This window comes from Callithrix jacchus, chromosome 10, assembly GCF_049354715.1.
Source record: "Callithrix jacchus isolate 240 chromosome 10, calJac240_pri, whole genome shotgun sequence".
In the NCBI taxonomy this organism is placed as follows: Eukaryota; Metazoa; Chordata; class Mammalia; order Primates; family Cebidae; genus Callithrix; species Callithrix jacchus.
In genome coordinates, this window is record NC_133511.1 from 116,360,166 (window position 1) to 116,417,573 (window position 57,408).

General features: G+C 40.8%; 3 protein-coding genes across 7 annotated transcripts; 2 read left to right on the top strand and 1 right to left on the bottom strand.

Annotated features, from left to right (window-relative positions):
- The first annotated feature begins 6,348 nt into the window (after positions 1 to 6,348).
- On the top strand, positions 6,349 to 24,583 carry LOC100396589 (serine protease FAM111A-like). Its single transcript, XM_009008182.6, has 4 exons — positions 6,349 to 6,501; positions 15,489 to 15,518; positions 18,342 to 18,459; positions 21,462 to 24,583. Exons 3-4 carry the CDS (start codon positions 18,379 to 18,381, stop codon positions 23,211 to 23,213), a joined length of 1,833 nt encoding a protein of 610 aa, XP_009006430.3. The 5' UTR covers positions 6,349 to 6,501; positions 15,489 to 15,518; positions 18,342 to 18,378; the 3' UTR covers positions 23,214 to 24,583.
- Positions 6,993 to 36,818, bottom strand: LOC103796327 (uncharacterized). The gene is made up of 5 exons (XM_078339145.1): positions 36,681 to 36,818; positions 35,887 to 36,481; positions 26,972 to 27,158; positions 12,454 to 22,243; positions 6,993 to 10,116 (listed from the first exon to the last, which is right to left on the bottom strand). Exons 1-3 carry the CDS (start codon positions 36,816 to 36,818, stop codon positions 27,037 to 27,039), a joined length of 855 nt encoding a protein of 284 aa, XP_078195271.1. The 3' UTR covers positions 6,993 to 10,116; positions 12,454 to 22,243; positions 26,972 to 27,036.
- On the top strand, positions 35,870 to 46,574 carry LOC100396946 (serine protease FAM111A). Of its 5 annotated transcripts, none has more exons than XM_009008180.5 (4): positions 35,870 to 37,131; positions 37,557 to 37,586; positions 40,632 to 40,749; positions 43,512 to 46,574. In XM_009008180.5, exons 3-4 carry the CDS (start codon positions 40,669 to 40,671, stop codon positions 45,264 to 45,266), a joined length of 1,836 nt encoding a protein of 611 aa, XP_009006428.4. In that variant the 5' UTR covers positions 35,870 to 37,131; positions 37,557 to 37,586; positions 40,632 to 40,668; the 3' UTR covers positions 45,267 to 46,574. The 5 variants fall into 5 exon arrangements, with proteins under 5 accessions (XP_009006428.4, XP_009006425.4, XP_009006423.4 ...); XM_009008177.5 differs by having other exon boundaries at positions 35,870 to 36,313; XM_009008175.5 differs by having other exon boundaries at positions 35,870 to 36,200.
- Positions 46,575 to 57,408: the final 10,834 nt, after the last annotated feature.

Here is a 57,408-nt window from a genome sequence, read left to right on the forward strand (position 1 = left end):
ATCAATGTGCAAAAATCATAAGCATTCCTATACACCAATAACAGACTTAAAGAGAGCCAAATGAAGAACGAACTGCCATTCATAATTGCTACAAAGAGAATAAAATGCCTAGGAATACAACTAACAAAGGATGTAAAGGACCATTTCAAGGATAATTACAAACCACTGCTCAAGGAAATAAGAGAGGACACAAACAAATGGAGAAACATTCCATGCTTATGGTTAGGAAGCATCAGTATCGTGAAAATGGCCATAGTGCCCAAAGTGATTTACAGATTCAACACTATCCCCATCAAGCTACCAACAACCTTCTTCACAGAACTGGAAAACACCACCTTAAATTTCATATGGAACCAAAGGACAGCCTGCATAACCAAGTCAATTTTAAGCAAAAAGAACAAAGCTGGAGACATCATACTACCTGACTTCAAACGGTACTACAAGGCTACAGTAATCAAAACAGCATGATACGGGTACAAAAACAGAGATATAGACCAATGGAACAGAACAGAGGCCTCAGAGGCAATGCAACACATCTACAACCATCTGATTTTTGACAAACCTCACAAAAACAAGCAATGGGCAAAGGATTCCCTGTTTAATAAATGGTGTTGGAAAAACTGGCTAGCTACTGGACCACTTCCCGACACCTTACACTAAAATGAACTCCCAACGGGTTAAACATTTAAACATAAAACCTAACACCATCAAAACCCTACAAGAAAATCTAGGCAAAACCATTCAGGACATAGGCATAGGCAAGGACTTCAGGACTAAAACACAAAAAGCATTGACAACAAAAGCCAAAATAGACAAATGGGACCTAATCAAACTCCACAGCTTCTGCAAAGCAAAAGAAACAGTCATTATAGTGAATTAGCAACCAACAGGATGGGAAAAAATTGTTGCAATCTACCCATCTGACAAAGGGTTAATCTCCAGAATCTACAAAGAATTAAAACAGATTTACAAGAAAAAACAAGCCCATTCAAAAGTGGGCAAAGGATATGAACAGACACTTTACAAAAGAAGACATATATGAGGCCAACAAACATATGAAAAAAATGCTCATCATCACTGGTCATTAGAGAAATGCAAATCAAAACTACATTGAGATACCATCTCACGCCAGTTAGAATGGCGATCATTTAAAAATCTGGAGACAACAGATACTGGAGAAGATGTGGAGAAATAGGAACACTTTTACACTGTTGGTGGGAGTGTAAATTAGTTCAACCATTGTGGAAGACAGTGTGGTGATTCCTCAAGGACCCAGAAATAGAAACTCCATTTGACCCAGCAATCCCATTCCTGGGTATATATCCAAAGGATTATAAATCATTCTATTATAAAGACACATGCATACAAATGTTCATTGTGGCACTGTTTACAATAGCAAAGACTTGGAACCAACTGAAATGTGCATCGATGACAGACTGGACAGGGAAAATGTGGCACATATACAACATGGAATTGTATGCAGCCATCAAAAATGATGAGTTTCTGTCCTTTGTAGGGACATGAATGAACCTGGAAACCATCATTCTCAGCAAACTGACACAAGAAGAGAAAAATCAAACAGCACATGTTCTCACTCATAGGTGGCTGTTGAACAATGAGAACACATGGACACAGGGAGGGAACATCACACACCAAGGTCTGTGAGGTGGGGAGTAGGGGAGGGACAGTGCAGGGTGGGGAGTTGGGGAGGGATAACATAGGGAGAAATGCCAGATACAGGCGATGGGGAGGAAGGTGGCAAACCACACTGCCATGTGTGAACCTATGCAACAGTCTCACATGTTCTTCACATGTACCCCAAAACCTAAAATGCAATTTTAAAAAAAGTTACTACAAAAGTAATCATTAGAAAGTTTTATATATAATAACAATGGCACTTTTAACTTGATCACATATCTTGATTTAGCAAACAGGTATTGATTTTCAGTGGCTTTCAATTATTAGGAATAAGTTATGGCAACAAAAAAAGGAAATTTGTGTAGAATATAATCAACCTGGAATTTTTGGTTGTATATGTATAGGTATACATATATATATACACATAGAGAGAAAAAGAGGGAGAGAGAGAGAGATTGCAGTAATGACTTTTAAAATAAACTCAAATAATAATAGAAAACAAAACATCTTCATGCATATCATAATCTTTTTTCTACAACAAAGCCTTGTTTTAAAAATGTGCACAAGGTTATATACTTTTATGTATTTTATATAATTTCTTAAAGATACATTATCAAATTAATATTTTCTAGCTGGAGTACCATATTCAAGCGTGATAGTAAACACTCCAAACACACCAACTGTTACAAAATAATTATGTCTATGTGTATTATTATGTTTTCCATAGTAAAATTAATCATAAATGATATGAATTATTGATTAAATTTAATGTTTATAGACTAAAGATCTATGAAAAGCCACAAGAGCATTATTTTTACATACTTTTCAAGAAGTCAAATAACAGTGTAACCTTTGAGTATAACAGAATTCATTTCTGTAGCAGAATTACAAATACAGGAATTATAAATACAAATGATACTCCATTAAGTCCATTCCGCTTTTAACTCTACAACTATTTACAGCCACAGGCAGGAATAAAAATGTATATATAGGTGTGGAAGAAAATTAATCTATGCTGTTACCTTTATATTTGACCTTGCATGTAAAAAGTAATTTCAAGAAGGGGTTTTCCCAAATAACCACTAACAAACAAGCAAGCGGAAACACAAGAAAAAAAATAAAACTACTTACTGACAGTGACTTATGGGTGGAGGAAAAATCCCTTTGCAGCTAATGTTGGAAAAAGTGTGTCCCCTGTAAATTTAGTCTAAGGATTAAGAAATTGGCCAGGCACTGTGGTTCATGCTTGCAATCCTAGCACTTCAGGAGGTCAAGGAGAGCAGAATGCCAGAGCTCAGGAGTTTAAGACCAGCCTGGGCAATATGGCCAAACACTGTAGCTACTAAAAATTAAAAAAAAATTTGAAGTTAGCCTAGCTGGGCATGGTGGTGCATGCCTGTAGTCCCAGATACTCAGGAAGCTGAAGCATGAGAATCGCTTGAACGTAGGGGATGGAGGTTTCAGTGAGCCAAGATTATAAATATAGTGAATTAATTTCTTAAATTAGAAAATAACTTAGGTTACATGCTATAGTTAACTTCCTTAACTGGGGGGAGAAAGTTGAACATATATCTACATATTTGTTCTTAAAATGCTGCAATGTACTATAAATAAAACAACAAAAAGGGAGAAATGAAAAAAAAAAAAAAAAAGATTATGCCACTTCACCCCAGCCTGGGTGACAGAGCTAGACTGTGTGAAAGAAAGAAATAAAGAAGGAAGGAAATAAAGACAGAAAGAAAGAAAAAAGAAAGAAAGAAAGAGAGAAAGAGGGAGGGAGGGAGGGAGGGAAGGAGGGAAGGAAGGAAGAAAAGCAGAAAGAACAGGAAGAGTGAGTGAGCCTGTTTAATGACACATTGACACAGAACCCAGGCAGTGATTATAGAATAGGACCTCCATAGTAATTGTAAGAATTCTGGCCCTTAAAAGACAAAAGTTAAATTTCATAAAAAAGTTTAATGTCAAAATCACTTTTTAAAACTTGTTTGTAGACTTTAGAATGTGAACTTTATTTGGCTTAGATTTTACTAAGCTATATTTTGTAACTGAAATTGATACTTCATTTTTGCCCGAAATTAGTAGAAAAAACAATAGCCAAAGTTTACTACAGAGAAATAAATGTCAATAATAGCTTTTTTTTTGAAAAGGTAGGGAACTTTAATTAGTAATACAAGTTAAGAAAACAACAAAGGTGTGGGATAATGAAGAAAAATATGCGACGGTAATTTTTCATCGAAAAAAGGGTTATGTTCCTATTACCTGAAGTCAAAATGTGTTTCACTGCAAATATACATAAAGATTAAGAATTGTTATTTTATGCCATTTCTCCAATAAGCCAACATATAACTTATCAAGCCATAAATGTTTTTAAAAGAAATATGATTAAAATTATACAAAATGTTATAAAAATTTCAGAAAGAATGGTGATATTGTGATATAGCTGGCCTAGAGTTAGAACCTGTACAATGCCATTTTATTAATTGACAAAACTGTTTCCATTCTCCTCACAATGACTGCTAACCTTGGCTTCTGTAAACTGCTAGATTACTTTGCAGGATGCAAAGTAAGGTAAAGCTGCATACCTCCTCTTATCTGTAACTGCCAGAATTGCTGGCCTTTGTTTACCAGAGTAAGCACCCCCAGATAATTCCATCCTGGCACCAAGTAAATAAAAATCTGTGTATCCCACCCCTACCCGGACGATGTGTAAATGAATGCTAATCTTAGCATCTGTGAACCCCTTAAATGACAATCAGAATGTCAAATAGTCCCCTGGCCCTCTAATGTCTGGAACTCCTTCACCCTCATCCTCGCCCAGAAAGTGATTTGAATCCACTGGCCCTCGGAATGTCTGAAGCCCCTCACCCCATCCTCTCCCCTCACCCCCAAGTTGATTTTTACGGGTATAAAAGGTCTTGTCACCCTCTTTTACAGGGCCACGGGTTGGAGAGACGTGAGTCCTCCGTGGTCACTGGCAATAAACCCTGCAATTTGGCATACTTTTGTCTTGGTGTTGGCTTTCTATGCTCGGTCCGATACAACAATATCTTGGTACATAGTAGATTTAGTTGCACAGATAATTAGGCAGAGGGACATATTTTACATCTTCTATAATAATAACTTTATATTATCTCCTTGTGCACTAATATTTCAATATATCAAAATCATCTGAATAACCTTTCTAGTAAATCTCAACTTTGTAGATTGAAAATTTTTTTTAACTTTATTTAAGTTTAGTGGTGCATGTGCAAGTTTGTTATGTAGGTAAACTCGTATTCTGGGGATTTGATGTACAGATTATTTCACCACCAAGGTGTTAAGCCTGGTACCCATTAGTTATTTTTCCTGATCCTCTCCTTCCTCCCACCCTCCACTCTCCAAAAACCCCCAGTGTCTGTTCCATGTGTTATCATCATTTAGCTCCCACTTATAAGTGATAACATGAATAATGGCCTCTAGCTCCATCCATGTCCCTGCATAGGACATGATCTCATTTTTTGTTATGACTGTGTAGTATTCAATGGTATAATCAGTTTTCTTTTCTTTCTTTTTTTTTTTTTTTTCTGACAAGGTTTTACTTGTTAACCAGGCTGGAGTGCAATGGCATGATCTTGACTCACTGCAACCTCCACCTCCTGCATTCAAGTGATTCTCCTGCCTCAGCCTCCCAAATAGCTGGGATTACAGGCATGCACCACCATGCCGGGAGTAATTTTGTATTTTTAGTAGAGATAGGGTTTCTCCATGTTGGTCAGGCTGGTCTCAAACTCCTGGACTCAAGTGATCCACCCACATCAGCCTCCCAAAGTGCTCGAATTACAGATAAGAGCCACAGTGCCTAGCCCGTACTCAGTTTTCTTTATCCAGTCTACCACTGATAGGCATTTAGGTTGATTCTTTGCTATTGTGAACAGTGCTGCCAGGAATATATGTGTTCATGTGTCTTTATGACAGAATGATTTATAGTCCTTTGGGAATACACCCAGTTACAGGATTGGTGGGTTGAATGGTAGTTCTGTTTTTAGGTCTTTGAGGAATTGCCGAATTGTTTTCCACAATGGTTGAACTAATATACACTCCCACCAAGTGTATAAGCGTTCTTTTTGGAAACAAATTTTATCAGTATCTTCAATTCTTAACACCCATGTTTTAGAAAGTAAGTGTTAAGCTTATTGTCCTTTAACCACTATTTTCATACACATTGAAATGTAAAACAGGCAAAAGAGAAAGAAGGAAGAAAGGAGGGAGGGAGGAAGGGAGAAAAGAGAGAGATGGAAAGAAAGATGAAAGAGAGAAGAAAGAAAGAATGAATGAAAAAGATAGAAAGATGAAAAAAGAAAGAAGGAAAGTGAGAAAGAAGAATGAAAGAAAAAGGAAAGAGAGAGAGAGAAAGAAAGAAAAGAAAAGGAAGAAAGAAAAAAGAGTAACTCATCTGTCAGGAAGGTCAATGGCATGATCCGTTTCCCACCAAGTCTCAGATGCCTGCACTAGTGACTTTTAGGGACTTCCCCCTCCAGTCCCTTGGGATCCAGCACTTCAGTCAGAGAATAGAACTCACCTGCCGAATGGCTCGTCTGGCCAATGGCCAGAAAAATACTGGAGTTTGTCTTCTCTCTTTAGACAGCAACCCAGCTACTGCGGAAGCGGATTGGCTGCGCTGGGGACACCTGCCGGCGTGCTTATATAAAAGAGTGATTGGGAAGGCGAGGCAGAGGGAGAGCGCCAGCCTCACCCATCCACAGCGCTCCTCCTTGACGCCGCGAGCAGGACCCTGTCTCACTGGCCCCGCTGCCCACCGCGGTCCTTGCCTGCTTCTATTCTCCCGGTTTGCCCAGTCCCGAGTATTGGGAAGCGAAGTCGGCGGTAGGTTGGGCTGGGCAGGCCTGGAGAGGGAGCGGGAAATCTAAACTCAGGAGTGGGAGGAGCTGGGACGCTGGCGGCAAAGCCACTGAGGCAGCTTTCTCGAGGGGAGCGGAGATGGAAGTCGGGGTGCAGGAATGTGGCTGTCCCAGCCTGTAAATCATGGATGTGGGGTAGGCGCTGAGGCACCAGGCTGGGATCTCTACTGCAGCACACAGGAGGCGCTGAGGCTAGTTGGGTGAGTGGGGAGATTCAGGCACTTCCCAGGGGGCGGCATGCCCAGCAGGTGGAATAGGCCCTGCGACCAGGACAATCAGGAAGAAGCCGCGGATGCAGGAGGAGTAAACACCCTTGTCATAAATCGATTCTCCAGATGTTCAACAATATGTGCAGACGCTTATGGCAGTGATGAAGAAGATGATATGGGCCCTAGGAATATGCATCTCGAAGCTTGTAAGGTTGACCAAAAGGAGGGAGAGACAGACCTAGAGTCAGGTTTAGCAAATTTATTTCAACCTTCCAGGCTGCCTCACCACAGGTAGGGAAGGCAGCAGCCTGGCTTACAGACTGTAGGGGTTATACAGGGGGTTTGCAGGTAGCTGGGTGCTATTCTAAGAAAAACTGCATCTTGGTTCTCAGGGGCTGACATTCTGCTTAATCAGGTCAACATCCTGGGTTCGAGAGCCAGGTATGACCATGTCCTGGAACCTAGGCTCCCTGTTTACAAGTTTTGAGGCTGTTTTTGGTGAAAGCGGCTTAGCATGGAGAACGGGAGGGGGTCTATGGGCTTGCCTTGATGTGACCCTAACATTCCAGTCTTTTTTTACATATATAAAAGGAGGTTACATGTTATGAATGGGGACGCTTGTGAAGTGAGGCTGGCTTGTAAGTTGGTAGTCTTGGAACATCATCACATCTTATATCGTGTGGTGGGTAAAAGCCTGTGTTTGCTTCTGTAGAAACTGGGTGAGAAGACATAAGAAGCAAGGGCCAAAGACTAAGAGGAGGAGGAGAGTTATGGCAGGACCAAGGAGGCAGTAGCCAGAGGGCCAAGAGCTGAGAGACCAAGCAGGCAGGGGGACCAAGTGGAAGAACTGTTATCTCTTATTTTCTGGGTTTGTCTTTGAGCCTTTTGATAGCATTTTGTACTAACCTAGATTCACTGAGGTAGAAACAGCATTGTTTATTTAAAAATAATTGTTTTAAATTATTTAAAAGCACAGACTCTTTTTCAGCAGCGAAGAGGTCTAGGCCTCTGCCGTTTTTGTAGGGTGGTTGCTGCTAAAGAGTCTAGTTGGTTTTGAAGGTGAGTGATAGAATTTGCTAGTTTGTTTGTTTGTTTGTTTTAGTGATGATTGGAAGCTTTGGGAGAGTGACTAGAAATATGATAATGAGGTTCTTAGGCTTTTTGCTTCTAACCTGACATTGGTTGTGACTCTAAGGGTTACTAATAAGGGAATGAATTCTGCTTTGAGTGGGGGATGGGTGTGTAGAGTAGCAGGGACAGGGAGCTCTTGGTTTGGAGGGACAAGGCTAATGTTGCAGGTAAGGTACAGGGTGCAAGTACCTGTCTAGTTGGCAGGGAGACAGAAGTAGGTGGCGGATCTGCAGAGGAAGAAGATAAGATGCCTGCGGTGTTAATGTAAACAGACAAGTGGATTGAGAATAGGTGTTGGAGTGTTTAGTTTCCTTGTTTGGAGGGACTTGCACCCTAGAGTGAGGAGGAGGAGGAGGAGAGAGAGATCCCTTTAAGAGCTCATATCTGGGAAAGGGGTTTCCATGTTTAAGAGGCAGGACAGGAGGTCACAAGGAGGGGCTGGGTAAAGAGGCCATTAGCTTCAGGGGAAACTGAATAATTTACCTAGCGTGAAGTATGGGAAGAGGAATGGGAGATGGTTTGAGTTAAGCCACAGGCAGGGGGAGGGATAGTGCCTATGTGTATGTGTCGGTTGGAAGAGGTGACACATAAAGGGGCTTGGCCAAGTTTGGGGGTATGTAGGATTGTGGGACTTTGGATGGCAGGAGGAGGGAGTTTTTCATGCTCATAATCGGCAGTATACGCAGAGAGAAGTTTGGTAGCTTTGTTAGCGAGGGCAGTGGGATAGTTTTTAGTGAGGGTCAGGGCTCTGTCTACAAAGTCCGAGCCTTTTTGGATGGTGTGTGAGAAGCGAATGGGAATATGGTCCTGGGGCTGAGAAACTGGGACAGCTGAGTAGGCAGTAGAAGAAAGGGAAAAACATGTCCAGCAACAGGAAGCAAGTGTAGAGTTGGTTGGAGTGCAGTAACAGAGAGAGAGAGATTGAGAGATTGTTTGAGTCTTGTCGAAGTGAGAAGGGACTTTGAGAGCACAGAGACAGTGGGGCTATAAAAACAGTTAAGAACTTGAGGAAGAATTGGAGTCTGTATTTGGGGGAAGGAGTTGATAGGGATTGTAAGGGGAGATGGCCTCTTTTAGAGAGTTTATGAGGTGGCCGATAGAGTCCTGTGGATACTCAAACTCTCCTTGCAGATGAGCAAGGAATGGGTGAGTTAAGACTTTTTTTGTTGTTTTTTATTCCTGTGGGAATGGGGAAAGAGAGGACTTTTAATGTTTGGTATGCTATGGGGAAAGGCTGGTCCTCTTAGCTGATATTCCAGGATAGGAGGAGAGTGGAGGGCCCCTTGGGAGGAAGTGACAGAGCATACATGTCAGTCTGAGGTTATGTCTTTTAGTGTGGTAAATAGGTGGGGGGCAGAGAAGTAAGGGTGAAGGAGAAGGTACAGGAGGCGTGCACTGATAGGGAAGGATTGGTGAAGAGATGTTAGAATGTTCTTGGTTTGTTCTTGCAGGAGGATGAGTTTTTGATTTTTGACTATCCAGTTTTCTTGGGAGGAGGCTTTTTGTTTGTAACAATGAAGATTTTTTGGTGGGGGAATACTGGGGTTGGATTGTGGGGGTGATGAGGAGGAGAGAGGCAGGGGCAGAGGAAAGGGAGGCTTCTTTTGCTGCCTGGTCAGCTTTTCTGTTTTTTTGGGGGTGGGGGGCGGTTTGAGATTTCATCTGATCCTGTTTGGTGTTCTTGGCAGTGTCCTCCCTGCTTTAGCTGGGAGGTGTGCAGCTTGGAGGAGCTGGCGAATAAGGGGACCTTTAGTGATGGGGGTTCCTGCCTAGAATGGGAGTAGGACAGCAAAGCATGAGGAGGAAAGAGTGTGAGAAAATGGAGAGAGATCCAAGATGGCTGATCACTAACAGCTCAAGATTGTAGCTCCCAGTCAAAGCTCAGAGAATGAGAGGACGCCACACTTTCAGACGAATTTTTGTCACTCACGGACCAGCAGATTTCTGGTGGAGGAGCCCCATGGGTCGCCAGCACGACTCTTGTGGCCGGCGCAGCGGTTTTGCCGGCGCCTTGGCGCGGCAGCTCTTCATGCAGAGTAAACGGGACTGGTTCCCTTACTGACCGGTGTTTGGAGCTCCAGGAAGGCAGAGCTGCTTGTTGTGGACTCAGGAGGGAAGCCAGATCAGAGATTCCCGGGCAGAAAAGCACCATCAGTCTTATCGCTGCTATTGTGGCCGGCACAGTGGGTTGCTTGAATCCCAGCACTGGGAATCAATAAATTGGACGTCGACTCGGAAACCTAATTAGAAAGGTGGTAATTGTAAAGACGGCAGATGGATAAATTTATAATAAAGGGGGAAAACCAGCCTAAGAAGGCCGGGTATACCCAAAATCAGAACCCCTCTCCCTCTACAGGGGATTGCAGTTCCTCATCAGCAACGGAACAAGCCCTGATGGAAAATGGTATTAGATAGGGAATAAGTGAGGGTTTTGGTGGCACGTGGGTGCAAGATAAGTTCATCAACCTCCACAACCGAGACGTGTGAGGGAGGAGTTGGTCCTTAAAATTCAGGTAAAGCCAAATAGGTGGCCTTGGTATTGATTTAAAAAGAGATTCACTTACCTGCTGCTAATAGAGTTACCCTAGGCTCTGATACAATAATGGCAGATGGAGCCTGGGGTGCTGGGCCCCATTAGTCTGCAGCAGCTAAACCACGGAGCTATGGGAGTGCAAGTGATTTTTTACCTTTTGTCTTGGTGAAGGGGTTGCAAGTTGGAGGTACAGGCTTTTTTGTCTGCCTGTTGAGAGGATAGTCAGACTTCTAGTGACCTGTCTGCTGGCAGATGGAGCAAGGGCTTTTTGGCACCCATGGATTGGGACATGCCTAATGGCCTTCCTTGCTGCACTTGAAACATGCCCTCAGAGGTGCACTGCTATCAGGTCTTTTGTGCCCCTGGGTGCCACAGCCAGGCTGTTTAGGTTGGTGAATGGCTGCTGCTAGAAGCTGGTATTTAGCACGATCTCTTTGGGCCTTGTCTGTTGTACTTTGTTTATCCCTGTTGTTGAAGACCTTGAAGGCCAGATTAAAGAGGTCTTGTTGTGGGGTTTGAGGGCTGTCTTCAGCCTTTTTAAGTTTGTCCAGAATGTCTGGAGCAGACTGGGAGATAAAATGAGTTTTAAGAATTATGGTGCCTTCTCAAGGGCAGAATCAGCAAGAGTGTATTTTTGGAGGGCCTCTGTAAGGCAGGAAAGAAACTGGGCAGGATTTTTGTCTGCCTTTTGGGAAATTTCCTTGAGTTTTTCAAAATTCACAGCCTTATGGGAAGCTCAGTTAAGGCCTGCAATAAGGCAAGTAATTATCTGGTTACAGGACGCTCAGCCTGGATCTGTGGGCTGGTATTCTTAGGCTAGCTCTTCCCAGTGGATGGTGGCAGCTTATAGGGGCTTAGCAGGATCTTGCCAATGAAGATTGTGGGTATGTGCCTGGGCTGCAAGCCACATGAGGAAGAAGGGGACATGGACACAGATGATCCTTTTGGCCTCTGCTACCTCCTAGAGGGGAAGCAAGGGAGCTGGTTGCTGGGCATGTTGGGCTTGAGAGTTGGTAAGGGGTGGAGACCAGGAGGACTCAGGGTCGGGATGGTTGGAAAGAGAGGAGGAAAGGGGTAGGCCTGAAGTGGGGGCATACGGTGGAGGATTATGATGCTTCAGTGGGGGATTATGATGTTGTCGAGAAGGAGGAAAGTTAAGGAAGAGGAGTCAGCAGCTGGGGCTGTGGAGTGTGGCAGGAGAGGAGTCATTGGCTGGGGCTGTGGAGTGTGGCAGGAGAGGAGTCGTCAGCTGGGGCTGTGGAATGTGGCAGGAGAGGAGTCATTGGCTGGGGCTGTGGAGTGTGGCAGGAGAGGAGTCGTCAGCTGGGGCTGTGGAATGTGGCAGGAGAGGAGTCATTGGCTGGGGCTGTGGAGTGTGGCAGGAGAGGAGTCATTGGCTTGGGCTGTGGAGCGTGGCAGGAGACGAGTTGTTGGCTGGGGCCACGGGGAGGGTGATAGGGTGAGTTGGGTTTGGGGCTGGCAAGGAGGATTTGGAAATCAATCAGGATTTGGAAACAGGACTGGCAGAGGGAAGGATGACTGCGGAGAGCAGAGAAAGCCTGAACATAAGGAATTTCGGATTATTTCCCATTGAGATGGCAAAAGTTGTTTAAGTTTCTAAGTATACTGAAATTAAAAGTGCCATTTTTGGGACATTGGGAGCCATTGTTTAATTTGTATTGAGGCCAAGTGGTAATATAGTAAAAGATAAGCCTCTTAGGATGGACTTCCGAAAGGAGGCCGAGAGCATTAAGATTACACAGGAGACACTTTTGGGAGAGGTAGACTAAGAGGCTCCAATAGCGAATGGAGGAAAGAGGTAGAGGAAGAAGAGACTGCTGATGACAAGGCTGGTGAGAGAGGGCATCCTCTGTCCTGCGGGCCTTGTCCCGAATAGAGGAGGTAGCCACATGTCAGGCGTCTCTGAAAAGGAGGAACCGGAGTCCTGGAGGCCGGAAGAAGCCCTTGGCCCGGCGCTGGCTCTTTTGGGAAGGCAGAGACAGTCAAGGGTTCAGGGTAAACAGCAAGAGTCTCTCTTACTCACCCTAGCTGAGGTTCTGATGGTGGATGAGATTGCCAGCAATGAGAGAGTCGGAGATTCCTGGGTCTAGATGGAGGTTCGGACTCGGGGGCTGGCCAAGGAAGAAAAGAGAGTGGCCAGCACCTACTCCCATCCTGGGTTTCAGCACCAAAATTTTGTTAGTTGAAGGCAGTGAAGGCAGCAGCCTGGCTTAAAGACTATGGGGATTATATAGGGAGTTTGCAAGTAGCTGGGTGCTATTCTAAGAAAAACCACATCTTGGTTCTCAGTGGCTGACGTTCTGCTTAATTGGGTCAACATCCTGGGTTCAAGAGCCTGGTGCAACCACATCCTGGAACCTAGGTTCCTGTTTACAAGGTTGGAGGCTGTTTTTGTCAGAAGCTCAGCTTAGCAAGGGAGAACAGGAGGGGCTCTATGGGCTTGCCTTGCTGCGACCCTAACTATTGGAGAAACCAGCTCCCAATACATCAATGTGGGTTTAAGATCTCTCAAAGTGATCGAGTGGTCGGTGAAAAAGAAAGAGAGACAAGTAAAATGTTTTAATTAAAGCTGGGCCCAGGGGAGACACCACATAATGCTGCTCTGTGGATGTCTGACATTCCCTTGAAAACCTCAGTTTTTTTTATTATGCTCCTTCAATAGGGGTGGGGGAGCGAGGTTAAGGAAAGTTTCAGTGATAATTATACAAAAAGAATACATTTGCAAAAACTGGTGCACAAAAATCACAACGTGGTATTATAAAAGCAGAACAATGCAAAAATAACTTTCTGTGTGTCAGCATAGAAATCATACACAGCAGCAAGAATATAGGTTAAACATAAACTTACGATTATCAGCAAAACATATTGGGCTCACAGCTACAGGGGGAGCAGGATCTGACACAGGACAACCAGCCTGACCACAAAAACCACAAGAGGAGGGGCCTCCACGCAGGCCTGGAGGAGCAGTAGGAGAAGAAAGACTTTGACATCTTATCTCAACCACAGAGACAGACGCCCCTCATGCATCTGTTTATAGGCTCTCTATAAGGGTCACATTCCCTTTCCAGGGCCCTAATCAATATGCCTTTCCTGGGTAATAAGCCTCTCCATTACACGTCCGTTTATAGGCTCTCTGCAACGAGATGCCTATTACGTGCTGTCACCTCTCTCCGACAATCAAGCCGTGTGGTTAGTCCCTTTCACAGAGTTCCTGTTTTTACTGGAACAGTTCTGCAGAGCTAAAGTTACAAGTTGCTGCTCAGCAGAGCCGAAGTTATAAGTCACGTCTCAGCATTTCACATTACCCTTCATTTTCTCAAATATAATCAATACAGTAAGTAACAAGCAGCACAAAGCAAAATAACTCAGTTCGGGGAAACCAAATCCTAAGAGAATTTACAGGTTAAAAATCAACAATAATCTCTTCTTGTTATTTCAGATAGCTTGTGTTTTGCCAGTTCTTCCAGAAGCTTGTGGTTCCTCAGTCACCACAGAGGGGTTCAGAGTATTCCCAGCACCTAACAAAGCTGATGATCAAAGAATATTGGAAGGGTTTTGCAAGGCAGCCTTCTGTTAAAGGACCTGCATTCTGAGTGCCCCTGCCTTTCCAGGGGTCCAGAGAAGCAAAAGAAAGGAGAGAGGGAGAAGGGAAGAGGTTCATGTGAGGTTTGGGCTGGAAGAGGCATGGCTGAATTAAAAGTGAAAGAAAGTAATTGGTTCACAGACAACCTTTCCCAAAAGGCAGGTGATTCAAATCCCTAGTCCCACCTGCTCCTCTGGAGCTCTGGAGCATTTGCTTTTTCAAATAAGAGCGCGACCTGCTTTGAGCGCTGGATTCCAAGCCAAGTGCTGGCAAGTCACACAGTGAGCCAGCACACAGGGCGCTAGGGTTCTCCGAGGGGTGCGGGCGCTGGGTGGTGCAGCAGGCTGGAGTCCAGCTAAGAGGGGAAGGAGCTTGGTGCTCGGAAGCCAGGGACTGACAGCGCTGCCCGTCTGGGAAGCCAGGAGGACACAGGTTTTATTTCAGTGGTGCTCAAAGTGCCCATATGTGCCAGGGGAGTGAGGCGGCATGGTGGGATTGGAAGAGGCTTAGAGTTGGCCTCAATCCCTGCCCCTGCCCCTGCCCCTGGAAAGGCAGAAAGATGGGGTTGGGGTGAGGAGAAGCAGAAAAAAAGGGAGAGTGAAAGAGGTGAGGAGAGAGAGATGGGGGAGGAGAGAGAAACGGGGGAGGAGAGAGGAAAGGAAGGAGAGATTGAGAGACAGGAATTCCTAAGGGGAGCTGTCAGGTGGGCTGGACATGGGCCCCGGGACAGGCTGTGCTGCTTTATCCCTTTACTGTACGAAGTCAACCAAGTCCTTTAGATAAGTAGAACCTTGACCTCAAGTATAAAACATGGGTTGGAATAGGATAGCTAATGGCGCTGTATATTTTGACATAGCCTGATTCATGCTGGATTCTGAAAACAATCTAGGGAGAGGAAGGATATTGGAGTGTTTTCTTAACCTCTTGCCCCTTTCCACCATGATTGCTCAAGTATATGCAAAATTCATGTTTCCTTCTGCCCATTTGATGTTCTTTTTTTTTCTTGAGACGGAGTTTTGCTCTTGTTACCCAGGCTGGAGTGCAATGGCACAATCTCTGCTCCCGCAACCTCCACCTCCTGGATTCAGGCAATTCTCCTGCCTCAGCCTCCCGAGTAGCTGGGATTACAGGCACACGCCACCATGCCCAGCTAATTTTTGTATTTTTAGTAGAGACGGGGTTTCACCATGTTGACCAGGATGGTCTCGATCTCTTGACCTCGTGATCCACCCGCCTCGGCCTCCCAAAGTGCTGGGATTACAGGCGTGAGCTTGATGTTCTTTTTTTAGTCTGTGTATATTAATCACTCCTAAAGCACCTGGATCCCTCTCAAACTTCATAAGATGAGACATCATTAACAGAACACAGTGAATCCCCAGATTTTCCTAATAGTTGGGCAACAAGTTTCCGCATTTAAGGGTCTGGCAACACAGCCCAGTTCTGCAATTATATACTTTCTATTTTTGTTTTCCTAGGTTCGCTGCTATTTCAAGAGTACCCCTGTGGTAAGTGTATTGATATCGATAACATTTACATCACCTCTTTATTTTGCTAGATTATTTACTGGGCAACCTATCACATACATTTAAAACACTGGTATGTTATATATGTATGGAGAGAGAGAGAACCGGAGTCTCACTCTGTTGATCAGGCTGGATTGCAGTGGTGTGATCTCAGCTCACTGCAACCTCTGTCTCCCAGGTTCAAGCCATTCTCCTGCTTCAGCCTCCCAAGTAGCTGGGATTGCAGGCACCCACCATGCTCCACTAATTTTTATATCCTTAGTAGAGACAGGTTTTCGCCAAGTTGGCCAAGCTGGTCTCAAACTCCTGACCTCAAGTGATCCACCAGCCTTGGCCTCCCAAAGTTCTGGGATTATGGGCATAAACCATCATGCCTAGCCCACGTTGTATTTCTAATATTCACAATAAGGTTCATTCCCATCTTCCGGTGAGGAAAATGAAGAATAGTTAATTCCAACGTCATGCAGCTAGTAAGTGGCTACATAATATTTGAACTCAGACAGTCTTAAAAGTTCCAACATTGTTTTGGCACTTCCATATTCCTTATCTTGTTTGGAATCATTGCTTCTTTTTACAGATAAGAAACTGAGGCCCAGAAAGGCTAAATGAATTTCCTTAATTGTTCATTGACAGTAAACTAGAAAGCCAGGACTCTTGCTCCATAGTGGAACAGTTACACGAGTAAACATAGCCTTTAGATAACTTCCGTTTGACAAGAAATACCCGGGCTAGAACATAAATTCAGCAACGACCTGAGGAAGTAACCGAGAAGGTCAGAAATTCTATATAGACAATTACTCGTTCTCTTCAACAAATCAATGCTTTTTCTAGAATAAAGGAGCCTTATAAGACATATAAAGGAAACTGAGTATCTCAGTTGAATCTTGGTGTGAAAAAACCGGTATTGTGATTATGTCAGAAAAAGTACTTAATTTTTAGAGATAGGAAGTGACCACTAGAGTTTAAATGTCATGATGTCTCTAGCTGTAATGTATATAATCTAGTAAAATAAAAGGATGGTGTAAGGGTAGCCAAACCCACATCCAGCAACTCACACCTCAAAGCCAAACATGAAAGATGACGGTTGGTGGAATGAAAAGCAGGTTCCTTCAGAGAGCGAGCCAGCAAACTGAGAATATGGCAGACTAGCATCCCAAAGTACCCTCTTAAGTGAGTACAAGATTCAGGCTGTTTATGTAAAAGGCACAGGAAAGAGAAGGGAGTTACAATCAAGAGGTGACCATTGACTGCAGACGTCTGAGCACCATCATGGGTCAAAGAAGGTTGGGAATGTCTTTGTCCCCTGATGTTCCAATGAGCCCAAGCATTGATTTGTTGAAGAGAACAGATAAATTGTCTCTATGGAATGTCGATTTCCTGGGCTGCTTCTATGTGTTGTTATTTAAGTTATGTTCTAGCCCCTGTATTTCTTTTCAAGCGGAAGTTATCTAAAGATTATATTTATTCCCCAGGTCACAGCACTCCTATAAATTTTTAACAATGCATAGTTGTTTACATACTTTCCCTTTAATCCCAGAGTTAGTTTTTAAAACCACATGACTGCTGTTTTTGCATGTTATCTCACTGCTCTAAAATTAACCTAGCCTCCGTGCATAAATAGTTAAAGGGCCCTTGAACAAAAATATATTTATGTTAATTCTTTTACTGTTTCACTGTTATATAAGTTGGCAAAAAAATGAACAATTATTAACTCTATGAGATAGGTATGTGGAGGTTCATTATACCATTCTCTTTTTTTCTGTAATAAATTCTTCATAATAAAAAGTCTTAAAAGTATATTCTCTCAGTTTTATGACATTGAGTAAAGTTTAAGCTCCCTGGGTATTCGAGCTTTTTACCAGCTTTTTAAATGAAAGAATAATACCTATCTCCTAGAGTTGTAAGAATTACAAGGTAGTTGATGAAAAGCATGTAGAACAGGGTATAGTACGCCATATGCCTACTCCATTTGTTTATTGAATGTATCTTTAGAAACGTATCTTTTTCAAGGGTGTAACATGTGCCAGACATTGTTTTAGACATTGAGGTACTAAGGACAGACATGGCTGCTGCTGTCAATGGTATTTATCTTTCTAGTGGTATTTATTACTATGGAAGATGTCACTATTTTATTTTTTAGGGAGACATCAGAGGAAAGATAGAAGGAAAATACCTCTTTAAACAAAAAAAGCTTAAGCATCAATTAAGGTTTCTGACTATCATCCTAGGCAAACTTTCCAGATTTCTTTGTAAAATCTCATTCCAAATTTCTTTCATGAGCTCTTTCCTCACCACTTCCCTGTAATTTTATTTTCCCTTGCCATCTTCATCTTAAACGGAGACCAGATTTTAACATCAATGGAACTAGAACACCTTTTTGAAATTTCCAACTGAAAATTATTCTGTAAGGTATTTATACCTGCATTTGAATTCCATTTCTGCCACATAACTCTGGCCTTGGGCAGCTCATCCACCTTCTCTAAGCTATACTTTCCCCATCAGTAAAGTGTAGATATACCTAATTTGCCTGGTCTCTATAAGAATTTACAACTAGAGATAAACTTCATAAAATGTTTAGTATAATTTTCATAAAGTGCCTGATATGCAGTGTTATGGAAAAGAAAGCTTTTATTGTTGGGGTGATTATAGTTGGTGAATAAACTATTTGCTAAGGTAACATCTCCAGGGAGAGCAAGGCTGGAGCTCAAGGGGAAAGGTGGGACATAGGACATCAGCTTATCTTTTCCTCTATACAATTAATGACAGCTTTGAAGATACTACTATAACTTGAAAATTTGAAATTAGTGTTTCAGCTGAACTATCCATTCATCTTCAAGCCATCATGAGCTGTAAGAAGAAGAGCTCATGGGAAGACTCGGGCAATGAAAAACATAATATGAAAATTGACCACTATTTTTCTCCGGTATGTCTATAAATTCTACTTATATAATACAGTCATCGCTTTGTATCCATGTGGGATTTGATCCAGGAACTCATTGGATACCAAAATCCATGAAGCCTCAAGTCCATTATATAACATGGCATAGTATTGCCGTATAAGGTATCACATTCTCCTGCATACTTTCTAGATGACTCATATTACCTAATGAAAGGTAAATGCTATGTAAAATGTTGGCATACTATATTGCTTATTGAATGATGACAAGAAAAAGTCTATACACGTTTAGTTCAGGCACACTAACTTTTTTCCCCCGAATATTTTCAATCTGTGGTTGGTTGAACCTGTAGATACAGAACCCATGGGTACTGAAGCCTGACTGTTTACCAATATTACCTGCTATCCTTGGCACTGGGATTTATAGTTACTCTTGCCAAGAAATTACCTTGTGTATTGGGAATATTAAATAAGATAAAATCATTCTTACTTATTTTATTTTGGGGATAGCATGGGGAAAGGAATTGTAATACAAATCTTAGCTATATCAAAGCAGTCTTTTTTTTTAGATGGAGTTTTGTTCTTGTTGCCCAGGCTGGAGTGCAGTGGTGCAGTCTCGGCTCACCATAACCTCCACCTCCCGGGTTCAAGCAATTCTCCTGCCTCAGCCTCTGGAGTAGCTGGGATTATAGGCATGCACCACCACATCTGGGTAATGTTTTGTATTTTTAGTAGAGATGGGGTTTCATCATGTTGGTTGGGTTGGTCTCAAACTCCTGACCTCAGGTGATCTGCCTGCCTTGGCCTCCTAAAGTGCTAGGATTATAGGCATGAGCCACTGCACCCAGCCCAAACATTCTTTAATAAAAAAACTATTATAATATTCCTTGAATAACAACAAAAAAATTCAGTACAATGTGTTACAGTAAACTATGTAATAAACCAAAATTAATACTATTTCATAGCATGAAAACATATACCATTACAAATATGGTCGATCTGTTCAATTGTAATTATAACCTACATTTGAATACAGTTTATAAAACAATGTTTTACGTATGTGTTCTTACCATAACCTCATTAGGCAGTTAGGAAGGATTCTGACAAATCTTCTATTTGTTTACTGGAGGACAGAGGGAAGTGAGTCGTTGCTTGAGGCAGGAATGAAGTGAAGACTTGGAGTTAGGTTTAATGACATGTAGTTGGGCCTTTTTCTACTGATTGGGCTCTGTTATCATATCAAACCATTGTATCTTTCCCTGAGTCTAAAATGCTCCTTGAATTTATCAAGAAAAAAGGTTGAGGAATGGTAAGCAGTTGAGTGTGAAGCTTACAATTTCTCAACTTGTTTTCTTTTGTCCTGAATCTGGTAAACTAGAATATATCTAAAAAGTCTAAGGCAAACTTGGTTATGTTTTTCTCTGCCCTACTCCATGACAGAGCTAATTACTATATCCTATTCCTCTTCCCCTCTCAGAAGGGTCTATACCTGCCCAAAAATCATTTAAATAAATAGGAAGTTTATTACAGTACTCCAATGGAGTGCATGACAAAAATGTTTCTGACAGCATTAGGCTGAAGGGATGCTCTATGAGAGTTTATATGTATGCCCAGGGTAAATCTGTATTACCTTAAGTTCCATTTATTCATTTATTTTTGATCTGGAATATTAGTATAAAGAAAGAAAACAAATGTTAACATATTATGTGCTAGTCATTGTGCTAGGCATTGTCATACAATAATGCTATGCTTAATCTTTATAATATTTCTGGCATTGTTATTCCCATTGGTAGTAAGGGGCATGGCTGGCACATGAACCCATATCTGCCGGTACCCATGCCATGATGAATATGACTTGGGGAAAATGTGTCTTTTAGGCATAGGAAACAGATACTCTAATTTTTCATCGTGTTTCTTCTGTTTGATTGATCCTCTTTATTTAATTTCTGTCCCCACCTCCACCCGTTTCTTGTGATAATGCCCTGCAAAAATGACAATAATAAATACAAAGTTTACAAAAAAGAATATATACACTAGTCCAATGAAAAAAATAATTGTACTAGAAATTGCAATTTTGATACTTTATTGATTATTATGTGATCCTAGAAAAGACACCTATAAGAACTTTCTGTATCTTAGTTTCTCCATCAAAAGGACAGAACCATCATGTTTGTCCCTCTTTATTTTATAAAATTTTGGGATTAGTTGATGTAATAGAGAAATAATTTCAGGTTTTCATGATATATGCTGGGTGAATAAAAGTATTATTACAAATAACTATATTTTAACCAAATGATTAGTTAAATAATGATGATTTTGTTTAATACATATTGCCTATAATAAATTGTGGTAGCTTATTGCTGAAGTCAGTATTTCAAGAACAAATTTTTGGCTGTATTTCATCATTGTCCTCAGAAAATATAGAAAGTATATAGCTGATGATAATAAACAAGACCTGAATTAACACTATTTCAGATACTAGTGGACTTCGTTCTTTTTTTGAGGTGGAGTTTTGCTTTTGTAGCCCAGGCTGGAGTGCAATGGCGTGATCTCGGCTCACTGCAACCTCCACCTCTCGGGTTCAAGTGATTCTCCAGCCTCAGCCTCAGTAGCTGGGATTACAAGCACATGCCACCACATCCCGCTAATTTTTGTATTTTTAATAGAGACAGGGTTTCACTATGTTGGTCAGGCTATCTTGAATTCCTGACCTCAGGTGATCCACCCGCCTCAGCCTCCCAAAGTGCTGGGATTATAGGTGTGAGCCACCGTGCTCGGCCCCTTCTCTCATATTTTTCGAAAAAAAAATGCACTAGTGTAGTAGTATCAAGAGTTTATCTGACAGATGTTATAGGAAGCTCAGCTTTCATTTTGGGTCCCAAGTCAAACACTGATTTAATTCTATTCACTGGCCCTCTTAGATTGGTTCTGAGTTTCTCATAGGAATTTTGTGAATTGCATACCTGAAAAGAGAAAAAAAAGACTAAGATTGCAGTCAGAGTTTTAAAGTATCTAACATTTATTTTTAGGTCTCTAAAAAGCAAAAGACTAATCCCAGTACTTCTCAAACGAGGATGGTGTCTAGAGGCAGCCCAAGTGAAATAACTAATACCCAGACTCAAAGATTCCATTCACCTAAGAAAAATCAAGACCAGGTCATGCCCCAAAATAAGATAATACATGTTACCCTGGATGTAAATCACAAGAAAAACCAGAAAATGAAACATGTGCTCACACAGAGTGAGAATGGTAGTTTATATACAGCTCTCAACACTCTCCAGGCTGTCAGAAAAGAGATAGAAACTCACCAAGGCCAAGAACTCCTTGTGCATGGAGCAGAAGGAATCGAAGGGTGCATAAACCTTGGAATGCCCCTCACTAGTTTTCCTGAAAGATGCCATGTGGTCATTACCTTTTACAAAAGTAAAAGTAAGCAGAAAGAAAATAACCAAGTATTTGGCCGGCATGTCAAGGCATCAACTGACTGTGTCAAATTCTACATTCATGCAATTGGAACTGGGAAGTATAAAAGAAAAATTGTTAAATGTGGGAAGCTTCACAAAAAGGGGTACAAACTCTGTGTCTATGCTTTCAAAGGAGAAACCATAAAGGATGCTCTGTGCAAGGATGGCAGATTTTGTTCCTTTCTAGAGAATGATGATTGGAAACTCATTGAAAACCATGACTCCATTTTAGAAAACACCCAGCTAGTTGATGAATTAGAAGGCAAACTCTTCCAGGTTGAGGTTGACAACAGAATGGGCCCCCGTGAAGCAGGTCCTCAGAATCCTGAGTCAGAGAAAAGAAACACCTGTGTGTTGAGAGAAAAAACCGTGTCTCAGTACCCCAGATTGAAAAGAGAAATTGAAAAAATCAGGGAAAACCTCAAGAAAAAAATAAAAGGAAAAAATGGGAAAACATTATTTGAATTGGATAGAAAAAACTTTGCGAAAGTAACAAAAAACTCTTATTCTGTGAAAGTACTGAAACTTCTTGCACATCTCAGTGACTCGGTTGGGTATTTATTCTGGAACGGTGCAACTGCAGGTTGTGCCACCTGCTTTGTTTTTAAAGGATTGTTCATTTTAACTTGTCAGCATGTAATAAATCTCATTGTGGGAAAAGGAATAGAGCCAAGTAAGGGGGCAGACATAATTGGTCAATGTGTAAGGGTGACATTTTGTTATGAAGAGCCACAAGAAAAGGAAATGAACTGCTTTTCCGTTGAACCTTGGTATGAGATATATAGTGAAGAGCTTGACTATGTTGTCCTGAAACTGAAGGAAAATGGACAACAGGTACCTGTGGAACTATATAATGGAATTGCTCCTGCGCCACATAGTGAGTTGATACATATTATTGGCCATCCAAATGGAGAAAAAAAGCAAACCGATGCTTGTGTTGTGATTCCTCAGGATCAGCGAGCAGAGGAATGTCAGGAACGTGTTAAGGCTAAAGCAGCAGCAAGTCCAGAGTTTGTTCATATGTACACTCCAAGAAGTTTCCAGAAAATAGTTCCCAACCGTAATGTGATTACCTATGACACTGAGTTTTTCTTTGGGGCTTCTGGCTCCCCAGTGTTTGATTCAAATGGTTCATTGGTGGCCATGCATGCTGCTGGCTTTGCTTATGAGTACCAACATGAGATTTGTAGTATCATTGAGTTTGGCTCTACTATGGAATCCATCCTCTATGATATTAAGCTAAGATATAAACCATGGTATGAAGAAGTATTTCTAAGTCATCAGGATGTAGAAATGATGAGTGCTGAGGACTTATGAGAATTCAGTCTATTAGATTTAAGGGAATAGCTTATAGAGTTGTTAGTTCATAGGCATTAATGATGGTTTTCTAAATTCCAAAATGGTCAATTTTATCAGTAATAACACTATTGACCATTTCCTATCTGCCAGGCATTTTTCTAAGCACATGAAGAAATTAATTTTAACAAGACTATGAGATGGATCATAACTTGCCCTATTTTAAAGTCAAGCAATGTGAAGAATAAGAAGATTAAATAATAATCAGTTTTATCACACTGAAAGTCATCATATAGTCACTTTTTTTCATCTTTCATATTTTCGTCTAAATTCACTAGCTACAGGGCAGGAATCAAAACTTATTCATCTCATTATTCCCTACATCTGACATAAGGCAAGTAAGTGCTTAGAAAAATGTACAGGTCACTTACTAGCAAAAGTTGGGGCTAAGGTTAATGCTAACTTAGGAGCTAAATGCTTGATTAGGAATGATCTCAGAATCTTTCAGAACATCCAATATCCTCATATTACTCAAACCGTCAGAATACGTGGGTCCTGAAGTTCAGAAGATGATAGTCATTCTTCCCATGTTTATAGGCTATTAAGGCAAGGGATATCCTAGACATCATATTACTTTATTTAGATTTCTTCTATTCCAGTTAGTAATGTTATGTATTTCTCATTGTTTTACCTCTTCACGGTATTGTGAAGACTGTATAGATGATTCAGCCAAGCCTGCAAATCTCCCTCATCTGGAATTCCACTGGACCCAATCTGTTTTCCATTGCCAGTGCAATGCTACTAAAGCCATACAATATCAAGCACCCTCCGTCTAGGTCCAGGGACTATCACAGAAGAGGTGGGCATTTTAGATTGTAAGGGCTGGTTTCAAGGGGTGCAGTGTAGGAAAACAGCCTGTTGCAGTGCAAGGGTGATGTCATCTTGAAGTGCAGCTGCCGTGGTGACTGCTGTTTGACTCATGCATACCAAGATATTCTGCAGCAATGTCTTTTTTTTGGGGGGGGGTGGGGGGAGGAAGAGAGGAAGGCAGGAAGGGAGGGAAGGAGGAAGGGAGGGAGGAAGGAAGGGATGAAGGAAGGAAGGAAGGGAGGAAGGGGGGGAGGGAGGGAAGGGAAGGAAGGAAATCAAGCAATGAGAGAGACAAGCAATGTCTTTAAACAATGCCGGGAGTACAGATAATCCCTCATAAAGATGCTTAGCTAACCTCCCCAGTGGTCAGGTATTTCACAAGAAAGTCTGAGATGCGACCAGCTACATGTTTTGCCAAAAAGGCTTGCTATGTAAAAGGTATTTTGGGGAGGTTGAGTGCTGCCATTTAGTGGTTGCTGGAAACATTGCTTCTGTTTGTAAGGTCCTATTAAATGTTTCTTTCTGAGAAACTGTATTTGTCAGCCTCTTTCTTTGTCCTCTCGGCTTCTTTGGCTTTTGGGGGTAGGTTTTCATGGACTTGCTCACCATGGAACACCTGGAGACTTTTAATGAAGAATGGTATTAGAAACCAACATCTAGGTACTAGATATGCTCATTGCTACTGGGATGTTGTTTTTTTAGCCCCCTCAGCTGACAGAGCAAAGAAATATATGTGAATATATTTACTCATATATGTAGGTGTACACATATGTGTATATGCCTTTCTTATCTGTATATTCCAACTCCAAACACTGAGAAGCATGACGCCTGCCATCTCTCACACATTCACTTAATTGCTTAATCCACGTATACATATATAGCAGTGTCAGAATTGTTAACTTCTACCTCAGTGGGAAATAACTTTATCAACTCAAATCCAGTGCCTATGTGCAATTTCCATGCTTGTAGTCTTAGGTACTCCATTCATTCCCAGTGTTATTCCCGTCACCATCTTGTTTCTCACCTCCTTCAGTGAGGTGGTTTTACATGCTTACAATACAGTTATACATACATAGAATAGTTAGATTCTCTTGTCACAGGGTGAATTCTTTCCTTTGACCCCTTGCCCTCCTAAATGATACTTTAATGTGTATACATTGATTTGCTCTGTGCTGTAAAGTTCTACGAGTTTTATCTTACAGAATAGTTACATCACCCTAGAAATCTGTGCTTTACTTATGTAACCTTCCGCTCTCCCCTGAACTCCAGTAAAAAAAGAAATCACTGATCTTTTTACTGTCTCAATATTGTTTTTGCATCTTCTAGAATGCTATATAATCAAATTCTGTTTATATATTTAGTACGCTTTCCACATTTTTTTGTTGTTGGTCATTTTTCTGCTTAAACGGCCCCCATGCATAAAACTGAAGTTCAGTCTAGTGTTCCCAAGCAAAAGGTGGCTGTGGTATGCCTTATAAAGGAAATGTTTGTGTTACAGAAGCTGGAGAAACTTTTCAGACATGACTTATAGCACATTTGGCTGTGAGTTGAATATTTTAGAATCAACAATTCATATTAATAAGATGTCTTTTCAACCTAAACACACATAAAGCAAGTTTATTTACCAACTTTGATGAAAACATTGTGATCAGAAGATGACAGAAATTCAACACTGTTACTCCTAAAGGCAATGCTTCAGTATTTGTTAATTCAGTATTTATGACATCTTTATAGACCGTTAACTACCACAAGTAATGAGATTTGACTGTATCATTTCAAATATGGCTTCAAGTCTAATGCCTGTCTAATCACCACAGAGACTTAAACTTATGTGGCTTTACTGTTTATTAAATAATTTATGACATATTATCTTAATACCTATTAGATAGACCAGATATTATTATACCTGTTTCCTGTGTGAGAAGGAATTATCACTGAATTTTTGCCAAAATTGCTGGTACCTTGGAAAGACTGGGACTTACGTCTTGAAATATAGCTTATTCTTTCTCCTAACTGAGCTGGTGCATTGGAACCAGACACCACTATGGCCATTCCTGCATCTAAAGTACACCCACCTGTGATCACTTAAGAAATATTATAAGCATTTCAGAATGTAGCAAATACCTTTTTCTGATTTTCTCTTGCCTTAGCTCTAAAGACCAGGTAGCTAGAAAATTCAGCTTAGGCCGGGATTTATCACCACTCACTCCTCCAGTTCCCAGTTACAGAGCTAGTCCAATATCCCATTCTACTCCATATCTCCCTCTGAAATGAGATAATGGTCTGAACAAGGTTGTAGAGCGGTTCACTGAGCCTGACCCTAAGTGCAGGCACTATACTTACCCTATATACCTGTAAATGTGTCTTTATTTGGACAAAGATGCTCTGCAGGTGTAATTAAATTAAGATTCAGGAGACAAGATCATGCTGAGACAAGATCATCCTCACTGGGTGAGCTCTAGATCCAGTAACGAGTGTCCTTATAAGTAAAGAAGAAACACGGAGGAGAGACCCAGAAAGAAAGGCCGTGTGAAGGTGGAGGCAGAGATTTGAGAGATACATCTAGAACCAGGGGTTGTCAGGGATTGCCAGAGGCCAGCAGAAGCTAGGAAAGCAGCGTGGAATAGGTTCTCCTCAAAACCTCCGGAAGGAACCAACCCCGGTAACATCTTGATTTCAGACTTCTGGTCTTCAGAACTGTGCTGTAACAGAGTAGATTTCTGTAGTTTTAAGCCACCAAGTTTGGGGTAATTTGTTATGAACTACATGGATTAAAATAATATATTCTCTTACAATTATGAGAGGACAGGTTTGTACAACCTGAAATCAAGGTGTTTTCAGGGCTGTGCTTTCTCCAGAAGGTGCGGTGGGGGAGAGGGTGAGGGAATTAAGGCCCCCCACTGACCTACCTGTTAATGAGTCTGAGTGGCCAGAGGTGTGATTGAAATAAGCCACCCAAATGATTCTGTGGTTGTTACTCATGTGACTCAGTCTCCTCTGGGCAGGAACAGGAAGGGATGTTCTCACGACAATGTAGCAGCAAGCCCCACAACCCAACAGAAAAGCAATGTGGTTGTGGCCACTGGGTAAAGCATCCTAAAGTTAAAATACATGGTGTCAGCAATAAGAGCCTTGATATTTGATATACAGCTTCAAGTGAACAAACACATTTGAAATGTATTGGTTGAATCCGAACCAGCCATTCAAAACTAAAAATGGATGTAGCCAATTTCTTTGCCTTTTGCCCCTCTTTAGCCTATCCCTTCCCTTTTGCCTCAACCTCCGCTGCTTTTGGAGAAAGATAATTAGAGAGGCAACTGAGATCTCTCTGTCCTTAAATGGGACGACAGCCATGCATACCTGTGTGCATATGCCAGGGAACTTCAGGGAGTGAAGGGCTCAAGCTTATGGCTCTGTTGGCTTCAGGTGCCCAAGTCACCATCCTACCCTGTCCTGTAAAAGAACAAGATGCTGGGCACAGGAATGGCCAAAGGCACCAAGAACTAAAGAATGGAGCTGAGGCAGTTATGTGTAAGGGGTAGAAAGGGATCTCTGGCCAAATCTCATCTTGAACTTTAGCTCCTATAATCACTACATGTCTTGGAAGGGACCCAGTGGGAGGTAATTGAATCATGGTGGCAGGTTTTCCCCATGCTGTTTTAGTGACAGTGAGTAAGTCTTACGATATCTGACAGTTTTATAAAGGGAAGTTCCCCTGCACATGCTCCCTCTTGCCTGCTACCATGTAAGATGTGCCTTTGCATCTCCTTCATCTTCCACCACGACTGTGAGGCCTCCTTACCAATGTAGAAGTCTGAGTCCATTAAACACCTTTTTCTTTATAAATTACCCATTCTTGGATATTTCTTCATAGCAGTATGAAAATTGACTAATACAGTAAATTGGCATCATAGAGTGGGGTGCTGCTTTAAACATGCATGAAAATGTGGAAGCAACTTTGGAACTGGGTAACAGGCAAAGGTTGGAAAAAATTAGAGGGCTCAGAAGATAGAAAACTGTGGGAAAGTTTGGAACTTCACAGAGACTTGTTGAGTTGAATGGCTTTGCCCAAAATGCCGATAGTGATATGGCAGTGAATTCTAGGCTAAGGTGGTCTCAGATGGAGATGAGGAACTTATTGAAACCTGAGGAAAATGTCGTTCTTGCTACACTTTAGCAGAAACTGGTGACATTTTGCCCCTGCCCTAGAGATCTGTGGAACTTTGAACTTGAGAAAGATGATTTAGGGTATCTGGTAGAAGAAATTTCTTAGCAGCAAAGCATTCAAGAGGTGGCTTGGGTACTCTTAAAAGCATTCAGTTTTAGTCATTCACAGAGACATGGTTTGGAATTGGAACTTAGGTTTAAAAGGGAAGCAGAGCGTAAAAGTTCAGAAAATTTGCAGTCTGGCAATGTGATAGAAAGTATAACCTCATTTTCTGAAGATAAATTCAAGCCAGCCACAGAAACTTGCATAAGTAACAAGGACGCAAATGTTAATCACCAAGACAATGGGGAAAATGTCTCCAGAGCATGCCAGAGGTCTTCGTGGCACAGCCTCCCATCACAGGCCCAGAGTCCTAGAAGGAAACAATGGTTTCATGGGCTGAACCCCGGGCCTTCCTGCTTTGTTCAGTCTTGGGGCTTGGTGCCCTGTGTCCCAGCTGTGACTAAAGGGGGTCAAGTTATAGCTCAGACTGTTGATTCAGATGGTGCAAGTCCCAAACTTTGGTGGCTTATACATGCTATTGGGCCTGCAGGTGCACAAAAGTGGAGAACTGAGGATTGGGAACCTCCACCTAGATTTCACAGGATGTATGGAATTCCTTAATGTCCAGATAGACATTTGCTGCAGGAATGAAGCCCCCATGGAGAACCTCTGCTAGGGCAGTAGAGAAGGGAAATGCAGGGTGGCAGCCCCCACAGAAAGTCCCCCCGAGACACTGCCTAGTGTAGCAGTGAGAATAGAGCCACTGTCCTCCAGACACCAGAATGGTAAATCCATCAATATGCTCTTTGAAAAGTGGCAGATACTCCATGCCAGTCTGTGAAACCAGCCAGGAGGGGAGCTGTACCCTGCAAAGCCATAGGGCAGAGCTGCCCAAGATCATGGGAACCCACCTCTTGCATCAGTTTGACCTGGATGTGAGATATGGAGTCAAAGCTCATTTTGGAGCTTTAACTTTTAACTGTCCCTCTGGACTGTGGAATTGCAGGGGGCCTGTAGCCCCTTCATTCTGGCCAATTTATCCCATTTGGAATGGGTGTATTTACCCAAAGATTGTATCCCCATTGTATCCAGGAAGTCACTGACTTGCTTTTGATTTTACAGGCTCATAGATGGAAGGGACTTGCCTTGTCTTAGCTGACACTTTAGACTTGGACTTTTGAGTTAATACTACAGTTATGTAAGACTTTGGGAGACTGTTGGAAAGGCATGATTGTGTTTTGAATAGGAAGGACAGGAGATTTGGGAGGGGCCAGAGGTGGAATGATATGGTTTGGAAGTGTCCCCATGTAAATCTCATGTTGAATTGTAGCTCCCATAATCCCCTGTGTCCAGGGAGGGACCCAGTGGGAGGTAATTGAATCATGGGGCCAGACTTTCCTGTGCTATTCTCATGATAATGAATAAGTTGCATGAGATCTGATGGTTTCATAAAGGGCAGGTTCCCTGCACACACTCTGTTGCTTGCTACCATGTAAGACATGCTTTGCTCTTTCTTCACCTTCCACCATGATTGTGAGGCCTCCCCAGCCATGTGGTACTATAAGTACATTAAACCTCTTTTTCTTTATAAGTTACCCAGTCTCAGATACTTCTTAACAGTATGAAAATGAACGAATACAAGTTCAAAGTTCCACAGCTCTAGGTCAGGGGTAAAATGCCTCCAGTCCCTTTGCTAAAGCATAACAAGAGTGACCTTTGCTCCAGTGTCAAATAAGTTCCTCATCTCCATCTGAGAACCCCTCAGCCTGTACTTCATTGTCCTTATCACTCTCAGCATCTTGGTCAATACCATTCAGCAAGTCTCTAGGAAGTTCCACACTTTCCCACCTCTCCCTGTCTTCTTCTGAGCCCTACAAACTGTTTCAAACTCTTCCCATTACACAGTCCCAAAGTTGCTTCCACATTTTCAAGTATCTTTGTAGCAGTGCCCCAAACTTCTGGTGCCAACTTCCTGTATTAATCTGTTTTCACAGTGTTATGAAGAAATACCCAAACTTGGTAATTTATAAAGGAAAGAGGTTGAATTTACTCACAGTTCCAAATGGCTGGGAGGCCTCAGGAAACTTACAATCACCAAAAGGGGAAGCAAACATGTCCTTATTCACAGGGTGGCAGGAAAGAGAAGAGTGAAGTGGGAATAACCCCTTATAAAACCATCAGATTTTATGAGAACTCACTCACTATCATAAAAACAGCATGGGGGAACCTTCCCGATGATCCAATCACCTCCCACCAAGTTCTTACCTTGACACTTTGGGGTTATGGGGGTTAAAATTCAAGATGAGATTTGGGTAGGGATGCAGACCCAAACCCTATCAGTGTGGCTCTTTGGGGAACTTGACAATTTGGAAGAAATGGCTGAGTACCTGACCAGACATCTGATTTAGAATCATGAAACTGAGGGAGGAAAAAGTTAAGAGTTTAAAACTTGTCAAGTAGTAGGCAACCTAGTAAACACCACAGAATTTTAGATGGGTAAAATGTTGTTGTACCCAAAGAATAAAAATGTTCCAGAAATATCCCAACCTTCACAGGGACACAAGTCAATTTGAAATCATCTCAATCCTGATCATATTAATATAATCTAGGATTACTAGTAACTCCCACCCAACTGCCTCCAAAAATTACTGGTAAAGTTTCTTTCAAAGAAAGTTTTATCATCCTGGGCATCTAATTTTTCCTACAAGACAAAATTTGCTACGGAAAAATGAATGTAAATCTTGGACCTTTATAAAAAGGTAAAGAACTTTTACTGGCAAAATGAATCAAGAAAGACAGTAGAAACGTAGATTTAATGAGAAAAATGTGACAGTATTCTATCCAATACTAAAATGGGAGATACATATTTTAACTATAAGTATGTACCTATAAGCCCATTCAAGGGCTCACAGAACTCACTGAAGTGATGAGCCTTTTTTTTTTTCATTACTTCCTGAATAGCAGAGAATTAGGTCCCTCTCTCAGTATGAGACTCATTTTTTTTCTACCAGACCATGTGAACTGACATTTCCTGTTTTAGATTTTATTGAAACTAAAAGAAACAATTGTACAACCAAAGGTAAAGTATAACCTTAACCAAAATTATATCTTTAGACATTTTCATAAAGCCATGGGTTCTCTTATTAAGTGCTGGAACCCAGTACTGCTCCTGTTACAACACACATTAAAGATTTCAAATCCCCTGATCCTACTCTTGCAAATAAATCTCCACTGAGTTATGCATGGACGTGTTTAGTAGGGTATATCAGTTGCAAAAACTTATCTTTAAATAGCATGCAAATAAGGCAAGCCCTTCTAGTCTTCAATTCTGAAAGCCCTGTCATATCACTGCTTGAGCTTACCTGCTCTATGACCTGTGCCTCCATCCCAAAGATGGGTCCCACAGGATGTACCTACCAGACACACATGGCCTGCAGTGGTTATAGTAAGATTCCTTTGTCATTTAAATGTTAGGTAAAATTCATCACTGGAATGTTCAGGAACTGGGCATATACACCCTGGAATTTTACAACAGCAAATATATCTGAATTTGGAATCTGTGTCTCAGATGTTATCACCTCTGTGACAGCATCCCTGAAGCCCTCTCTGTGCTACCACTGCAGCATGTTCACTTCTGTATAATGGTTATAACTTCTTCTTCTTTTTTTTTTGTTTTTTTACTTCTACTCACCTACTAGATTGTGACTTGATGGTGAGGACAATGTTACATTCATCTTAGCAGTCCCAATGCTTGACACTATATCTAGCATGCTCAAAAAATTTCCTCCAAAAAGACTGAATAAAACTTTTAAAAGCATTCTTTAGGTTTACAGGTCATAGACATAAATTACTGGAAGGTAACAGCTATCCCATAGGGCACATTAGAGAGACTGGTATTCCAACAGCTACATGGTGTGGAGCCATACAAAACAGCTAAAGGTGAGGCCCTCCAGGTGGGGCTTCTTCAGTACTTTCTCTCTGTCTTTGCTGCATGCTTGTTATGGTCTGCATCCAACCTTGTAAAGTCAGCCAATAATTTTTCCAACATTTTCTTTCTGTTTTTTTTTGTTGTTGTTTTCTTCTTTTTTTTTTTTTTCTTCAAGACAGAGTCTCACTCTGTCACCCAGGCTGGGGTGAAGTGGCGCAATCTTGGCTCACTGAAACTTCCATCTCCCAGGTTCAAGTGATTCTCATGCCTCAGCTTCCTGAGTACTGGGGCTACAGGTGCGCACCACCACGCCCGGCTAGGCTAACTTTTTGTTTTTATTTTTGGTAGTGATGGGGTTTGGCCATATTGCCCAGACGGGTCTCAAACTCCAGAGCTCAGGCAATCCACCTGCCTCAGCTTCCCAAAGGGCTAGGATTACAGGCATGAACCACTGCGCCCAGCCAATTTCTTCATTCATAGGCTAAATCTGTGAGGGACACACTTTTTCCAACATTAGCTGCAAAGGGTTGTCCCTCTGCACTTAAGTCATGGTCAGTTAGTGTTTTTTCTTTCTTTCTTTCTTTCTTGTGCTTTTGTTTTTATTTGGGAAAACCCATTTCTTGGTAGTAAGAAATTACTTTTTTTTACATGCAAGGTCAAACCATGGGATGAATTTTCTTCCACACCTATATATACTTTTTTATTCCTGCCTCTGGCTGTAAGTACTTGCACAGTTAAAAGCAGAATGGACTTAATGGCGTATCATTTGTATTTATAATTCCTGTATTTGTAATTCTGCTACAGAGATGAATTCTGTTATTATACTCAAAATTTACACTGTTATTTGACTTCTTGAAAACTATGTAAAAATAATGCTCTTGTGGCTTTTCATAGGTTTATAGTCTATACACATTAATTTTAATCAATTCATATCATTTATGATTAATTTTATTATGGGAAACAGATAACAATAAAACACATAAACATAATTATTTTGTGACAGATGATGTGTTTGGAGTGTTTACTATCACCCTTGAATATGATATTGGAAAATCATATTCAAGGGTGATAGTATTGGAAAATATTGATTTTATAATGTACCTTTAAGAAATTATATAAAATATATAAAAGTATATAACCTTATACACATTTTTAAAAACAAGGCCTTGTTGTAGAAAAAAGATTATACTATGCATGAAGATGTTTTGTTTTCTATTGTTATATGAGTTTATTTTAAAAGCCATTGCTGCTCTGTTTATATATATAAATAAAGCGAGCCCTTCTAGTCTCCAGTTCTGAAAGCCCTGTTATATATCACTGCTTGAGCTTACCTGCCTATGACCTGTGCCTCCATCCCTCTGAACCAAAGATGGGTGCCACAGATGTACCAGACACACAGTGGTTCTGAGTGGTTATAGTAAGATTCATTTGCCATCTAAATGTTAGGTAAAATTCGTTGGTGGAATGTTCAGGAACTGGGCACATAGACCCTGGTGGTTTACATATTTATATATATAAACATATAAATATATATATGAACATATACATATATATAAACATACATGCATATATATATATATATATATATATATATATACACACATAGACCAGCAGAATAATGGCCTCTAGCTCCATCCATGTCCCCGCATAGGACATGATCTCATTATTTTTTATGGCTGTATAGTATTCAATGGTATACTCAGTTTTCTTTATCCAGTTTACTATTAACAGGCATTTAGGCTGATTCCTTGCTGTTGTGAATGTCAGGTCTCTGTATGCAGCCTGAAAGTCTGAAGTCCTGCTTGCCTTGGCTGATGGTCTCCCACCCCACCACCTGCATTCACCATTGTCCCTGATCACCCAGCAGAGCTTCTCCGGACAAGCCCCCCTCATCCAACCCTGCCATCTTAACTGTTCTTATGATAATGTGAACACCTCTTGCCCATCCTTAGCTGCTCTTCTGCCTTACCCCCGCCTACCATTGTAACTGAACCTGTGGTCATGCATACTCCTTGCCCCTACCCCCACCACTGTAACTGATCTTACTCTGCAATACCCCCACTCCCCAAAAAACTACCCAAACCTATAACGCCAATTTCCACCTTACCCACTTCGCCTGTCCTTTCTCGGATTCGGCTCGCTTGCACCCAAGCAAGAAATAAAACAGCCTTGTTGCCCACACAAAGCCTGTTTGGAAGATCTCTTTATTAAATGTATTTAATATTCAGTACTATTGGACGTGAATAACAGTGAACAGTGTTGCAAGGAACATACATGTTCATGTGTCTTTATGACAGAATGATTTATATTCCTTTGGGTATATACCCAGTCATGGGACTGCTGGGTTGAATGGTAATTCTGTTTTTAGGTCTCTGAGGAAATGCCACACTGTTTTCCACAATGGTTGAGCTAATTTACACTCCCACCAAGTGTATAAGCATTCCTTTTGGAAACAAATTTTATCCGTGTATTCAATTTTTTTTTTTTTTTAGTATATTCAATTCTTAACACCCATGTTTTAGACTGTTAAGCCTATTGGCCTTTAGTCACTATTTCCTTACAAATTGAAATGTAAAACAGGCGAAAGAGAAAGAAGGAAGAAAGGAAGGAGGAGGGAGAAAAGAGAGAAAGACAGAAAGACAAAAAAAGGAGAGAGAGAAGGAAGGAAGAGGAAGGGAGGAAGGAAGGAAGGAAGGAAGGAAGGAAGGAAGGAAGGAAGGAAGAAGGAAGGAAGCAAGGAAGGAAGCAAGGAAGGAAGGAAGGAAGGAGAGAAAAAATTGTCTCTGGGGTAGAACTATTCCTGCTACTGCTTGGATACTGGGTACTAGCTGAGATTACCCTTTCTGGATGTAGAATGCAGAGATTCCAAAAGTGTTTCTCATAGAAAAAGTCTGCATTCAAATTGTTTTAAGGTTACTCTATCCAAAACCCAGAGAATCCACAGCAGTTGAAGCAGTAATTTTAGCTTCTTTTGGTGTCTCGTACAGGCATTTAAGGCCAATTCCTACCTCCAAATTCCCATGTGTTTTGTAGTTACTAACAAACCTTTCAAACCTATTAGTTTATATACATCATATAGTCCTCTATCAATTGCATAAAAGTTGTCCCCTTTGTGATCCTGATCCCCTTCTCCAATACACATCTACTCAGAATGCAGGTCTTTAAACAGCAGGCTGCCTTGCAAAACCTCTCCAACCTTCTTTGATCTTCAGCTTTGAGATGCAAATTCCTAGAGCCCATATCATCTTCTTCATCATACCATAAACGTCTGCACATACTGATGAACGTTTTTTGAAGAATCGATTTATGCCAAGAGCATTTACTCTTCCTGCTTCCGCGGCTTCTTCATGATGGTCCTGGTCGCAGGGCCTATCCCACCTTCTGGGCATGCCGCCCTTGGGAAGTGCCTGAATCTCCCCACTCACCCAACTAGCCTCAGCGCCTCCTGTGTACTGCGGCCAAAGGCGCGCGGCAGACAACAGCCTGGTGCCTCCGCGCCTCCTCCCCAGCCGTGATTTATAGGAGGGGACAGCCACATTCCTGCGCCCGGCCTTCCACTTCCGCTTCTGTCGCGCGCGAAACTCAAGCTGACACAGTGACTCTGCCGCCAGCGTCCCAGCTCCTCCCACTCCTGAGCTGCGATTTCCCGCTCCCTCTCCAGCCCTGCCCAGCCCAGCCCAACCTACCGGCGACTGGGACGCTTTCGCTTTCCAATACTCCGGACTGGGGAAACCCGGAGAACCAAAGCAGGCAAGGACCTCCGTGGGCAGCCGGGCCAGTGAGACAGGGTCCTGCTCGCGGCGTCAAGGAGGAGCGCTGTGGCTGGGTGAGGCTGGCGCTCTCCCTCGGCCTCGCCTTCCCAATCACTCTTTTATGTAAGCACGCCGCCAGGTGTCCCCAGCGCAGCCAATCCGCTTCCGCAGTAGGTGAGTTGCTGTCTAAAGAGAGAAGACAAACTCCAGTATCTTTAAGTCCATTGGCCAGACGAGCCATTCGGCAGGTGAGTTCTATTCTCCCACCGAAACGCTGGATCCCACTGAACTGGAGGGGAAGGTCCCTAAAAATCACGAGTGCAGGCTTCTGAGACTTGGTGGGAACGGACCCTCCTCTTAGGTGAGTTACTCTTTGGTTCTGGGGCTGACCTGGAATTTTGTACTGCACGTAGTGTGTAGATGTAGCTGCCCGAGGCCCCCGGAACAGCCAGTCTCTCCGCTTTTCCAGCGGTCCATAGAAGCAAAGGAAAGGAAAGATGGCGGTATAGGCGGGAAGACACGTGGCTGACTTAAAAGTGAAAGAAAGTAACCAATTGGTTGGCAGACAACGGTTCCCAAAAGGCGGGCGATTCAAACTCCTAGCCCCACCTGCTCTGTTTCCCGCCCAGCTGGAGCTCTGGAGTCTTTGCTTCCTCAAAGAGCGGAACGTGCTTTGAGCGCTGGATTCCAGGCCGAGTGCTGCCAAGGCGCGCAGTGAGCCAGCATACAGGGCGCTGGGGGTGCTGCTTTGCAGGGTGTGGGCGCTGCCGCGGCGGGCTCAAATCCAGGCTGGGAGGGGGAGGAGCTGGATGCCGGGAAGCCAGGGACTGACTGCGCCACCCATCTGAGGAGCCCGGAGGACACATGTTTTATTTCAGTGGTGCTGCAAGTCCCCTTGTGTGCTGTGGGGAGTGGGGCGGTGTGGTGGGATTGGAAGAGGCTTAGAGTTACCCTCAACCCCTGCCCCTGCCCCTGGAAAGGCAGAAAAGGTGGCGGAGAAGCAGGAAGAGGAGGGTGAAGGAGGGGAGGACAGGGAGAGAAGCAGAGAGTGGGGAGGAGAGAGAGAAGGTACGATAGATGAGAGACAGACAGATTCCTAAAGGGAGCTGGACATGGACCCTATGGGACAGGCTGCTCTGCTTTATCCCTTTACTGTAGGAAGTCAAGCAAGTCCTTTAGGTAAGTAGAACCTTGACCTCGAGTATAAAACAGGGGTTGGAATAGGATAGCTAAGGGCACTTTATATTTTGATATAACCTGATTCATCCTGAATACTGAAAACAATGTAGAGAGAGGGAAAATACTGGCGTGGTTTCTTAACCTCTTGCCCATTTCCACCGTGATTGCTCAAGTACATGCAAAATTCATGTTTCCTTCTGTCCATTTTATTTTCCTTTTTTAGTCTGTCTATTAATCACTCCTAAAGCACCTGGATCCTCTCTCAAGCTTCATAAGATGAGACATCATTAACAGACACAATGAATCACCAGATTTTCCTAATAGTTGGGCAACTATTCTTAATGGTTGGGCAAGTTCCTGCATTTAAAGATCTTGCAACATAGCCCAATTCCGCAATTATATATTTTCTATTTTAATTTTCCTAGGTTCTCTGCTGTTTAAAGAGTACCCCTGTGGTAAGTGTATTGATACTGATAACATTTACCTCACCTTTTTATTTTGCTAGATTATTTACTGGGCAACCTATTACATACAGGCCAGTGTTTTAAGGGCTTTGCATGCAATATATATGTATATGTATATATAAATACACATATATGTATGTATATGTATATATATACTTTTTTTGAGACATAGTCTTGTTGTATTGCTCAGGCTGGCTTGCAGTGGTTTGATCTTGGCTCACTGCAACCTCTGCCTCCCAAGTTCAAGCCATTCTCCTGCCTCAGCCTCCCAAGTAGCTGGGATAACAGGCACCCACCACCATACCCAGCTAATTTTTATATTCTTAGTAGAGAAAGGTTTTCACCAGGTTGGCCAAGCTGATCTTGGACTCCTGACCTCAAGTGATCCACCAGCTTTGGCCTCCCAAAGTTCTGGGATTACACGCGTGAGCCACTGTGCCAAGCCCACATTGTATTTCTCAATCTTCACAACAAGGTTGATTCCCATCTTAGGGTGACAAATATGAAGGAAAAATAGTTAATTAATATGCCTGAGGTCATGTAGTTAGTAAGTGGCTACCTGATATTTGAATTCAGATGGTCTTAGAAGTTCTCACGTTGTTTTAGCACTTCGGTATTTCTTATCTTTTTGGGAATAATTGCTTCTTTTTACAAACAAGAAACTGAGGCTCAGAAAGGCTAAATGAATTTCCTTAGTCATTCACTGACAGCAAACTAGAGAACCAGGACTCTTGCTCCATAGTGGAACGGTTACGAGAGTAAACATAACCTTTAGATAACTTCCATTTGACAAGAAATACAGGGGCTAGGACATAAATAAAACAATGACCCAGAAGGTGAACATTCTATAGAGGAAATTTCTCTGTTCTCTTCAACAAGTCAATGCTTTTTCTACCATTAAAGAGTTTTGTAAGACATAAAGGAAACTGTGTACCTCAGTTGGATCTTGGTGTGAGTAAATCAGTATTGTGATTATGTAAGAAAAAGTACTTAATTTTTAGAGATGGGAAGTGACCATTAGAGTTTAAATGTCATGATGTTTCTAGCAGTAACATAAATAATCCAGTAAAATAAAAGGATAGTATAAGGGTAGCCAAACCCAGGTTTAGCAACTCACACCTCAAAAGCCAAACATGAGAAATGAGAGCTGGTAGGATGAAAAGCAGGTTCCTTCAGAGAGCGAGCCAGCAAACTGAGAATATGGCAGACTAGCATCCCAAAGTTAGTACAAGATTTAGGCTCTTTATGTCAAAGGCATGAGAAAGAGAGAGGAGTTACAATCAAGAGGTGACCATTGACTGCAGACGTCTGAGCACCATCACGGGTCAAAGAAGGTTGGGAATGTCTTTGCCCTATGTTCCAATGAGCCCTAGCATTGATTTGTTGGAGAGAACAGATACTCTGTCTCTATAAAATGTTGATTTCCTGGGCTGCTTCTATGTGTTGTTACTTAACTTACGTTCTAGCCCCTGTATTTCTTTTCAAACGGAAGTTATCTAAAGGTTATATTTATTCTCCAGGTCGCAGCACTCCTATAAATCTTTAACAATGCATAGTTGTTTACATACTTTCCCTCTAATCCCAGAGTTAGTTCGCAAAATTACATGACTACTGTTTTTACATATTATCTCTCTGCTCTAAAATTAACCTAGCCTCTATGCACGGATGGGTAAAGGCCTCCTTGAACTAAAATAGAGTTAATTTGTTATTTCTTTTACTGTTTCACTGTTATATAAATTGATTTAAAAATGAACAATTATTAACTCTATATGATAGATATGTAGAGGTTCATTTTACCATTCTCTCTTTTTCCTGTAATAAATTGTTCATACTAAAAAGTCTTGAAAGTATGTTCTCTCAGTTCTATGACCTTGAGTAAAAGCTTAAGCTCCCTGAGTGTTCAAGCTTTTTATCAGTAAATTGAGATGAATAATACCTATCTCATAGGGCTGTAAGAATTACATGAGGTAGTTGATGAAAAGCATAGTACAGGGCATAGTACACCATATCCCTACTCCATTCGTTTATTGAATGTATTTTTAGAAATGTATCTTTTTCAAGGGCTTTGCATGTGCCAGACATTGTTTTAGATCTGAGGTACTAAGGACAGACATGGCTGCTGTCCTCAATGGTATTTATCTTTCTAGTGGTATTTATTACTATTGAAGATGTCACTATTTTATTTAAAGTTTATCCTCTTTTAGGGAGACATCAGAGGAAAGATAGAAGGAAAATACCTCTTTAAACAAAAAAATCTAAAGCAGTAACTAAGGTTTCTGGCTATCATTCTGGGCAAACTTCCCAGATTTCTTTTTAAAATTTCATTCCAAATTTCTTTCATGAGTTCTTTCCTCACCACTTCCCTGTAATTTTATCTTCCCTTGCCATCTTCATCTTAAACGGACACCAGATTTTTTTTATTGCATTTTAGGTTTTGGGGTACATGTATAGAACATGTAAGACATTTGCATAGGTACACACATGGCAGTGTGTTTTGCTGCCTTCCTCCCCTTCACCCACATTTGGCATTTCTCCCCAGGCTACCCCTCCCCAGCTCCCCACCCCCAAACGGAGACCAGATTTTAACATCAACGTAACTAGAACATCTTTTTGAAATTTCCAACTGAAAATTATTCTATAAGGGATTTATACCTGCATTTGAATTCCATCTCTGCCAGATAGCCCTGCCTTTCACAGCTCGTCCACCTTCTCTAAGATATACTTTCTGTCAGCAAAGTGTAGATATACCTAATTTTCCTGGTATCTATGGGAACTTGCAACTAGAGATGATTTTCATAAGGTGTTTAGTATAATTTTCATAAAGTACCTGACACACAGTGTTCTGGAAAAGAGAGCTTTTATTGTTGGGGTGATTATAGTTGGTGAATAAACTATTTGCTAAGGTAACATCTCCAGGGAGAGCAAGGCTGGAAGCTCAACAGGAAAGGTGGGACATAGGACATCAGCTTATCTTTTCCTCTGTACAATTAATGACAGCTTTGAAGATACTGCTGTAACTTGAAATTTTGAAATTAGTGTTTCAGCTGAACCACTCATTCATCTTCAAGCCATCATGAGCTGTAAGAAGCGGAGGTCACAGAAGCACTCAGTTAAAGAAAACTGTAATATGAAAATCGAGGACTATTTTTCTCCGGTATGTCTGTAAATTCTACTTAAGTAATATAATCGTCTCTTGGTACCTATGTGGGATTTGTTCCAGGACATCCCTTGGATACCAAAATCCGTGAATGCTTAAGTCCTTTATATAACACGGTATATTATTGACATATAACGTATCATATGCTCCTGTATACATTAAATCATCTTTAGATTATTTATATTACCTAATACAAGGTAATTGCTATATAAAATGTTGATATACTGTGTTGCTTAGGGAATAATGACAAGAAAAAGTATATATATGTTTAGTTCATGCAAATTTTCTGAAACTTTTCAATTAAAAATATCCCTGAATATTCTCAATCTGCGGTTGGTTGAACCCGTAGATACAGAACCCACGGATACTGAAACCTGGCTGTTTACCAATATTAGACTTAGCTATCCTTGACATAGTTCTTCTTGCCAAGAAATTACCTTGTGTGTTGGGAATATTAAATAAGTTTAAATCGTTTTTACTTATTTTATCTATTTTGGGGGTAGCATGGAGAAGGGAGTTGTAATGCATATCTTGGCTATATCAAAGCAGTCTTTAATAAAAAAACTATTGTAATTTTCCTTGAAAAAAAAAATTCAATACAATACGTCACAGTAATCTATAATAGACTGAAATTAATACTATTTCATAGCATGAAAACATATACCATTCGAAATATGCCTGATCTATTCAATCATAATTATAACCTACATTTGAATACAGTTTATAAAACAATGTTTTATGTATGTGTTCTTACCATAACCTCATTAGGCAGTTAGGAAGGATTCTGACAAATCTTCTATTTGTTTACTGGAGGAGAGAAGGAAAGTGAGTCGTTGCTTGAGGCAGGAATGAAGTGAAGACTTGGAGTTAAGTTTAATGATGTGTAGTTGGGCCTTTTTCTACTGATTGGGCTCTGTTATCATATCAAACCATGGTATCTTTCCCTGAGTCTAAAAATCTCTTTGAATTTATTAAGAAAAAAGGTTGAGGAATGGTAAGCAGTTGAGTGTGAAGCTTACAATTTCTCAGCTTGTTTTCTTTTGTCCTGATTCTGGTAAACTAGAATATATCTAAAAAGTCTAAGGCAAACTTGGTTATGTTTTTCTCTGCCCTACTCCATGACAGAGCTAATTACTATATCCTATTCCCCTTCCCCTTTCAGCAGGGTCTATATCTGCCCAAGAATCATTTGAATACATAGGAAGTTTATTATAATATTCCAATAGGGTATATGACGAAGATGTTTCTGACAGCATTAGGCTGAAGGGATGCTCATTTATATGCATGCCCAGGGTAAATCTTTATTACCTTAAGTTCATTTTATTTATTTATTTTAGATCTGTAAAATTAATATAAAGAAGGAAAACAAATGTTAACATATTATGTGCTAGTCATTGTGCTAGGCATTGTCATACAATAATGCTAAACTTAATATTTACAATATTTCTGGCATTGTTATTCCCATTTGTAGTAAGAGGCATGGCTGGCATATGAACCCACATCTGCTGGTACCCATGCCATGATGAATATGACTTGGGGAAAATGTGTCTTTTAAACATAGGAAACAAATACTCTAATTTTTCGTCAAGTTTCTACTATTTGATTAGTCCTCTTTATTTAATTCCTCTCCCTAGCTCCACCCCTGTTTCTTAAGATAATGCCCTACAAAAATGGCAGTCATAAATACAAAGTTTATAAAAAAGAATATATACACTAGTCCAATGGAAAGAATAAGTCCACTAGAAATTGCAATTTTGATACTCACTTTATTTATTGGTTATTATGTGGCCCTAGAAGATACCTTCAGAAAAACTTTCTGTGCCTTAGTTTCTCCATCAAAAGGACAGAACAGTCATGTTTGTTCCTCTTTATTTTATAAAATTTTGGGATTAGTTGATGTCTTAGAGAAAATAATTTAAGTTTTCATGATATATGCTGGGTGAATCAAAGTATTTATTGCTAAAAATAACTATACTATAACCAAATGATTAGTTAAATAATGATTTTGTTTTATATGTAATGCTTATAATAAATTATTGTAACTTACTGAATTCAGTATTTCAAGAACAAATTTTTGGCTGTAATTCATCATTGTCCTCAGAAAATATGAAAATTATGTAGCTGAAGATATTAAGGAAGACCTGAAATAACACTATTTTGAATACTACTGGACTTTTTTTTTTTTTGAGATGGAGTTTTGCTTTGGTTGCCCAGGCTGGAGTGCAATGGCGTGATCTCGGATCACTGCAACCCAGGTTCAAGAGATTCTCCAGCCTTTGCCTCACGAGTAGCTGGGATTACAGGCATGTACAACCACACCCAGCTAATTTTTGTATTTTTAGTAGAGATAGGGTTTTACCCTGTTGGTTAGGCAGCTTTTTAACTCCTGACCCTCAGGTAATTCACCCGCCTCAGCCTCCCAAAGTGCTGGGATTGCAGGCATGATCCACCATGCCTAGCCACTAGTGGACATTTAAGAATCTCTGTTTTTGATGTACCTGGGAAAATATTGTTTCTTCCCTCACATTTTTTAGAAAAATTCACTAGTATAGTAGTATCAAGAGTTTATCTCACAGCTGTTATGGGAAGCTCAGCTTTCCTTTTGGATCCTAAGTCAAACACTGATTTAATTCTATTCACTGGCCCTTTTAGATAGGTTCTGAGTTTCTCATAGGACTTTTGTGAATTTCATAACTGAAAAGGGAACCGAAAGACTAGGGTTGCATTCGGATTTTAAAAGATCTAACATTTATTTTTAGGTGTCTAAGGAGCAGAAGAATAATCCAAGTACTTCTCAAATGAAGATGGTGTCTAGACGCAGCCCAAGAGACATAACTAATACCCAGGCTCAACAATTCCATTCACCTAAGAAAAATCAAGAAAACCAGACCATGCCCCAAAATAAGATAATACATGTTACCCTGCATGTAAATCACAAGAAAAACCAAGAAATGAAACATGTGCTCACACATAGTGAGAATGGTAGTTTAGATATGGCTCTCAACACTCTCCAGGCTGTCAGTCAAGAGATAGAAGCTCACCAAGGCCAAGAAATGCTTGTGCGTGGTGCAGAAGGAATTGAAGGGTACATAAACCTTGGAATGCCCCTCACTTGTTTTCCTGAAAGAAGCCGTGTGGTCATTACATTTTCCCAAAGTAAAAGTAAGCAGAAAAAAGATAACCAAGTATTTGGCCGGCATGACAAGGCATCAACTGATTGTGTCAAATTCTACATTCATGCAATTGGAACTGGGAAGTATAAAAGAAAAATTGTTAAATGTGGGAAGCTTCACAAAAAGGGGTACAAACTCTGTGTCTATGCTTTCAAAGGAGAAACCATCAAGGATGCTCTGTGCAAAGATGGCAGATTTTGTTCCTTTCTAGAGAATGATGATTGGAAACTCATTGAAAACCATGACTCCATTTTAGAAAACACCCAGCCAGTTGATGAATTAGAAGGCAAACTCTTCCAGGTTGAGGTTGACAACAGAATGGGCCCCAGTGAAGCAGGTCCTCAGAATCCTGAGTCAGAGAAAAGAAACACCTGTGTGCTGAGAGAAGAAATCGTGTCTCAGTACCCCAGATTGAAAAGAGAAATTGAAAAAATCAGGGAAAACTTCAAGCAAAAAATGAAAGGAAAAAATGGGAAAACATTATTTAAATTGCATAAAACAAACTTTGGGAAAGTAACAAAAAACTCTTACTCTGTGAAAGTACTGAAACTTCTTGCACATCTCAGTGACTCAGTTGGGTACTTATTCTGGGATGGTGCAACTGCAGGTTGTGCCACCTGCTTTGTTTTTAAAGGATTGTTCATTTTAACTTGTCAGCATGTAATAAATGACATTGTGGGAAAAGGAATAGAGCCAAGTAAGGGGGCAGACATAATTGGTCAATGTGTAAGGGTGACATTTCGTTATGAAGAGCCACAAGAAAAGGAAATGAACTGCTTTTCCGTTGAACCTTGGTATGAGATATATAGTGAAGAGCTTGACTATGTTGTCCTGAAACTGAAGGAAAATGGAAAACAGGTACCTATAGAACTATATAATGGAATTGCTCCTGCGCCACATAGTGGGTTGATACATATTATTGGCCATCCAGATGGAGGAAAAAAGCAAACCGATGCTTGTGTTGTGATTCCTCAGGATCAGCGAGCAAAGAAATGTCAGGAACGTGTTAAGGCTAAAGCAGCAGCAAGTCCAGAGTTTGTTCATATGCACACTCCAAGAAGTTTCCAGAAAATAGTTTCCAACCGTAATGTGATTACCTATGACACTGAGTTTTTCTTTGGGGCTTCTGGCTCCCCAGTGTTTGATTCAAAAGGTTCATTGGTGGCCATGCATGCTGCTGGCTTTCCTTATGAGTACCAAAATGAGTTTGATAGTATCATTGAGTTGGGCTGTACTATGGAATCCATTCTCCTTGATATTAAGCTAAGATATAAACCATGGTATGAAGAAGTATTTGTAAGTCATCAGGATATAGAAATGATGAGTGATGAGGACTTATGAGAATTCAGTCTATTAGATTTAGAGGAATGGCTTATGGAGTTATTTCATAGGCATTGATGATAGTTTTCTAAATTCCAAAATGGTCAATTTTATCAATAATAACACTTGACCATTTCCTATCTGTCAGCCACTTTTCTAAGTACATGAAGAAATTAGTCCTAACAACACTATGAGATGGACTATAACCTGCAATATTTTAAAGTCAAGCAATGTGAAGAATAAGAAGATTAAATAATAATCAGTTTCATGACCCTGAAAGTCATGTAATCACTATTTTTTTATCTTTCATATTTTTGTGTAAATTCATTTGCTACAGGGCAGGAATCAAAATTTGTTCATCTCATTATTCCCTACATCTGACATAAGGCAAGTAAGTGCTCAGAAAAATGTGCAGGTCACTCAGTAGCAAAAGTTGAGGCTAAGGTTAATGCTAACTTAGGAGCTAAATGCTTGATTAGGAATGATCTCAGAATCTTTTAGAATTTCCAGAATCCTCATATTACTGAAACTGTCAGAATACATGGGTCCTGAAGTTCAGAAGATGATAGTCATTCTTCCCATTATAGGCTATTAAGGCAAGGGATATCTTAAACATCATATTACTTTATTTAGATTTCTTCTATTCCAGTTAGTAATGTTATGTATGACTCATTGTTTTACTTCTTCACGGTATTGTGAAGACTGTATAGATGATTCAGCCAAACCTGCAAATCTCCCTCATCTGGAATTCCCCTGGACCCAATCTGTTTTCCATTGCCAGTGCAATGCTACTAAAGCCATACAATATCAAGCACCCTCCGTCTAGGTCCAGGGACTATCACAGAAGAGGTGGGCATTTTAGATTGTAAGGGCTGGTTTCAAGGGGTGCAGTGTAGGAAAACAGGCTGTTGCATTGCAAGGGTGATGTCATCTTGAAGTGCAGCTGCCGTGGTGACTGCTGTTTGACTCATGCATACCAAGATATTCTGCAGCAATGTCTTTTTTTTTGGGGGGGGTGGGTGGAGGAAGAGAGGAAGGCAGGAAGGGAGGGAAGGAGGAAGGAAGGGAAGGAAGGAAATCAAGCAATGAGAGAGACAAGCAATGTCTTTAAACAATGCCAGGAGTACAGATAATCCCTCATAAAGATGCTTAACTAACCTCCCCAGTGGTCAAGTGTTTCACAAGAAAGTCTGAGATGTGACCAGCTACACGTTTTGCCAAAAAGGCTTGCTATGTGAAAGGTATTTTGGGGAGGGTGAGTGCTGCCATTTGGTGGTTGCTGGAAACATTGCTTCTGTAAGGTCCTATTAAATGTTTCTTTCTGAAAAACTAATTGTCAGCCTCTTTCTTTGGCCTCTCAGCTTCTTTGGTCTTTGGGGGTAGGTTTGCATAGACCTGTTCACCATGGAACACCTGGAGACTTTTAATGAAGAATGCTATTAGAAACCACGATCTAGGTACTAGATATGCTCATTGCTACTGGGATGTTGTTTTTTTAGCCCCCTCAGCTGACAGAGCAAAGAAATATATGTGAATATATTTACTCATATATGTAGGTGTACACATACGTGTATATGCCTTTCTTATCTGTATATTCCAACTCCAAACACTGAGAAGCATGACGCCTGCCATCTCTCACACATTCACTTAATTGCTTAATCCACGTATACATATATAGCAGTGTCAGAATTGTTAACTTCTACCTCAATGGGAAATAACTTTATCAACTCAAATCCAGTGCCTATGTGCAATTTCCGTGCTTGTAGTCTTACGTACTCCATTCATTCCCAAAGTTATTTCAGTCACCATCTTGTTTCCCACCTCCTTCAGTGAGGTTGTTTTACATGCTTACAATACAGTTATACATACATAGAATAGTTAGATTCTCTTGTCACAGGGTGAATTCTTTCCTTTGACCCCTTGCCCTCCTAAATGATACTTTAATGTGTATACATTGATTGCTCTGTGCTGTAAAGTTCTACGAGTTTTATCTTACAAAATAGTTACATCACCCTAGAAATCTGTGCTTTACCTATGTATCCCTCCCCTCTCTCCGGACCCCAGTAAAAAAAAAAAAAATCACTGATGGTTTTACTGTCTTTATCGTTTTTGCATCTTCTAGAATGCTATATAATCAAATTCTATTATATATTGACTACATTTTCCACATTTTTTTGATGTTGGTGATTTTTCTGCTTAAACGGCCCCCATGCATAAAACTGAAGTTCAGTCTAGTGTTCCCAAGCAAAAGGTGGCTGTGGTATGCCTTATAAAGGAAATGTTTGTGTTATAGAAGCTGGAGAAACTTTTCAGACATGACTTATAGCACATTTGGCTGTGAGTTGAATATTTTGGAATCAACAATTCATATTAATAAGATGTCTTTTCAACCTAAACACACATAAAGCAAGTTTATTTACCAACTTTGATGAAAACATTGTGATCAGAAGATGATAGGAATTCAACACTGTTACTCCTAAAGGCAATGCTTCAGTATTTGTTAATTCAGTATTTATGACATCTTTATAGACCGTTAACTACCACAAGTAATGAGATTTGACTGTATCATTTCAAATATGGCTTCAAGTCTAATGCCTGTCTAATCACCACAGAGACTTAAACTTATGTGGCTTTACTGTTTATTACATAATTTATGACATATTATCTTAATACCTATTAGATAGACCAGATATTATTATACTTGTTTCCCATGTGAGAAGGAAGTATCTGAATTTTTGCCGAAATTGCTGGTACCTTGGAAAGACTGGGACTTACGTCTTGAAATATAGCTAATTCTTTCTCCTAACTGAGCTGGTGCATTGGAACCAGACACCACTATGGCCATTCCTGCATCTAAAATACACCCACCTTTGATCACTTAAGAAATATTATAAGCATTTCAGAATGTAGCAAATACCTTTTTCTGATTTTCTCTTGTCTTAGCTCTAAAGACAAGGTAGCTAGAAAATTCAACTTAGGCCTGGAATTGTCACTTACTCCTCCAATTCACAGTTACAGAGCTAGTCCAATATCCCATTCTACTCCGTATCTCCCTCTGAAATGAGATAATAGTCTGAACAAGGTTGTAGAGCGATTCACTGTGCCTGACCCTAAGTGCAGGCACTATACTTACCCTATATACCTGTAAATGTGTCTTTATTTGGATAAAGATGCTCTGCAGGTGTAATTAAATTAAGATTCAGGAGACAAGATCATGCTGAGACAAGATCAGCCTCACTGGGTGAGCTCTAGATCCAGTAACGAGTGTCCTCATAAGTAAAGAAGAAACACGGAGGAGAGACCCAGAAAGAAAGGCCGTGTGAAGGTGGAGGCAGAGATTTGAGAGATACATCTAGAACCTGGGGTTGTCAGGGATTGCCAGAGGCCAGCAGAAGCTAGGAAAGCAGCGTGGAATAGGTTCTCCTCAAAACCTCCGGAAGGAACCAACCCTGGTAACATCTTGATTTCAGACTTCTGGTCTTCAGAACTGTGCTGTAACAGAGTAGATTTCTGTAGTTTTAAGCCACCAAGTTTGGGGTAATTTGTTATGAACTACATGGATTAAAATAATATATTCTCTTACAATTATGAGAGGACAGGTTTGTACAACCTGAAATCAAGGTGTTTTCAGGGCTGTGCTTTCTCCAGAAGGTGCGGTGGGGGAGAGGGTGAGGGAATTAAGGCCCCCCACTGACCTACCTGTTAATGAGTCTGAGTGGCCAGAGGTGTGATTGAAATAAGCCACCCAAATGATTCTGTGGTTGTTACTCATGTGACTCAGTCTCCTCTGGGCAGGAACAGGAAGGGATGTTCTCATGACAATGTAGCAGCAAGCCCCACAACCCAACAGAAAAGCAATGTGGTTGTGGCCACTGGGTAAAGCATCGTAAAGTTAAAATACATGGTGTCAGCAATAAGAGCCTTGATATTTGATATATCGCTTCACGTAAACAAAAACATTTGGTTGAATCCAAAGCAGTCATTCAAAACTAAAAATGGATGTAGCCAATTTCTTATCCTTTTGCCCCTCTTTAGCCCATCCCTTTCCTTCTGCCTCAACCTCAGCTGCTTTTAGAGAAAGATAATTAGAGATGCAGCTGAGATCTTTGTCCTTAAATGGGTTGGGGTCATGCACACCTGTGTGCGTATGCCAGGGAACTTCAGGAAGTGAAGGGCTCAAGCTTATGGCTCTGTTGGCTTCAGGTGCCCAAGTCACCATCCTACCCTGTCCTGTAAAAGAAAAAGATGTTGGACACAGGCATGAATAAAGGCACCAAGGACTAATGGATGGAGCTGAGGCAGTTGTGTGTAAGGGTAGAAAGGGATTTCTGAGCCTGGGTTTTCACCAAATACTGAGAGGTTCATGGAAAGGAATTAACACTTGCACTTGGATGCTGACCCTGGAGCAAGGAGCTAAAGGAGGGAAAAGGCTAACAACGAAGTTTTCATCCCTCTCTCTCTACTGTGATCCATTTGCCGCCCTAGCTGTCCTTTGTCAGTCACCCTGAACTTCCCTGGGATTCTGTACAGGTGCAATTGTTGGAGCCTGATTTTCATTGTACTCCTTTGGGGGGAAAGTAAAGGAATTCAACTGACAGGGTTTAGGCATGATTTGCTGTGGGAGAAAGAAAACTAAACGTTATGGATGGGGCTCCTTGGGTGGATTCAACGTACAGTTGTGGAATGATGTTTTGTGCCTTCACTTCCTCATCTCGTGTCAGAGAGGATCACCCTGTTCCGCAGCTGCTTCCTGTGGGACCTGTAGATCATCCTCTCAATCTGTTTCCCCGTCCCCTCACAGTAGTCTAGCAACAGCAATATAGACTCTCAAAAGAATGGGAAATCCCAGCTTTGCTTAAATACCGAAGTGCTCAGAGGCCATTTCCTAGGACAACATTGCCACCTACTGGAGGCAGCCACCACGTACACACCAACAAAGGCAGCCATCAATTAACCTGCTGCTAAACCCTTGAGATCCACTGCCTAACTCAAGGGGGCCTCTTCTATCTGGCATCCCTTTTTGGGGATGGGTCAACTAAGACTCATTGATCAACAAAGGAAGAATCCAAAAGGCCAACATATCAGTTAGATGAAAATGGTATATTCAAGAGCTCGGCCGGGATGGTCTTGGCATCATCATATTGGTTTTACAAGAAAAAAATAAGTCAGATGCCTTTTTGGGTGAAATGTTATCTCTTACTTTGTCACCTGAATTTTGTTATTTTCCTCCAAGGAGGGTTTACTATATCCTCCTGATACAGAGTGAAATTAGATCCTTACAATCTGACTGATAAACAGACCTCTTAATGATCAGATTTCGGTCATGGATAAAACCGACTTGAGGCTGAGTTGCACAATGTCAAGCAAGATTCTGTCTACCTCTGGAGTTGGCTTCACTTCTGGAGTGTAGCCTGGAAGGGCCCCAGCTGAGGCCTTGAGATGTTTTCTAATGTACTCCCACTTCCTGCCTTATCACATTCAGAACTCCGATTTTTATCTCCTCAGCACTGTAAGTCTTTAGGGCACTCTGTTCCACTTTTCAATGGATTACTCCAATGAGCACAAGACACAAAACTTATTGACATCCCTAAGGATCTAAAGGACACAGAAATGATGTTCCCTGTCACGTATGCATTTAGTTCATCAGTTGTAGAGAATGACAGTTCTCTATCACAAAGTCAACCGATTGTTGGGCCAATTACATCCACTGTACCAGAGGCGGAATCTTTGCTAGAGCAAATGTACATTGACTCAGGTACATAGTATATGGCCATTAGTTGAATTAATGTATTCTCTTCTATCTCCATCAGAAAAGGGGATCATAAATTGTTCCACTGACATGGAACAGATAATAGTATACATGTGTATTTTTGCCGTAGGACTATATTAAATATAGTCTTCCTTTTGTTATAATGTAGATAGAAAAGGCCTGGACTACTTGTACTGCCTTCAGACCATCACACCTGTCTACTATATCAATGTTAACATGCTAATTAGCCCAGATGGTAAGAAGTAATGAACACTTTGAAGGTGCTGGTACATAAGCATTTCAGGTGACAGGAAATAAACTCTGTGAGTAATCAGAGGCCCTCTAAACCGGGGCATGCTAAAACAACCCATCTAAAGAAAAGGATGAGTTATTGGATCTTGCATTTCCCATGAAGAAAAAGAAAGTACACTACCTGATAAACCTCTTTGGGTTCTGAAAGTAGCATATAATACACCTGGGTATACTGTTTCAGCCAGTTTACAGGGGACACTATAGGCTGCCAGCTTTGAGTGGGATCTGGATTAGGGAAGGGTCTCAGAAGATCCAAGCTATAGTGAAAACAGTATGGCTACCTGGACCATGTGTTCTGGCTGACCCTCTGGTATCGGAAGTATCAGACGTGGGAAAAGATACCATGTGGAGTTGATAGCAAGCCCAAGTGGGAAAATTACAAGGCAAACTTTTGGGGTTCTGGAGAAAGGCCATGTTTTTTGCAGTGGAGAATTATATATCTTTTGAATAACAACTCCTTTTGAATTACATACTATTTGAAGATACCTTTTGGGCCCTGGTATGAAGCACCTAACCTAATATGGAGCACATTAAGTGACTCTGCATCCAAATCTCCCCATTTTGTAGTGAGTTCTATCAGATTTATCAAGTCATAATATCACGTGTGACCAAAAAAAACTAGTCTCTCATATGATGTAGTTGGAATGCCAAGCATTGAGCACCACGAGCAGGAAAGGAGACCACAAGTAAGTTGTATGAGAAATGTGGGGAGCAGGCTCCCAAAGACATTCACACCCTAATCCCTGGAATATGACTAAGTTTGGTTATGTGGGAAAGGGAATAACGTTGCAGAGAGAATTAAGAGTGATAATCATCCCCTCCCACATAGTGGGAACTCTCTTTCCCTTCCTGGATTTCCCCTCTGGGGTCCCCTTCCACACTCTCTCGTGGAAGCCTGTCTTTCCCTCCTAAACTCCATTTCTCTCTCTATTCCCTTCCACTTGGTGTGGAAGCTGCTTTTCTCTCCTGGATTCCATCTTTCTGGATTCTCTCACTCAGTGTGAGAGTTAGCTGTTTCTTTCTCTCTCCTTCTTCTGTTTCTCTCTCTCTCTCTCTCTCAATAAATCACTTTCTACCAAAAAAGAAAGAAAGAAAGAAAAAAGACTGCTAATCATCTAAGTTTAAGATAGCAAGTTTATCTTGGATTTCCGAATGGCTCAATGTTATCACAATGATTCTTAAAAGTGAGAAAAGGAGGAATCAGAGATTCAGAGGGAAATGTGGCCATGAAAGAGGTACAAAGAGTTGCAACACTGCTGACTTTGAAGATGGAGGAAGAAGCCATGAACCAAGAAATGTGAGCAAACTCTACGAGCTGGAAAAGACAAGGAAACAGACTCTCTTCTAAATCACCCAGGAGAGAACTCAGCCATGATGATACCTTGATTTGAGTCTGACAGCAAGACCCATGTCAGATATCTGACCTATTTAGATAAGCCTATACATGGGCCTGGGAAACAAAGGGGAGCAGCAGGAAGGGCCCCGCTTACCTTTATCTGTATTCCCAATAATACACTTAGGGAATTTGTGCTTCTTGGCTCTCCCTTTTGCCATCCTTGCCCCTGCCAGCCCCCAGTTCAGGGCTCTGTAAGATGAGAGGTCCTGATTTCCTATGGGGGAATTCTTCAGCCAGGGGACATGGAAAGAGTCCTGCTGAACTCTAAGCTGCAGCTTCTGCCTGTCACTGCAAAGACTTTGCATCCAGAGACCATTATGCAAGAAGAAGAGTCACTATCTGGGCTCAGGTAATTAACCCAGTTCTTCAGGAGGAGGAATTGCTTTTGTGACCCAGTAAAGGGCAGGAGGAAATGTTTTTACCCACCCACATAATCCATTTGGATACTTCTCACTCAAATTTGATAGACAACAGACAATAGCACCACACTAGCTTGAAAAATAGCATGGCAGCCAGGGCCTCAGACTCCTCAGAAATGAAGATTTGGGTCATGTCACCAGAGAAGACACCAATACTAGGAGAAGCATTACCTGAGGCTGAGGGTAATAAAGAATGGACACCAGAGAATGGAGACAGTAAAAATCAGTTACACCCCCTAAATCAATTGCTGTGAGAAAAAGGGAGAATTTTCTCTGAAATTCTGAATAAAATAAATTATCCCTTAAACTTATTATTTTATTTATTTGAAAGAATTCTCTCTCAAATTTCAGCCGTGAATTGTACCAACTGGAATTTGAAATTAAAAACAATACCATTTATTTGAGCAAGTCCCCTCCTTCCCACCCAAACTAACTTGCAGCGATTCTGATTGCAGTTGCAATGAATCTATAGAACAAGTTGGGAAGAACTGATAGTTTCCCAATATTGAGTATCTCTATAAATGTACATGGAATATCTCTCCATTTATTTAGTCAGCCTTTGATTTCATTCGTCAAAATTTTGTAGTTTTCTTCATATAGAGCTTGTTCAGTCATTTTGTATTTTTTATTTTATTTATTTATTTATTTTTGAGACGGAGTTTCGCTCTCGTTACCCAGGCTGGAGTGCAATGGCGCGATCTCGGCTCACCGCAACCTCCACCTCCTGGGTTCAGGTAATTCTCCTGCCTCAGCCTCCTGAGTAGCTGGGATTATAGGCACGGGCCACCATGCCCAGCTAATTTTTTGTACTTTTTAGTAGAAACGCAGTTTCACCATCTTGACCAGGATGGTCTCGATCTCTTGACCTCGTGATCCACCCACCTTGGCCTCCCAAAGTGCTGGGATTACAGGTGTGAGCCACCGCTCCCGGCCTCGTCTTTTTGTATTTATGCCCCAGCTGTCCTTTCCCAGTGGAGTTGTCTGGCTAGTGCTATTTCTCCCAGCCATAATGTGTGACAAAATACAGGAAGAACTGTCAACCAGGGAAGCTCACCTGAGCTTCAGTGTCAGGGTTTTTACTAGGAGCTAGTTATGTAGACATGGCTGATCTTAGTCTCCAGATCCTCCAGAGGTGGTGCTGATAATGTGTGGCCCAAGGCCACCACCATAAATATTAAATAAAATGCACTTCAGATCAGAGAAAATTACCAGAGACAGGGTGCTATCATATAATAATAAAAGGATCAGTCACCCAAAAGATGTAGCAATTATAGATATGCAAGCACAAAACAACAAAGTGACAAAATATGTTAAATCCTAATATAACTAAAAAGAGAAATTGACAAATCCACAATTATAGTTGAAGAACTCAACACCTTCCTCTCTCAACAACTTATAGAACAACTATACAGAAAATGAGCCTGGGTATAGAAAAACTAAACAATGTGATAAACCAACAGGATCTAATGGTTATTTATAGAACACTCCATCCAACAGTAGAGTACACATTCTTTTCAAGAACCCACAGAAAAATACAAAGATAGATCATATCCTAGGCCATGACACAAACTTCAACAAATTTGAAAGTGTTGAAATCATACTGAGTGCATCCTCTGGTCTACAATGGAATCAAACTAGGAATCAATAAGAAAACAATAACAAAAATACCTCCAAACATTTGGAATCTAAACAGCACATTTTTAAATAGTGCACAGGTTAAAGAAGATGTCTCAAGGGAAATTTAAAAAGACATTGAACTGAATAAAGGTGAAAATAAAGCGTATCAAAATTTGTAGAACACAGCTAAAGCCATGCTGAGAGGAAAATCAATAGCACTAAATGCTTATGTTAGGAAAGAGGAAAAGTCTCAAATCAGTAATATCAGCTTTTACTACAATAACCTAAAAAAAGAGCAAAACAGGTAGCTGAATAAAGACCATGATAAAGATAAGAGCCACAATAAAGAGTTGGTTCTTTTTGTGGAAAGTAAAAAGTTCTTCTTTAAAGTTTCTTTTCTTGTTAAAGAATAAATAATAAATGTTAAAAATAATAGTTTCTTTTAAAGACTAACTTCCTTCAAAACCTTCTTGTTTTTTATATTTCATTTATTTTATTTTATTTTTTGCTAATAAATATTTGTTAGGCCCTATCCTATGTAGCTATTAGATATAAAGAAATAAGTACATTCTATGTCCTTGTACTTTAAACAAGATATTTGTTGTAGACATGCTCAGGCATGTCCCAGCTCGCAGCCTATACCCCTTCCTTATTTAGAAATGTTACTACTTTTCTCAATCCTTTCACAAGCAACTTCCTATTTTCCTTTTGTTCTCCATTGCCTTTACCTATTTAAGAAATTTTTAAGTTGTTAGCCAATCAAGTTTAGCTTAGACCGTGAGGTCCAGCTCCAACTGACAGATATAGGACACAGCGTAAAGGATAAATATTCCTGCCTTTCTTTGTTCATTGTGCTTTTGTGGCAAGATTGCTGATGAGTAGCACCTTTTCTGCAGAAAGTAAAATTGCCTTGCTGAGAAAACTTTGTATCTAAATGCTAAATTTTCTTTGTGGCACCAAGGAACAGACATTTTGTTTCTAACAATCTAGTGGCCTGTAAAGGGAGCCATTCTGGTCCAGTGGGGGCCAGTCTCTGGTCCTCTCCTATGAGGAGGCACACCCTGCTGCATTGTTGCTGCAGCCTCAAGGTGAGGAATAAGGACCTACCCAGTGTGAGGAGTAAACTGGACTCTCAACAATGGAAAGAAACCGGCCAACAACCTAAGAAAAAGAATCCTCCCATACCATGGCAACCAGGTAACGCTGTGCATAAAGGTAAAAAAACATTGCAAAAGCAACAAAGCATTTCCTTGTTAGTCAGGACCAGAGAAAGAAAAGCCACAAGAGTGGTAAAGTGTTTCCTTAGTAGTCAAAACCTAGGAAAGAAAAGCCACAGAAGCAGTAAAGTATTCCTTAGTCAGAACATAACAAAGCAAGAAAAAGCTGCAGACCTGGTGAAGTATTCCTTAGTCAAGGTGTCTTATAAGTTAAAGAGGTGAGAAATTTTTAATAAAAGAGATTGAGCATCACCCCAAAAGATGAGAAATTTTCAATAAAGGAAATTGAGTCTCACCCCAAAACCATCAAGATAAGAAATACCCCAAGTAAAGTAAGAGGTGAAAATAATAAAGCTAGCAACAATAATATTCCTACTAATAGTCCCCTAGACCTATTATTAAAATATCAGAAAGATAACAAAAACACCAAAAATAAAAAGAAGCAACAAATAATAAAGTATTGTTTTATGTTGACTCAAAACCCAATCCTCAAACCTCCATTTTCTGGCCAAAAAATTTAAGTCAAATGAGGATTGGATCTGTCAGCTTTTATAGAGTATGTTAATAACATACTCATCTCTCAGGAAGAACTAAACTATGCCTTATGCCAGGCCTGCCAGAGCAGCACAAAGAGTGTGAAGGGAACCACTCCTCTGCTAAGAAATTCCTTTTACTCAAGTAGAAGTTAATGAAAACACTTACACAGGTGGCTCTGACATACAGATAGCAGAGAACAGCAAAAGCATAAAGACACACCAGACACAGCCCAGAAACCAGAGAAGCAGAGAGAGAGAGACAAAGAAACAAAGAGAGAGAGAGAGAGAGAGAGAGAGAGAGAGGCAGAGAGAGAGAGAAAGAAAGAGACAAGGAGGCAAAGAGAGAAGGAGAGGCAAATAAAGAGAGAGAGGGATAGAAACAGAGAAAGAGGCAAGTGTAGATAAAGAGGACAAAACAAGTATTTCAAATTAAAAATAAGTCACTTCTAAAGAGAATGTCCCAAATAGGAAAAAGAACAAAACTCATATATAAAAGAAAATCAGCTAATATTAAAATTTTGTTAATTACGAAGGCAAGAACAAATCTATTAGAGAGAGATTTAATGCTAAAATTTAGCTTACGCCTCTATATTAATCAAGGAAAATTCCTCTCCTCCCTAAACTTGCTCACCACCACAGACAAGGAACATATCCATCCCAAAGTATGATCAAAAGACAAGAATTGAAGAAATTATGGATTTCTCTGATTAATATCAAATTAAAAACCCCTAGGAAAATAATAAAAAGAAAACAATACCCTATTCCTTTAAAAGCTAAAGTAAACTTAAAACCTATAATTAATAATTAAAAGTCTTCTCCATAATAGGCGTCTTGAATTCTGTGTATCTTGCTATAATACTCCAATACTGCCTGTAAAGAAGCCAGACAGGTCACATCAGTTAGTGCAAGACCTTACA

What these genes read in the sequence shown, in the direction of transcription:
- LOC100396946 (XM_009008180.5), top strand. Translation starts at nt 40,669, where the DNA reads ATGAGCTGTAAGAAGCGGAGGTCACAGAAGCACTCAGTTAAAGAAAAC. An exon ending in TCGAGGACTATTTTTCTCCG is followed by an intron (nt 40,750 to 43,511) that starts GTATGTCTGTAA and finishes ATTTATTTTTAG; the next exon opens with GTGTCTAAGGAGCAGAAGAA.
- LOC103796327 (XM_078339145.1), bottom strand. Translation starts at nt 36,818, where the DNA reads ATGTGTCCTCCGGGCTCCTCAGATGGGTGGCGCAGTCAGTCCCTGGCT. An exon ending in AGCAGCACCCCCAGCGCCCT is followed by an intron (nt 36,482 to 36,680) that starts GTATGCTGGCTC and finishes TTCACTTTTAAG; the next exon opens with TCAGCCACGTGTCTTCCCGC. An exon ending in CGAAAGCGTCCCAGTCGCCG is followed by an intron (nt 27,159 to 35,886) that starts GTAGGTTGGGCT and finishes TTTTAACTTTAG; the next exon opens with GATGCTTTACCCAGTGGCCA.
- LOC100396589 (XM_009008182.6), top strand. Translation starts at nt 18,379, where the DNA reads ATGAGCTGTAAGAAGAAGAGCTCATGGGAAGACTCGGGCAATGAAAAA. An exon ending in TTGACCACTATTTTTCTCCG is followed by an intron (nt 18,460 to 21,461) that starts GTATGTCTATAA and finishes ATTTATTTTTAG; the next exon opens with GTCTCTAAAAAGCAAAAGAC.